Here is a 72,089-nt window from a genome sequence, read left to right as displayed (position 1 = left end):
CCTCTCGAACACCTTGAGGGATGGTGACTCCACCACCTCCCCGGGCAGCCCGTTCCAATGACTAATGACTCTCTCGGTGAAGAACTTTCTCCTCACCTCGAGTCTAAACCTCCCCTGGCGCAGCTTGAGACTGTGTCCCCTTGTTCTGGTGCTGTTTGCCTGGGAGAAGAGACCAACTCCCTCCTGGCTACAACCACCCTTCAGGTAGTTGTAGAGGGCAATGAGGTCACCGCTGAGCCTCCTCTTCTCCAGGCTAAACAATCCCAGCTCCCTCAGCCTCTCCTCATAGGGCTTGTGTTCAAGGCCTCTCACCAGCCTTGTCGCCCTTCTCTGGACACGCTCAAGTGTTTCAATGTCCTTCTTAAACTGAGGGGCCCAGAACTGGACACAGTACTCATGGTGCGGCCTAACCAAAGCAGAGTACAGGGGCACAATGACCTCCCTGCTCCTGCTGGCCACACTATTCCTAATGTAGGCCAGGATGCCATTGGCCCTCCTGGCCACCTGGGCACACTGCTGGCTCATATTCAGGTGGCTGTCGATCAGCACACCCAGGTCCCTCTCCGTTTGGGAGCTCTCCAGCCGCTCCGACCCCAGCCTGTAGCTCTGCATGGGGTTGCCATGGCCAAAGTGCAGCACCTGGCACTTGGACTTGTTGAATGCCATCCCATTGGACTCTGCCCATCTGTCCAGTTGGTCGAGGTCCCTCTGCAGAGCCTTTCTACCCTCTAACTGACTAACATCTGCTCCTAACTTTGTGTCATCTGCAAACTTGCTGATGACTGACTCTTTTGTTTCACAAAGCATCTCTTAATAGGGCACTAAGTCTCACGGGGAAATCAGATCAAAAACACTGTTTGTACCAACAAAATCTTCCCTGGAAAAATGTACACTTTTAAAAGGCTTACTCCAAAATAATCTTCTCCAGGAAAAATGCACAATAGATTTTTCAGGAGAGGTCACACAAAAGAAAAAACAACAATAACCTGGGCTTCTCAAGGAAGTCACACTATTTCCCTGAGAGAATACACACTTTAAAAATATCACAAAAAACTGGATTTCCCAAAACAGGGTACTGAGAATTCTCGGGGAGGTCACACTATAAAATCAACATTTGTACCCCAGTTAATCTTCCCCGGGAAAGCATACACATTTAAAGCAGCGTACAGAGGATTCTCAAGGAGGTCACGCTATTGTGGTGAAGAGGTTATTAAATTTATTAATATGAAATATGAATTATGAAAATATTATTTTTAATAACTACCAAACTATTAATAACCGATGAATCACCAACTTATATACATGTTCTGGAGCACGCTCGTGAAATAGATTCCACAAGTGGCTTAGTGTTATGATTAAAACTTAATTGAACTAGTTACAGACTATCTCTATATTTATATAATGAAGGGTGCAGTTCTGCCGCTTGGCCACTAGATGGCGACTCGGCGGGACGCGGGTGGCTCCTGGCTATACACAGCAATATTACAATCTTTCTATGCGTCAGCGCTTACTCTGCTAGACGTGGATACTTTGAACTGAGTGCTAATGGATGGAAAAGCACGTGAACGATATTCTGTTCCCTCCAGACAACAGGGATCGGTCCTGGTCGGGGTCGGCCTGTGGTGTCAGCCCTCAAAAGTAGGCTCGCACGGCAGGGCGGTGTAGTGAAGGATGCTTATGATCAGGGTTGTGCCCCAAACATTTGGGTAGGATATATTTCTCTATGTGTTAACCTTCCTTTGTTCCCCCTTCTTTCTGGGGGCAGCAGGGGGGATCCTGGCACCACTGAGTCCAGGTAAACAGCCTACCTGGGCGTGGTCTCACCCCTGCAGTACTAGAGGCAGGCTATATGTTTGTTTCCCTGGGTATAGCATATACTTAGGCCATATTTGGTAGGTGGCAGTTCATTGGTTAATGTTTGCGTTGGCAACAGATGCTTATTGGGCCAGTATTCACTGGGGCAAATGGTAAATAGGGGTCGTTTGGCAAATGAGCCCCCCTCACCTCGGTGTTGGAGTCTGTGTGTGCGTGCGTGCCAGCCAGTGCTTCGGGAGGCCTTGTGGTCCTTTTGCCACCATCACCCAGATGCGTGCGGTGCCGTGGACAGCACTCCGTGGGATCAACCACTGCGTGATCCACCGTAGGAGAAAACCTGGTAGCCCGTGTGAACCAGCGTTGCTGACCTGCCACTGCCCCCCTCCGAGCGAGGAAACTTTTGTATCCTGAGAGAGAACAGCAGAGCCACGCGGTGCGGCCACGCGGCCGGCGCCATTTCCTGTCTCCTTATTATGGCACATCCGTGCCACGTTGTCTGGATTATAAACATTATTGAGGAAAGACTCCATGAAGTTCTCAGCTTGTGAGTAAGCCAAGCCCTTTTGTAGAGCTTCAGTTAGGATAGCATTTATATTGCTCCGGGCGGAGGGTTGCCGGTCACTGACCAACCCCTCCCCCGCCACTCTCTGACTCAGTTTTAATTATAAATTCTGTGAACCATTTTGATTTAAATGCCCATATATAACATTCTGTAAAGACAGTTCCACTAACTAAATATTGATACCTGTGAAGGGCGATTGTAAATACCCCGTTACAGAGTTTGTATATATATAAATAAACTTATATTTTCGTTGATGGATCTGCCGCGCATTTCTGAGGGCATATCCATGACAGGCGGGACGACGGTGGCCGGTAGGTGGGCTCGGACGACGCAGCAGCAGGCAAAGCTACCGGGGTTGGCCCAACCACAGCAGTTCTTGGGGCTGATGCAAACAGCCTCGGGGAGAGAATGCGGCTGCGTTAGGCGGCGGATTCTCGTTTACTGAGCTTAAAGGAGCAGCGGGACTCTCGGAGTGGTCCCGGGTTCGGTGCAGTATAGGCATGAACAATGCCTTAGTCTTCCCTGAGATTCACAGGGCTCAGAGCGGCACACGTGGAGGCTCCTCTCCCGCTACAGCGGGGATAGGCATACGTGGACTCGGTATTGATCAAGTCCCTTCTCCCCAGCAACTGGGCAGATCTTACCCTCGGGGGTTGGTCCAGTCCTCCGGTAGCACAGTGGGCTCTCCCGGTCGGTACGACTGGCTGTAGCAATGCTGGATTCCTCAGAAACAGCGAAGGTCCTCCCTCTGGGCTTCTAACGATGCAGAGGCTTTCAGTATGCGTGCATGTATAACAGAAGCTAACAACAATAAGCTCAATGGCAAAGGCTGCAGCTCGAGAGTTACTCTCTCGAGCAAGCACAGAGACAAAGTGAATGAGGGGGCAACTTGTTTACCAACTGGGGTGATACTTATAGATTCCTCGAGGCTGGGCTTGACCAATGGGCACTCTCATAAATAACTGGCTTCAGCCTATAGAAAGCGTGAAGCTAGAATTATGCCCATACTTGGTGTCAGCACGAGCACTGCATGCGCTGGGTGCGTGCTGGCCTGGCTAATGCCTTGGCTTTTGTCTTCCTCCTGGAGGAGGGGGAACTTGCCCACATGCTGGGACAAGATTCAGTATCTGGGCATAATGTGCCTTCACCACAACTATAAAATCAACATTTGTACCCCAGATATCTTCCTTGAGAAAGCACACACATTTAAAACTTTTGAGAAGTCCCACACACTCTCTCTGAAAATTTCGCTTCGTCCTTCTCTGGCCACTTCCCTCTCGGGAGAGTGAAAACACAAATCTGGACTCCGCACTCACTTCATACTCAAAGTACGTCTCAGGCACACACACACATTTTGGGGTTCTCAGAAATGCAATAGTCTTGCTGTGATACTTTCACTGCATGGGAATCCTGCCGACTACGCCAAATTAATGTCTCGGTCCGGAGAGGGAAAGAAACTCAGTTCTTTAAGAATATTCCCGTGTTGTGAAATTAGAGGCACAAACGAGGCCAAAATATCAACAGCTACATAAACAAACTGGAAATAAGAAGGGGAGAGGGAGAAAATAGAGAGGGAGAGAGAGAGAGGAGCGGGAAGGAGTGAGGGAATAGGGAGAAAAAGGAGAAAGTAGGAAAGAGATTATATTACCAATGGTCATGGGTGGAGAGAGTCCAAGATGTGTTGTGTTGCCCTGTGATGTTTCCAGCGTGTGGTGCCGTCTTCTTTCTTCTACTTTGACAGTATCACTCAGGTCTTTTTATACAGCTTTTTAGTCCTCAGGCAAGTGTCCAGGTGTTGGTCCCTGGGACATCATCCTGGGAAATCATCCTTAAACTGGTGCACAGTTATTGCTGCCAGGATAATCTGCTCCATCACTTTCCCTGGCACTGAGGTCAGGCTGAACGGCCTGTAGTTTCCAAGTTCCTCCATCAAACCCTTCATGTGGATGGGGACTACATTGGCCAGTTTCCAGTCATCTGGGACCTCACCGGTGAGCCAGGACTGGAGGAAAATGAGGGAGAGTGGCCTGGCCAGCACATCTGCCAGCTCTCTCAGCACCCTAGGATGGATCCCATCCGGTCCCATGGACTTGTGAGTGTCCAAGTGGCTCAGCAGGTCCCGAACTAATTCCTCATGGATTTCCGGGGCATTACACTGCTCCCCGACCCCATCGCCCAGCTCAGGAGGCCACTCGTCCTGAACTCCTCCTGCCTTGCTATTAAAAATTGAGGCAAAGAAGGTGTTCAGGACCTCAGCCTTTTCCTCATCTTCAGTCACAGTGTTCCCTTCCAGGTCCAATAAGGAGTGCAGGTTCTTCCTGCCCTTCTTTTTAGGGTTAATGTATTTGTAAAAATGCTTTTTATCTTTCACAGAGGTGGCCAGCTTAAGTTCCAGCTGGGCCTTTGCCTCTCTAATTTTTTTCCTACATAATCTAACAGCTTCCTTAAACATACCTCGAGAAGCCTTCCGCTCCTTCCAAAGGTGATACAGCCTTTTTTTCCCCCTTAAATCCTCCAGGATCTGCTTGCTCATCCAAGTCGGTCGCCTTCCCTGACGGCTCGTCTTTCGGCACATGGGAACTGCCAGTTCCTGTGCTTTCAAGAGCTCCTGTTTGAAGTAGGTCCAACCAGCCTGGACCCTTCGATTCTTGAGGGCTGCTACCCAGGGAATTTTACAAATAAGTTTCTTTAATAGGCTGAAGTTCACCCTTCGGAAGTCCAAGGTGAAGGTTCTGTTGGTGCTCCTCCCTATCTTCCTGCATATTGAAAACTTCACTATCTCGTGGTCACTGCACCCTAGGCAGCCTCCCACGATCACATCTCCCACCAGCCCTTCTCTATTGGAGAACAGCAGGTCAAACAGAGCCTGGCCCCTGGTAGGCTCGCTTAACAGCTGTGTCAGGAAGCAGTCCTCCATGCGCTCCAGGAATCTTCTGGACTGCCTCCTCTCTGCTGAATTAAGTTTCCAGCAGATATCTGGCAGGTTGAAGTCACCCGCAAGGACAAGATCTGATGATCTTGAGACAGTCTCCAGTTGCTTGTAGAATAATTCATCAGCCTCCTCATCCTGGTTGGGTGGTCTATAACAGACTCCAACCAGGATGTCAGATTTGTTAGGCTGCCCTCCGATTTTAACCCACATGCTCTCAATCCCTTCTTTCTCCACCTCAAGTTCTGTGGCAGAGTGTCTCCCTAATATACAAAGCCTTCCCTCCTCCTCTTCTCCCTCGCCTGTCTCTCCTAAAGAGCCTGTAACCCCCCAGTGCGGCACTCCAATCGTGCATGTTATCCCACCATGTTTCTGAGATGGCGACTACATCATAGTCACCCTGGTGGACCAGGACCTCCAGCTGCTCTTGCTTATTGCCCATGCTGCGTGCATTGGTGTATATGCACTTCAGCTGGGCTCCCGATTTCTCAATTGCCCCTAACTTGAATTTATGAGATAATTTAGAGAAATAACATCACATAAAAATAGATGCCTCCTTGAAAACTGATGTTTTTTACCAGGTCAACACTGTGGAAAAGAAGGTCTGTTGTAATATTCTTTTGCAATATAGAAGTATTGATTTTTGTCTGAGGTGCAATGAAGTCAATATCTTTAATTAAGGCAATATTGACTACAGATTTTAAGGGAAAGAATCTCTGAGAGAAAGAATGTATCTAACTGCAGAACAGTTTCTCTGGCAGAACTCCCAGATTTATTACTATGATTGCATGCATTTTTGCATATACTGCTAGTCCTATGTACATCATTGATTACCAAAATTATCAAATCTGTATTCAAAAGGGTAATAGCTCTTAGGTACTTAATTTCCATTGATAAACTGTTCTCGGTGCCTTTGAAAAATCTTGCTTTTTGTTTTCCTCTCTGTTTATGCATTCCCTAACATAATCATGCATCTAATGAGGAAACATAGAAAGTACAATACTAAACTGGAGTATTTCTGTTTCATAACAGTTTAATAATCTGTGGGTTTTCTGCATAGTTGTCAAACCTTGACAGCAGGCACAGCTCTTATTTTATAAACAACATTCCTGAAGTCTTCAGTGTAGGATTTTAGTGGCATTTTTTGTCATTTTGTTTTTTAATAAAACATTAGTGTTTGAGGAAAAATACCATCTGATGTTGCAATGAGGGTCTTCAGGGTAATGTTTAACCTTAGGTGTAAATGTACACAAACAGAACAGTTTTTCGTTAAGAACTCTAGATATAGTCTACTAATCTTATCACAGAAGTAACCACTGTGCATTTTCATTGTTCTCACAAATCATTTTTGCTTAGCAAAGTCCTGCAGCATTTCTGATGGATAAAGCTAGAAAAGAGTCTTCAGATCCTTAGGACCAAAGACCTGCCTCCTGTCACAGCAACTGTGTTTTCTGACGTTAGTCAAATACGTATTATACTATGCTGTAAATATACTAGGCTTAGTTTTGGCCCCTTAGATACCGCCATTTCTGTCCAAAGGCTTGTAGATTGATGCATATTTTTTTGTCTTCAGCCTTGATGTACCTTTTATTGCTTTATTTTGGGCCTGTGGATTTAAAGAGCTCAGTTGTAGCCCTCTCAGACTTTCTAGAAGTTTCTTCCTTGTCTGGTATTGAAAATGCACTTTCTTTTCCATATTGGTTCATTCTCATCTAGTTTGAACTGATATGTGTTGAATATGGCAACTGCTCTCCACTTATGTCTCAGCTAATTATTCATGGTTATCCTGCACAGAAATTATATATCTAAATTCTCTCTTTTTTCCCCAATATACAAATCTCTAGCTTGAAGCAGAAGTTCCTCCTATCTGTTCTTAAGTGAATGACCTTTTCCTCCATACTACTGAAATTCATATTATTACAGAATCACAAAACATTAGGGATTGGAAAGGACCTCGAAAGATCTTCTAGCCCAATGGCCCTGCCAGAGCAGGATCATCTAGAGCAGGTCACACAGGAATACATACCAGCAGATTTTTAATGTCTCCATAGAAGGAGACTCCATAATCTCTCTGGGCAGCCTGTTCCTAATGTTCTAGTTCTTCAGATCATTTAATTCATTGCCGGGTGCCCTTCTAATCTCTTTTGTGTTGATTATAGGCTGGATATGCAGAAAGATACAGTAGGATTCAGACCAAGTTTTGGATTTGCTCTTTTTGCAGAGTGGCTCACTATGTCTGATGGCATTGTCATCTCTAAGTACCTCTCTGTATCACTAGAAAATAACATTGCAGTTGTGTTCCTGCATGTGGCCCAAGCTTTGACAGTGAGAATTGAGGTTGATGTCAACTTAATTTTCAAAGCAAGCATCTTTCTGTCAATTCCTTTCTTCCTAGTCTTCCTTTGATTATATATATTTTTTTTTTAACAACACTCACACTTTCCCTCTGGAGTTTTTACAGTTTTTTATTAAACTTCTAAGATACAATCTTTTGCTGATCTACTCCTTTTTCTTATTAGTGGTTAATTTTCTTCTTATTTTATTAGCATTTTCTAACACATTTATTTAGTCTTGAAGTTCTCCATTTCAATTTTTTCTTCTTAATATGAACATTCCAAAGTGATATTGAATTAAAGAAGCCACATTCTTCTTCTATATACTTATGATCATGGTCTTCATTTGATTTTTTTTTTTCCCCTGAGAATATTTCTCTTTTTATAAATGCTTATTGGTGGCTGAACATTTCTGTTTCCTAGGAATACCAATCAGTAATCGACCTATTTTCCTTCCATTGTCAAATCTTTATATTCCTCTTTTGGGATAATATTTCTCTGAAATTCTACTAGAAGAATCACTAGAAATATCACCACTTTCCTGTCTATTTTGCCTAAGCCCTTTTTTAGTATGATACCAGCATACTCATTGCTTTCCAGCATACCTAAAAATGGAGTGTTTTTCGAGCTTCCTTGGATCTGTATCTCATATCCTTACTTTTCACAAGTGTTGCATACTTCTATTCGCTGGATGCACTTTGATGACAAAATGTAATGCATTACTAAATATTGCTTGGTAAGATGCTTTCTATTTTTTTGGTCTGACCTTTCCTGGAGTTGGTATGAGTCCCAGCAGGTTCCCTCCCAGCTTTTCTTCAATCCTTAAGTATAGCATTCCATTTAATGTTGTAGTTCTTTGAATATTATCTTCACATCTCACTGGACTCTACTTTCCCAGGCTAAACCTACACTAGTAAACTAATGAGAACTATGGTATTTGAGGGAGAGTCACCTCCTCAGCCTGCTGGTCATGCCTTTTTTGATGCAGCCTAGGAAACAGTTGCCCTTCTGAGCTGCAAGCAGACATTGCCATCTCATGTCTAGCTTTTCATCCACAAGTACCCATAAATCCTTCTCTACTGGGCTGCTCTTAATCCCTTCATCCTCCAGCCTGGATTGGTTGTGAAGATTGCCCTGACCCAAATGCAGGACCTTGCACTTAGCCTTGTTGAACCTTGTAGGGTTCACACAGGTCCACTTCTCAAGCTTGACTAGGTCCCTCTGGAGCGTATTCTGTCCCTCGGGCATATCAACCTCACTACTCAGCTTAGTGTTATCTGCAAACTGAGGGTGCACTATGTCATTAATGAAGATACTAAACAGCACTGGTCCCATTATGTACCCTTGAGGGACACCACTTGTCTCTAATCTCTGTTTGGACACCGAGCTGTTGACCACTACTTTTTGGATGCAACCATCCAACCAGTTCCTCATCCACTGGACAATCAACCCATCAAATACATAGAAGGATGTTTTGGGGGACCTTGCAGAAGTCCAGGTAGATGACATCAGTAACTCTGCGCTTGTCCACCAAGATAGTTGTTCCATAATGGAAAGCCACCTGGTTGGTCAGGCAGAACTTGCCCTTATTAAAGCCATGCTGGCTGTCTTGAATCACCTCCCTATCCTCCATGTTCCTTAGAATAGTTTTAAAGGGATCTGTTTCATGATCTTCCCAGGAAATACTTCCCAGTAGATCCAAGGGTCCTCCTTTCTGCCCTTTTTTTTAAAATGGGTGCCCTGTTTCCATTTTTCCACTCACCAGGGACTTCACTTAACTGCCATGACTTTTCAAATATCACAGAGAGTGGCTTGGCAACTACATCAACCAGTGCCCTGAGGACTCTGGAATGCATCTCATTGACTTCCAGACTTCTTCATGTTCAGGTCCTTGCCCCTTCGAAGAGGTGACTGGAAACCACTAGTAAGTGAAATTACTTAAGTTGTCCAAGTATTAGCAGATACATACAATTACATAATTTCTGTATTCTTGTATTATTCAACCTGCCTGTTTAATTCTTTTCAGTTTGTAATTGGATTGCCAGTTTACTGAAGCAAAAAAGTATTTTTTTTCTGTCTTTGTAAAACACTACTGTGAGAGTTCAGGTAGAATAAGACATCCATGAGATAAACTGAATTAATAAACTTAAAACAGAGGTTTCCAAAGCTACCCATGTATCATGTTTAATACTTGTTTTTATTTAGTTTGTTTAGGTTTTACATTCAGATTTATTGCCAACTTTCAAATTCGCTGAAAGCAAGACTAAATATACTTGAGCATCTAGTTTGGGGGTTTTGGTTGTTCTTATTTTTTTTTTTTACTCAATGGATCATCCTCTGAGACCTTTAGTTGCTAACTGTAAAAATGTAAATCTCCTGTAGGATCTCTGCCTTATGTTCAACCACTATTCTGATGTCCTTGATAGACAATACTATGTTTCAGGAACTGATTCCTGTCTTCTAGTGCTGCAAAAAAGTCTCAGTACTTTTCATCTTCCTCTACATTTGTAATTGGTTTCTTAACTTTATCTTATCTCTTCTTATCTCCTGTTCAGAGCAAACATTACAGTCTCTTCAATCTCTCAGGCAGGAATATTTTCCATGGTCTCTTATCCTTCTCAGTTTCCACTGTATGTTCTTTGAACTGAAACTACAGGAGCTGAATAATAGCTCTGTTTGCTTGTATTATTATTATTGATACTGTTGAGAACATGCTATTGTTTGCATTACTAGGATACTGTTCTCCATTCTCTCAGACCTACCTCCTTTTTCATCTCATTTCCTCCCTTTTGCTTATTAATACTGTATTTTTACCATTACCTGTTAGTGGTATATCAAGTACAAAGGTATCTAGAATCATAGAATGTTTTGGGTTGGAAGGGACCAGTCCAGCCCCCCTGTAATGAGCAGAGACATCTGTAACCAGATCAGATTGCTCAGAGCCCCATCCAGGAGTGAAAGAGCACTTAGAAATAAGTAAAAGCTCATACATATAAGCTAGAATTATGCTATAGAGATATAAAGTCTTTAAAAAGACTGAAAATAAGGTGTCTTCAGAGAGGAGTTTCTGGAATTAAAGCAATATAGGAAGAGGATTTATCACTGTGATTTTGCTGGACAGAAAAGGTGTAATAAAAAATTAATGAGGAACAGGAAGGAGAATACTATTAAACTGAAAAATTCATGGTACATACAAAAATGCTGTACTTAAAAAAAATACAATAAAAATGTTTAAGATTTGACTGGACATTTTAGACAGGCCTTACCTATGAGGAGGAAGTCTGTAGTATTTTCCTGAACCACAACATTGCTGCATATAAGTAAAGATATAAATGCTACATATAATAATTTTAAAATATCCTAAATGTCTATCTTTAAGATATGCATTTGATTCTTATCAGTTGTGTGTTAATCTAGGCTGCTGTATTGAGTTTAGAAAAGAACCCAGACAGAAGGGTAAAAAGACTTTTCTTCTCAGAGGACTTTTCTAAAAATCAAGAATTAGAATTATGCTGCTTAATCACTAAAATACTCAGATGGAAGAGCAAGTTGAAGGTACTTTGTTTATACAATGCAAAGCCTCTTTAGAAATAAAAGGCATGTCTTTTTCTCAAAACTCTCTGACTCATGGCCTGTCCTAGAATTTAACATTTTTACCCTGGGAAGGAAACTGAACCCCACTGCTCATTAAGGTGATATTTACAAAGGTGACCAGAAAGTGAAAAGACTTTGAGGTCAGTATGAATAAGATGAATGACATCCCCCTTTCCTTTCTAACTTTTCAGATCCTCAAGCCTTGTTAGGTGCAGTTCATCAGCTAGTAATGAAATTTATAACCAGGTCTATGTATAGATTAAAGTTCAATCCCCACCTGACAGCCATATCTACTATCATACTTGTGGCCTCATAGGTTTCATTATTGTTTCTGTCAATGTCAAGCAAAAAGTACTGACTCATTTTTCCCCTTCTTCCTTGTATAATATCATTGCCTTAGTAAAAGAAAAGAATAAACAACAACAGCCACCTTTTTCTCCTCCTCAGATAAGGCACTGGATAAACCTATTTCCTTAACTATTATGTGTGATCTTAGGCACAAAGCCTTCCTTGTGATCTTCAAGGAGCTAGTATGTCACAGCAGACATCTGCAGTATTAATTATATAACTTTAAGAGAAATCTTGTAGTGAGGACCTCCTATGCTCTGTAAGGCAAGTTAACCCACTAGTGGTTCTATTCCCAACTGTTAATGTGAAGTTAGAATTTTGTTCCCTAAGGGGAGAACACTCCCTTGAAAAGGCTCACAAAAGATCTAGCAAAATTCCATGTAATATTGTGTAGAAATACATGTTGCAAATTACCAAACAGCTAAAACTGATCAGTTTAGACACCAAGTGAAGCTGACCTGTCAGATTCCTTGATTTTGAGTGATTATTAAACAGCACTCAAAAGCAGAAAGAAAAATGATCTGCTCAGAGTAGTGGAAAAAATACCTCCCAGAACAACTGGGAAAGATTTAAACACTACTCCTCAGTGTATTTGTGAGCAGCAGAAGCCAGCAAAAAGAAAAACAGCAAGGCAGTAGTACTATAAATGGTAATTCCTACACTCAAAGATTCCATTTAATTGAAGTGATGAAGGATAAGTATTTAACTGTAGTGTATGTACCTATTTGAGGAACATGGTATTGTGTAGAAAATTAATATGTGACAAACAAATATTTAAGAGAAAGGGGAGGAAAATTGAAAGAAACTATTTCTATGTTAGTGAACTCAGCTTGTAAGTCTGGAAAACAAATTGATTCTCTGAGAAGTGGCCAGATGCGGAGATGAGGAAAAGCATCGTAGAAAGCACAGTGGTGGCGTGAATTAATTTTGGGAAAGCAGTTGGAATTTTGCAGGCAGAGATGGCATCCTGTGTACATGAAAGCCTGTGGAGACAGCATGAGCTCTGGCAGTATGAAGATGATGGAGAGCTGAAACGCTGGGAGAAATGAAGTCAAAAGCTGCACAGATTTTCAAGTTGGAGTTCTCAAAAACATGGTTCACTGACCCACTTGTGTCATAACACTCTACTGAAATATAATATTTTGGCAGGGCTTGCTGTACTGGAACACTGCAACCTAGACAAAACCGGTGAAGAACATGCCAGTGGTTCAGTGGAAGTTACTAGAACAGCAGCATGCAATTTTGCTATAGGAAATCCCTAGATTGTCATTGTAAAAGCAAGCAGATTATTTCTCAGTGTTACCGTTTTTGCAGATGCACTGAACATCTGTACCAGGAATGGTGTCGTTAGTACAAAAAGAGACAGTAGCAGATCAATGTTCCAGTGGTGAGCTTAGAAGGGAGCATCTGAATGGAAAGCATGGGTGTCGAGGGTTGAAGGGGAAGGCCGCAAAGCCTTCTTCCCCCCCCGTAAGTAAAGGGAAGAAAATTGAAAGGGAAAAAAAATGCAGCCAGATTAGCAAAGGGATTGTGCGCTATATTTACAAAGCAGTTTAGGAGACGCAGGGAAATATATACGGAATTTACAGTATTTACAATATATATACAGAAAATATACAATAAAGCGACACAGAAATGAGATTCCCTCCTCTGCTGAGGAGGGTTCCCCACCCCTGTACCCCCCTTCTCTCCCCTTTTCCCCAGAGAGGGTTAGAAAGAGAGAAAAAGGAATAATTGTTAATTAAAAGCAGTTAGTCAGGCCTTGCGGTTATCAGTTCCAAGGTCAGTCTGGCTGAAAGCCCAGAAGCTGCAAGCTGCGAAGGGGGAGAAACAAGTGCAGGACTGCCCACAAGTCTCTGCTGTACTCCAAGTTCAAAGGTGCTTTCTCCCAATCTACCAATGAAATTAGTTTAGACCTGTCTTTCGTTTATAAACATTCAGCCACAATGTCCCCTTTCTTAAAGGGACAGCCTCAAATGGTCACAATGGCTGAATAAGAAATTGGGAAGAAACAACAACAACAACAAAACTGGGAAACATGCTGGGTTAGAAATACATCAAGTACTTCACCATGTTATCTTGTTGGTGAGAGAATGTTCGCAGTATGTTTTCATAGTATATAGTATCATAGTATCATTCAGGGTTGGAAGGGACCACAAGGATCATCTAGTTCCAACCCCCCTGCCATGGGCAGGGACACCCCACACTAGATCAGGCTGGCCAGAGCCCCATCCAGCCTGGTCTTAAATACCTCCAGGGATGGGGCCTCGACCACCTCCCTGGACAACCCATTCCAGGGTTTCACCACTCTCATGGTGAAGAACCTCCTCCTCACATCTAGCCTGAATCTCCCCACCTCCAGCTTCATTCCATTCCCCCTAGTCCTATCACTACCTGAGATCCTGAGAAGTCCCTCCCCAGCCTTCCTGTAGGCCCCCTTCAGATACTGGAAGGCCACAATTAGGTCACCTTGGAGCCTTCTCTTCTGCAGACTGAACAGCCACAACTCCTTCAGTCTGTCCTCATAGGAGAGGTGCTCCAGCCCTCTGATCATCCTCGTGGCCCTTCTCTGGACACGTTCCAGTGCCTCCATATCCCTCTTGGAATAGGGGCTCCAGAACTGGACACAGTACTCCAGGTGGGGTCTCACCAGGGCTGAGTAGAGGGGGAGGATCACCTCCCTCGACCTGCTAGCCACACTTCTCCTGATGCAGCCCAGGATCTGATTGGCTTTGCGGGCTGCAAGTGCACACTGAGAGCTCATGTTGAGCTTCTTGTCCACCAGCACCCCCAAGTCTCTCTCCTCAGGGCTGCTTTCCAGCCAGTCACTGCCCAGCCTGTATTTGTGCCTGGGATTGCCTCGACCCAGATGCAGGACCCTGCACTTGCTCTTATTGAACTTCATGAGGTTGGCTTGTGCCCGCTCTTGGCAGAATTCAAAACTGAATTTAGAAATCTCAGCCTACCCCAGTTCAAAAGCACATTTCTTTGCCTAGGGATAAACAAAATGAAGAAACTGGAGCGATTTAGAACTTGAGACTGTGAATGAATGGTTCAGCAAAATCAGTACATTTTCGTGTTAGTGCAAAAAGAAGACAGATGATTTGTCCAGGAATAAACTCAAAAGAACTAAATAAATATGTAAAAAGGAAACATTTTCCACTACCTTCAAGGACAGAAGTTCTGGAGGAGATGGCTTATGCCAAATATTTTTCTACTCTTGATGCCTCAGCAGGCATCTGGCAGTGATTCTCAGACAAACAAAGTGTATATTTATGCACCTCCAACACCTCCTTTGGGAGACACCGTTTCCTCCAATTGCCATTGGGTTATAGTTAGCACCATAGGTGTTTCGCCAGAAAATACAACCACTTTTCTCTGATGAGGGACATGCTAAAACCTAAACAGGTGACACTGTGATATAGGAAACACAGCAGAAGACTAAGACCATTGTTTCCAAGGAGTTCCCAAAGAACCAAAAGTGCTGGGCCTCAACCTGAATAAGTAGTAATAAATATATATATATATATAATAAAAAAAATCATGTAGTGGGCATGTTTCTTAGCAAAGAAAAGAAGAAAAACAGCAGAAAAGAAGAAAAAGAAGGACGAGAAAGAGAAGGGACAGAGAGACGGAAGGGAAGGTGCACAAAGATTCTTAAAACTATAGGTAACTTAGCAGTTGGCATAATTGCTTCCATAAACTGTATTGTTGTCTTGCAAAGACATTGACTGAAATTTAGATTAAAAATCTAATAAAGTATATAATTAAATTAATTAAAGAGGGCCTTACCCTGAGACAATGAAGTAACAAGCGCAAGATAAGATTTCTAATGGATGATTCTAGTGAAGCTATTACCACATCCCTCTCTTAACAGTACTGTCAAAACATTTGACCAGTCGCCAGTAGTAGAAAAAAAATTCTCATTATGATCAAGCAGAATAAAAGACCATGGTCCATAATATAGAGTGTAATGTTTAAAGTATAATATACTGTGTAATTTAAACATTTTATCTAGATATGTGATTAAGAAGGAGTTCAGGGCCCTTGGACAATTGATTGATGGGGCAGGAGCTCAAGTGGTGTTCTACTCAGTTCCCTCAGTGGCAGGGGTGTACACTGAGAGGAATGGGAGAACCCACACCATCAACAATTGGCTCAGGGGATGGTGCCAGAGGCAGAACTTTGGGTTCTATGACCATGGGACAACTCTCACTGCACCTAACCTGCTGGGTCCTGATGGGGTGCATCTATCTAGAAGGGGTAAGAGAGTCCTGGCACTGGAGTTGGCAGGGCTCATTAGGAGGGCTTTAAACTAGGTCTGAAGGGGGTGGGTGAGGCAATCAGTCCCTCTGCAGAGGTAAGAGTAGGGCACAAGGTAGGGTCAGCTGAGAAGTCAGGAACCCAGCTGCGATGCATGTACACCAATGCACGCAGCCTGGGCAACAAGCAAGAGGAGTTGGAGGTCCTAATCCATCAGGGCGACTATGATGTAGTCGCCATCTCAGAAACTTGGTGGGACAGCACCCATGATTGGAGTGCTACAATGGGGGGTTACAGGCTCTTTAGGAGAGACAGGCGAGGGAGAAGAGGAGGAGGGGTGGCTCTGTATATTAGAGAGTCACTCTCTGCCACACAACTTGAGGTGGAAGATGAGGTAGTTGAGAGCCTGTGGGTTAAAATCAGAGGACAGCCTAACAAATCTGACATCCTGGTTGGAATCTGTTACAGACCACCCAACCAGGATGAGGAGGCTGATGAGTTGTTCTACAATCAACTGGAGGCTGTCTCAAGATCATCAGATCTTGTCCTTGTTGGTGACTTCAACCTCCCAGATATCTGCTGGGAACTTAATTCAGCAGGGAGGAGGCAGTCCAGAAGATTCCTGGAGCAAATGGAGGACTGCTTCCTGACACAGCTGTTAAGAGAGCCTACCAGGGGACAGGCTCTGCTTGACCTGCTGTTCTGCAATAGGGAAGGGCTGGTGGGAGATGTGATCGTGGGAGGCTGCCTAGGGTGCAGTGACCACGAGATAGTGAAGTTTTCAATATGCAGGGAGATAGGGAGGAGCACCAACAGAACCTTCACCTTGGACTTCCGAAGGGCGAACTTCAGCCTATTTAAGAAACTTATTTGTAAAGTCCCCTGGGTACCAGCCCTCATGAACAAAGGGGTTCAGGAGGGTTGGACCTACTTCAAACAGGAGCTCTTGAAGGCACGGGAATTGGTGGTCCCCATGTGCCGGAAGGCAAGCTGGCAGGGAAGGCGACCGACTTGGATGAGCAAGCAGCTCCTGGAGGATTTAAGGGGGAAAAAAAGGCTGTATCACCTTTGGAAGGAGGGGAAGGCTTCTCGAGGAATGTTCAAAGAAGCTGTTAGATTATGTAGGAAAAAAATTAGAGAGGCAAAGGCCCAGCTGGAACTTAAGCTGGCCACCTCAGTCAAAGGCAATAAAAAGCATTTTTATAAATATATTAACAATAAGAAGAAGGGCAGGAAGAACCTGCACTCCCTATTGGACCTGGAGGGGAACACGGTGACTGAAGACGAGGAGAAAGCTGAGGTCCTGAACACCTTCTTTGCCTTAATTTTTAACAGCAAGGCAGGAGTTCAGGACGAGTGGCCTCCTGCGCTGGGCGATGGGGTTGGGGAGCAGTGTAATGCCCTGGAAATCTATGAGGAATTAGTTCGGGACGTGCTGAGCCACTTGGATATTCACAAGTCCATGGGACCGGATGGGATCCATCCTAGGGTGCTGAGAGAGCTGGCAGATGTGCTAGCTAGGCCACTCTCCCTCATTTTCCTCCAGTCCTGGCTCACCGGTGAGGTCCCAGATGACTGGAAACTGGCCAACGTGGTCCCCATCCACAAGAAGGGTCGGATGGAGGAACCTGGAAACTACAGGCCGGTCAGCCCGACCTCAGTGCCAGGGAAAGTGATGGAGCAGATTATCCTGGCGGCAATAACTGCGCACCTGAAGGATGGCCAAGGGCTCAGGTCCAGCCAACATGGATTTAGGAAGCGCAGATCCTACCTCTCTAACCTGATCTCTTTCTATGATCAGGTGACCCGTCTGGTGGATGTGGGGAGGCCTGTGGATGTGGTCTACCTGGACTTCAGCAAGGCCTTTGACACCGTCCCCCACAGCAAACTGCTGACTAAGCTGTCAGCCCGTGGATTGGACCATTACACTCTGTGCTGGGTTAGGAACTGGCTGGAGGGCCGCGCCCAGAGAGTGGTAGCGAACGGTGCCACATCCAGCTGGTGGCCAGTCACTGGTGGTGTCCCCCAGGGATCAGTGCTGGGCCCTGTCCTCTTCAACATATTCATCGATGATCTGGATGAAGGGGTAGAGTCAGTCATCAGCAAGTTTGCAGATGACACAAAGTTAGGGGCAGATGTTAGTCAGTTAGAGGGTAGAAAGGCTCTGCAGAGGGACCTCGACCGACTGGACAGATGGGCAGAGTCCAATGGGATGGCATTCAACAAGTCCAAGTGCCGGGTGCTGCACTTTGGCTACAGCAATCCCATGCAGAGCTATAGGCTGGGGTCGGAGTGGCTGGAGAGCTCCCAAACAGAGAGGGACCTGGGTGTGCTGATCGACAGCCACCTGAATATGAGCCAGCGGTGTGCCCAGGTGGCCAGGAGGGCCAATAGCATCCTGGCCTGCATTAGGAATAGTGTGGCCAGCAGGAGCAGGGAGGTCATAGTGCCCCTGTACTCTGCTTTGGTTAGGCCGCACCTTGAGTACTGTGTCCAGTTCTGGGGCCCTCAGTTTAAGAAGGACATCGAAACACTTGAGCGTGTCCAGAGAAGGGCGACAAGGCTGGTGAGAGGCCTTGAACACAAGCCCTATGAGGAGAGGCTGAGGGAGCTGGGATTGTTTAGCCTGGAGAAGAGGAGGCTCAGGGGTGACCTCATTGCCCTCTACAACTACCTGAAAGGTGGTTGTAGCTAGGAAGGGGTTGGCCTCTTCTCCCGGGCAACCAGCACCAGAACAAGGGGACACAGTCTCAAGCTGCGCCAGGGGAGGTTTAGACTCGAGGTGAGGAGAAAGTTCTTCACCGAGCGAGTCATTTGGCATTGGAACGGGCTGCCCAGGGAGGTGGTTGAGTCATCGACCCTGGAGGCGTTCAAGGGGAGATTGGACGTGGCACTTGGTGCCATGGTCTAGTCATGGGGTCTGTGTTGATAGGTTGGACTCGATGATCCTCGAGGTCCTTTCCAACCTAAGTGATACTGTGATACTGTGATACTGTGATGTGCATGCAAGTATGCATGTGTGTGTGTGTATATATATAAAAAGTATAAAATATCCAATTAATAGTTAATGGATTTTTAATATTTGTATTACTATTACGAAAGCCATTGTTGGCATTGCCTGAACAGGCATGGCAAAAAAAATCCCTCACTGGAAAGCACAAGTGTAGGAAGGAGGGGATCCATTTTCAAACAAGTAATTTGATAACAGCTTCCTCTGTGTAGCTGTGGAAAAAAGTGTAGTGAAATAAAGTCTAAAGATAAAATTTGATAAATTAAATTGTTCTTTCCAGATTCAAATCCAGACTCTGAATGTCAGAAGAAATCCTATGGCTAAGACTTTACAAAAAATAGTGTTAAAGCACAGTATGGCTAAGAAATAATTTTGAAGCCTAAATCTCATCAGTTTAATAGTTCTCAGTTAGAGTTCAAGTGTTAGATGGGTTTGATGTTTGATGGATTTCATATGACAATCCCTAAATATAACAGAAATTCTACAAAGATGCACACATCTCTCTCCATCATTTTTGAAAAGTCATGGAGAACAGGAGAGGTGCCTGATGACTGGATGAAAGGAAATGTCACTCTAGTCTTCAAAAAAGGCAAGAAGGAGGACCCAGGTAACTACAGAACAGTCAGCCTCATTTCCATCCCTGGAAAAACAATAGAGCAGCTCATTCTGGAGGTCACCTCTAACCACATGGAAGACAAGAAGGTTATCAGGAGTAGCCAACATGGATTTACTGAGGGGAAATCCTGCCTGACAATCTGATAGCCTGATCCTCGAGGTCCTTTCCAACCTAAGTGATACTGTGATACTGTGATACTGTGATATGAAGCTATGACCAAATGGGTAGATAAGGGAAGAGCAGTGGATGTCATATACCTTCAGTAAAACTTTTGATACTGTCTCCCATAGTATCCTCATAGAAAAGCTCAAGAAATGCAGCATAGATGGCTGGTCTGTGAGATGGATTGCAAACTGGCTCTACAACAGAGTTTAAATGGTTGTCATCTGTGGCACAGAGTCAGCTTGAAGGCCTGTGGTCAGTGGTGTTCCCCAGGAATCAGTATTAGGTCCAGCTTTGTTCAATATCTTTATCAACAATCTGGATGAGAGGATTGAGACTACCCTCAACAAATTCGCTGATGATAAAAAACTGGGGGTAGGTGGGTGGCTGACACTGTCAGGCTGTGCTGCTATCCAATGTGACCTGGACAGGCTGGAGATCTGGGTGCAGGCAAACCTCATGAAGCTCAATAAGGACAAGTGCAGGGTCCTGCACCTGGGGAGGAATAATACCATGCACCAGTATACATTAGGGGCTGCCCTGCTGGAAAGCAGCTCCATGGAGAAAGACCTTAGAGTGCTGGTGGACAGCGGTTTCTCCATGAAGACTGAGAGGGAATCTCATCAATGTGTATAAATACCTGAGGGGCGTTGTCCTGGTTTGAGGCCAGGCAGATCCTCTCTTGCCCCTGAAAGGGGCAAAAGAGTGACACTCACACAAATGGATTGTAAAAGTGATGGGAATTTTAAATAGAAAGCAGTAAATGTTTTACAGAAGCTACAAAACATAGTGGCAAAAGAATCCCAAAGCGTACAGAGTGCCCTATAGCACACCCAAAGGTCTCCCAACACTTCCCTTTTCCCCACCTGAGGGTATACCCAAAGCCCCAAGGGCTCTTTCTTCCCACACCACCCCCACTGCTAGGCTAGTCTCAGGCTGGCCAGGTCTGAGACTGCCCCCTCCCACCCCCCTTTCTCCTCCTGGCATTAGGCCCAGAAAGGCCTAAGAGACCTTGAGATATCTCCCCCACCATTAACCAACAGGGAGCATCTCCCACGGGAGCAGAGAGGGAAGAGGAAGAGAATGACTTTGCAGATGGATTTATAGGGTGCAGGATATTATGGGTATGAAATACGCTATTTCCTGAGTCCACCTTATTGGGTTGGCACTACTGGCTCAGAAGAATAGTGAAGAGGTGATTTGGAACAGTCAGCATGGCTTCGCCACAGGCAAATCCCGCCTGAACAACCTGGTGGCCTTCTATGAGCAGGTGACAAAATTAATAGATGAGGGGCGAGCAACTGATGTCATTTACCTGGACCTGAGCAACGCCTTCGACACTGTCCCGCACCACATCCTGGTCTCCAAACTGGTGACACATGGGTTTGATGGGTGGACCACTAGATGGATAAGGAACTGGCTTGATGGCCGCACCCAAAGAGTGGCTGTCAATGGCTCCATGTCCCAGTGGAGGCCAGTGACAAGTGGAGTCCCTCAGGGATCAGTCCTGGGACCTGTCTTGTTCAACATCTTTGTGGGGGACATGGACAGTGGCATTTGAGTGCACCCTCAGCAAGTTTGCTGATGACACCAAGCTGTGTGGTGCAGCAGACACGCTGGAGGGAAGGGAGGCCATCCAGAGGGACCTTGACAGGCTGGAGAGGTGGGCACAAGCCAACCTCATGAAGTTCAATAAGAGCAAGTGCAGGGTCCTGCATCTGGGTCGAGGCAATCCCAGGCACAAATCCAGGCTGGGCAGTGACTGGCTGGAAAGCAGCCCTGAGGAGAGAGACTTGGGGGTGCTGGTGGACAAAAAGCTCAACATGAGCTCTCAGCGTGCACTTGCAGCTCGCAAAGCCAATCAGATCCTGGGCTGCATCAGGAGAAGTGTGGCCAGCAGGTTGAGGGAAATGATCCTCCCCCTCTACTCAGCCCTGGTGAGACCCCACCTGGAGTACTGTGTCCAGTTCTGGAGCCTCTATTCCAAGAGGGATATGGACGTACTGGAACGTGTCCAGAGAAGGGCCACGAGGATGATCAGAGGGCTGGAGCACCCCTCCTATGAGGACAGACTGAAGGAGTTGGGGCTGTTCAGTCTGCAGAAGAGAAGGCTCCAAGGTGACCTAATTGTGGCCTTCCAGTATCTGAAGGGGGCCTACAGGAAGGCTGGGGAGGGACTTCTCAGGATCTCAGGTAGTGATAGGACTAGGGGGAATGGAATGAAGCTGGAGGTGGGGAGATTCAGGCTGGATGTGAGGAGGAGATTCTTCACCATGAGAGTGGTGATGCCCTGGAATGGGTTGTCCAGGGAGGTGGTTGGGGCCCCATCCCTGGAGGTGTTTAAGAGCAGGCTGGATGAGGCTCTGGCCAGCCTGATCTAGTGTGGGGTGTCCCTGCCCATGGCAGGGGGGTTGGAACTAGATGATCCTTGTGGTCCCTTCCAACCCTGAATGATACTATGATACTATGACACTGGACACCGGAGGTGTAGCTTATGTGTCAGGAACAGGAGGCACCCAGCCTAAACTGCCACAGGCATGTGTCAGGTGGAGGGGGCCAATCTCTTTTTGCTGGTACACAGTAATAAGACAAGAAACAACGGATGCAAGCTTGAACATAAAAGATTTCACCTCAACATAAGGAGAAACTTCTTTACAGTGAGGGTGACGGAGCACTGGAACAGGCTGCCCAAAGAGGTCATGGAGTCTCCTTCTCTGGAGTCTTTCAAATCCCACCTGGGTGCATTCCTGTGCAGTCTACCCTAAGTTATCTTACTTTGGCCGGGGGGGGTGGACTTGATGATCTCTTGAGGTCCCTTCCAACCTCTAATGTACTGTGGTACTGTGATACTGTGACATTTACACAGAAAAGAAAGGGATCACTGAATGTACCTCTGTGGTACTGTTAAGGCCATAAAGACATGCCATAAGTAGCATAAATATAGGACACTATAGCCTGTGTTTACTTTTCCCTGCTGAGTCCCAGCTGTATTCTAGCATTCATTTACTGACTCAATTTCCCTAGCCTTTATAGATTCTACAGGTGACTGTGACCTTCAAATCCATTTTTCCATAGTTTCGTGTGTATGAAGTTTCACGGCTTACAAGTGACAGTTTCAGCAGTTTGAAAGTAAGCAATACCTGTGCTCAGTCCTGAGCCCTGCTCCCTGCTATGTGTATTATGTTTGTGTTTAATCCACATGTACAATACATACATAGCTGAAGCTAGGACATAGTACTTTCACGTACATGTCCCAACATGCACAGAAGCTGTTTTTATTTTTACTTCTTCAATTTTCTAGCTCTACAGACTTCAAACTGTGGCTACATAGTAGCCCAGGTTCATCAGAAAGACTGCTCACAACCAGAATTACATGTAGCCTTTTACATAGTACACATGCATAGGATCCAACCCTCATGATGGCAAAGCAGGAAACTTGGTCATCTACATCTCAAACAAGTGCTGTAGTTCCAAGGGAAGTGCAGCTGTTCCAGTCATTTGGAGTACAGTAACGCACCTAAGTACATAACTTCTTCATGTACATATGAGGAGACAGTAGCCTGTTAATACCACAGGTAGGCTAAAGTCCATGAAAGACAAAATATCCAGTGATCTTGTGTTCATCAATTGACAGGGCTCCACTGTACAAGGCCCAGAGTGTCCTGTTCTACTAAGGTCTGTTTTGAGTGTGGGGTTGGACTAGGTGACTTTAGATGACTAGATAAAATTGTATGTGGCATTTTGTGTCACCATGAAAAAAAATTATGCTTCTTGACTAGGTAATACAGCAATATAAACCTGTCATAGCAAAGTGATTCACCCATGTTACCTGCATGCTTATGAGACAAGCCATAACTTCTGTAATCTGTTTATGACCATATGATGTTATATTAACATAATCAATCAGCCTCAGCTTGTGCTCAAGTAAGCATCTGAAGGCAGTGAGGAGTAATAGGCAAAAGAGGGAAATAGACAACAACTCTCTGAATGCTGGGCACTCCAGAGCTCTATTTATATGCAGTAATAAAGTGAATAAATAAATACATTTTAAATAATAGTCAAAACCAGAATGAGAATAAATGCTAAGGGCAAAAATAAGATGTTTTTGTACAGTGCCTTTGGTAGAATCATATTACAAACTAAAATTATTGTTATGTACCACAACACATACTGAGGCAACTCAATACGCCTCAATAAAACCCTGTGTATCTTTTTGGAAGTAAAAGATGATAATCTCTTGGCTGTTCTATTGTGTATACGATTGGTATAAGTAAAGGACAGAAGCCAAAACAGAAAAAAACTAAGAAAAGCCTCCAATATTGCTGAATCCACAATAGAAATTTCTGCAAGAAATTTTTTAAATGGCAGGCTCTGGTTAATGCCATGAGACAAAATTCTAATTACAAGGAAAATGTCTCCCTTATTGGAATGTACACCCTACTGTGTGTCAATGCTTATCATTTAAAGATCCTGTCCAACTCAAATCATTCTATGATTCTGTGTTGTTGAACTGATGTTAGGATTTTCATAATCAGAGTGCATGTTGGAAAATGTAAGCCACTATGAAGACCAAGGAGAAAGAGTATGAATAAATGAGATTTTAACGATAACTACCATGGTAAAATTTCAAGGGAAACAAATTACTGCTTAGCTAAGCCAAATTTTTATTTCTGACTCAACAAAATAAGAGGAAATATTTTGATTTGGGCATATCAAAACATTTCCATTTGATCCTGTATTTAAAAGTTAAATTTACTGAACAAAATGTTCTTTGCTGCTGTAGTAGTGAGGTTTATTTATTGTAGTTAGCTCAGATCTATATAAGTAGAGAAATAATGCAAACTGCTGTAATTTCTTATTACATAAACCTGTTTTTTAAAAAAACTAATATATTAATAAAAACATTTTTGTTTAGTTCTGATAGATGTAAGTAAAGAATTCAAACTACCATAATTTCTCATTACATGAGCCTGTTTTGTGTTTTATTTTACCAATATGCATATTTGTAAAAACATTTTTGTTTGCTTGTATTCATTGAGATAAATTCTGTAATTTATTTTCATATTTTTGCTATTATTAGCAAGCAAAATAAATTTAATCTAAGAATAAGGAAAGAGAAGAATTATACAGAGCTTACTTTCAACATGGACATGACCTGATCTACCAAAATGTTGCAAGTAAATATAAAATTTCTTTTCAAATGGTATATGATATCTCAGACTTTCATTATCTGCCCTGTAAAAGGGAGATGTTTAAACTGCACAATACTCTAATTTTCTCAAGTACTAGTACTCTTAAGCCTCTCTATATCTGTACTGAAAGTGTTACTGCAGTGTTCATTTCTTCCAGCTATAATTTATGTAGTTTGATTGTTCATCTGTAGATATGGGAAATGCATTCCTTGTGTTGTCAGAGGTTGTAGCTGATGAATTTTTGTTTTAAAACTCCTTAAAACAAACAATGAACTAGAAGAGTGATTCTTCTCCAGTATATGCTCAATCTTTTGCCTTCTGGGACTCCCAGTAACTAAAGCAGGGCACAGGGGGGATCTGGGACTATCACCTTTGGACCTTTGGCAATTGCTCTGAGCTTTCTAAACTGTTGCCTCAGCTGCTTGCCACAGACTATATAAATGAAGGTCCAAATCAGAAGGCTCACTCTCCCTCTGAGGTGGTAGAGAAGAGGTGAAGAGGGGAGTGGAAAAGAAAGATCAGCAAGAGGGTTCAGGGCTCACGATGGGCCCTGTACAGCTCTTGCTGTTCTTGCTGTTGCTCAGCAGTGGTGTTCTCACACGTAAGTACTGCCTTTACATTAATACTTTTTGCTGCTTTATTTATGAAACTGTTAAAACAGTAATAATGTAACGATAACAGAACAATGGCTTATAGATTTAGAATGGATAAGTATGGCAAAGATACCATTTTCTCCCTTTCTAGGACTGCGCAGTCCTATGAGGATCACAATGCCAAAAAAGTCACAAATGTCACCTGATGTCTTTTGAATAGATTTAGTGTAATTTGCACTTCTAAGGAATTAATGTAATTCATGTTGGTCTAATAGTTTTTCTATAATGATGTTCCTTTTAAGCCCCCATGGAGATATGGCTTGGAGATATGGCAAATGCAAAGACAGAGAGCAATAAAGCAAAATATATCTGGCAAGCAATACTGGCATTTGAAATACAATTTTTTGCTGAAGGAACATAGTCATTACTAGTAGTAATTTAAGAATTAGGCCAGTAGAAGCTTTTTTTTCCTAAGATTAGAAAAGACAACCTAGATCACTATGGTGCTGTGGACTATGAGATATCCAAGAAGTTTTTTTTTTAATACAACACAGTAGTGTTATTTAAGACTTAAGGAACTTTAAGGAGGAAAGTTAGTCTGGGCCAGTTATGCAGGTCTGGTTTTAAATTCATTATACATACATTTTTGTTGAACTACTATTCTGTTGTTAACTGAGGTTTTATAATTTTAAAGGATGGACTAGTTTCTAATGGTTGTTAATAATAATATTATTATTACTATTGTAATAGCAATGGTGTCAGTGTTGTCATTACTGTTACTGGAAGTAATGTTACACTCCATTTCTATAGAGTGGCTTACATTAGAATTCCCAGAGTGAGAACCTGGCAAGTGTGTAGAAAATACTGTGAAAAGTGATGCAATTCATGTGTGATATCCCAAAAAATGCCATAGCATCACATGAATGCAACAAATTTACTAGATTTTATTTAATTTGATTTTAAATTGAGTTATATGGGACATACTTAAGACAGATAGGTGCAAAGTATTCTTAAATTGAATAGGCTTCCAAAATGTGTCCTTTTCCTCCAGAGAATGAGCTCTCAGTATTCAAAAAAAAAATCAGTAGCAGAGAATTGTAGTATAAATCATCATAGCTGTAATTTTTTAAATGTACAAAAAGGAAAACATAGCCATTCATCCATTATGCAGTATTTTTGTGTGCTCAAATACTTTAAAATTTTAAAATAAACCATGTTATATGGTACATTTAATGTGTCTACCTCTACATTTTGTGCCCATCATTTATAAACTTTCCACTTCATATAACATGTTTTTTTAAAAATACTTTTGACCTAAAAGCTGATCCTTCTCAATTTAAATCAAAATAATTTCATTCCATCAATTAAAGATCCTATTCTGAAGTCTTAGTTCACAATAACAAGGCATCTACTGTAATTCCCTTATATTTGACTCTGTACTGTCAATGTTAATAGTAGCTTTGTTATTTGCATCAGTGTGCCAAACTACATCAAAAGTTTGTTTAGATTTTAAAATTGTACAATAAATGTAGTATTTCCATGTAAATTTCCATTACCCTTGTTTTATAGCTTTAAAGTGCTTTTCCAGCTTATAATTCTTGTTTTTATTCTTTACAGAGGAAGAAGTGCCTGAAAATGGAAATCCAGAATGTTCAAGTAATTTCTTGCCTCTGCTTTGTTACCTTGTTTTTCCTGCATTAGCTGAATGTATCTTTCAAAGCTTGATCTTTCCTGTAAATCCTCAGAAAAAAACTGAAGCAAAAGTGATGGCAATATTCTGAAGTCTTTCATTACATTTATTTTAGGTATTTAATTATCCATAAAGTTTGGCTCAAATAGTTTCAGAAGTCTCTTGAGACTGAAGAAGCTCAGATTGGGTTTCTAAACTTCTAAAAAGCTCCCATTAAAAAACTACTTTCAATCATTTTGTTGTTTTCTTAATCAACAGGTGCCATATGCAAACTCCTTAATCTAGAAATCTCCATTTATCAGATGTAAGGCTTTAGCAGTGAGGTTATTCACATCACACTTTATCATGGGCTGAATCTCACTTATCACAGTGGCTGCTAAACCCACAGAATTGCACTTGAATATCTAACTAAATACCTGAAGAATAAATCATCAACTCCTTCAGCAAGGACAGCAATTTCTATAAACAAGTCAAGACTCAGGAAGTGCTGACTTCATGCCCTATCTTTATAATGAACTCTGACTGGCCCTGACTTCTTGGTTAGATACATAATGTTCCACAATTGGGTCAAAGTACCAAGCCAGTTGTTTTCTTGTTTGTCTTCAGGGTTTTTTAATCCCATTTTTCTTGCTTTAGCACCATCTCCAGGCAATTTGGTTTATTTCAGCTGTCTGAAACAACTTCTGGGATTCGATGCCAGTTTCTTGAATATTTTTGATACAATAATTTTTTGGTATTTGCATTTCTAATCATACCATTCCTTTTCCATTTATTTCTGCTTAAAATCAGGAAATTAAGCAATAATTAGCCTTTTCTCTTTAGCACAGTAGATACTGGCTTTGTGAAAACTTATGAGAATGTACAGTTAAGCAATGTTATAGCCAATAGTCATGGGGGTAGTCTTGATTATTTTTTTAGAAGTAAATTTTAATTAAGATTAATTAGATCATTTAATTCAGTTTTCAAATATTTATAAGATGCTGATTACTGTACAATAGGTAGTATTAATTTTATTCACTCTATTTAGCAATTATGTGACAGTAATCTCAGTTAAACACTATTAAAGTATGTAAAGCTCATAAAAGCAATAAAAATGAGCCAAGTGATAAAAGTGAGAAATTTGAGTTTTATAGTACTATTCTGTTCTCCTCTCTAAATATGCAATTTTGTGACATACAGGAAGAGATAATATTTCCATTAGCCTCTGACATGACAAATATTTCATAAGAGGAAGAATAAGATACCTTCATGGCAAGTGTAGGCAGGCAAAATCATATAGATTTGATGGTGGGCATGTGGGATCACACCAAGATTACTTTACCTTATTTTTTCCTGTAAAAACATTCAGACAGTCACAAATAGCCACAGAGAAGTAATTTAGAATTTGCTTTTCATTCAGCATCAGAACAGTGAGTTGCTCAGTCTACACAGAGGGAACAGTAACTTCTGGTTCAGACAGAACTAAACTGCTCTAACATAGTCACTTAAAATGCCTGATCATCATTATTTAGTTTAAAATTATGCTTGTAGTTATAGTGGGAGTGGATTGTAATTCAGTACAGTGTTATGCATTCCAGACACCAAAAGAAGAGCTTGTATCCCAATGTTTGACACTGAGACAAATTTATTTTTCTTTCTCTATTACCATATTAATTCCTGCTTTTAGGGTTTAAAATTACAAATTTGTTTCCTCTGAAAGCAACAGGGCTAGATTAAACACAGGTGAAAATCACCACTTTGAGAAAGCCCCTTATGTTTTGGGGCTTCCTTTGATAAAAAGAGAAACACCTCTGTAAATGCTTCCTCCTGCTTTATTCTTGCTCATAACTTAGTGCTTTTAGCTTGCTCTGGATTTTCTTCTTGTAACTAAAGTTTCTCTTCATTAAAACAAATCTAGTAAAAATTGCTCATTTAATAAGTGAATTAAAGATCATGTTTTGGGAGACTCTGGGGCAGAGAGATACTCTGTAGATTCATCTGAAATGGTGTTGAGGAATGCTAGTTTTGGTGTTCTGTCTCTGTGTTTATTGCCTTTTAGTCCCAGTTATGTGACTTAGATCAAGCAATTGCTTAGATGTGAATTATGGTGGGGAAAACTGAGCTGAAATGACTAATTTCATTACCAGCTTGAAAACTACCATATGATTGGTTTAATTTAGCAGCAATAGGGTCATTCTAAAAACAGTTCCACATCTGAAATTTTCTCTCATTTTTTGTCATTACCTTTAATGGGGCATGACTTGAGGATCTTAAAGGTCTTTTCCAACCTAAAGAATTATATGATTCTATGATTTGAAGGCCAGATGGCATCATATTGTCAGAGCAGTGGACCTCAAAACTTGTGCTTCCCCCACACATTTTGTCTTACACTTCAGAAAGCATCCAGCTAACATGAAGGCATTACTTCTTCTGAAAGCTATTCTATAAAAGGAAATAGTGAGAGAGTCCTTATGCTTCCTTTATATGTGGCATTCATTTTGGTTACACAACACAAAGCATGTATTGTAAGCATCTACATATGCATATCTTACCCAAGTCATAAAAGCATTCTTGTTTTGCAATTGCAGAAGATGCAACCAGATTTAAACCCCTCAGAAAATATGTTTACTCATACGAAGCAGAAACATCAAACGGCATCACGGGAACAGCAGATTCCCAAAGTGGTTCAAAGATCAGTTGCAAGGTAGGGAAAGAGGAGTAAATACAACTGATTGGAGCTGTAAAGTGAATAACATGGGAGCTGGCAGCTGGGGACCATCCTTCAATCTTTTTTCCAAACTAAAACCATTCTTTTGCAAGGCATTGAAGACTAAGCCCTCCCTGTCCTAGATAGAAGGCACTGAGGATTGCAGAAGTCCTTCACACCACTGTGCCAGTGCACTTAAAACCCTGATCTGGCTGTACTTTTACATGAGGGAGGGGGGAAACTGGGTAGTTCAGTTTGAGTCTGCCAATGTCCATCAAATAACTCTGGAAGTTAAACTACACCAGCTCATTTATGGGATGAAAACCATGTGATAGCCTGTTGATAATCAAGCCAGGATCAGGGCCTGAAATGGATCAACTGGGAAAACTATTTTTTATTTGACACATACTGTTCTGACAGAGTTCAAACAGTGATCCATATCATAAATCAAGTTTTCATACATTTCTTCTAGTACTATAAATTTTCAGAACCTAAGGTGATTGTTTACTGTGTATATAGTATGCTCTGTACTATTAATCAAGCAAATACCTACATTCATATATTCTCCCTCAAGTTACCTTAAGCTACTTGGAGTATTTTGGAATCTTTCCCAACACCTGCTAGTAGGGTGATTCCAACACTTTCAAAACTATACCTAGATAATCCTGGATAATATGTGATAACAAAAAAAAAAGGATGAATACATCATATTTCTGTTTTCAGGTTGAACTGGAGGTTCCACAGCTGTGCCACTTCATCCTGAGGACAATGCATTGCTCCCTGAGGGAGACATTTGGTGTTGATACTGAAGGAAAGACCATTCTGAAAAAGTCAAAGGTCTCTGAGGACTTTGCAAATGCCATGTCCGAGTAAGCAATATCAATTATCATCAGTACTTGTACCCTTATTATAGAACATGATGCAGTGTTACAGTGCACCCTGACTATGTTTTCCCAAGCATAGAACACATTCCATCATTACATGGTAGATTTATAATCTGGTTCACAGAAAAATTCTCCCTGATATAGTTTAGGGCTAAACTTTTGCAGTTTTCAGTTGCTAGCTGAAAGGCTTTTTTTTTTTTCCCCCCATCCAGAATTTTCACCTGAAATCTTTTTGTCATTTATATCATCTACATCAGGGAACTGTTTGGTAGTCCCCTAAATGATTATTGCAAGTGGAATGTTTTCTTGTTAGCAAATTCTCCAATGGCAGCCATCTTAAGATAATTTTGCTTTGCTGATGCAGGACAAAGACTGTGCAATAGAAAGGAATTTGAGACCGAAGTCCAGATTTCCTATCCCAATCTTTAATGACCTATAAAAGTTATTTTTTCCTTACTTATCTGCTTTCATAACTTATTGCTACTCCTCCCTCCACCCAACTGCTCTCTGTTGCTTGTGAGTATGTTTTACTCATGCTTCAAGTTTCAGTGTCTCAGTACCCATTCTGTCTTGTTTTGCAAGTAATAGATCTCAAAACAACTTGAGACTGTTAAAATATGTTTTGCAGAAAATGAGCAGGGTTTTATTTAAACACTGCAACTAGTAGAGAATCCTTCTCATCATTGTGTAGCCTACTTCAGTAGTTAATAATTACCTCATTCTAAAAATGTAATTATCTCCTCTTTTGAATTTGTGCAATTCTGGTTTCCAGCCATTGCTCCTGGTATTTGCTTGTCTTTAGGTGACGTAGTCTGGTGATATCAGAATGTCCTTGGTTAGAGTTTTTCTGCTTTAAGGGTAATGCTTTCTAATATCAACAACATTGAGTAGTGAATAATGATAGTCCAAGATAAGCATTATGCTTTATCTATAGCCCAACAGTTTATTGAAAACATGTTTTTCACTAGGTGACTTTAATGTAATTTCATACTAATGTTGGGATTTTTTTGGGACAGGCATGAGCTAAAATTCAGCATTCAGGATGCAACAAATGTCAAGCTGTATCCAGATGAGGATGAACCTCTGAATGTACTAAATCTCAAGAGAGGGATCATCTCAGCTCTGCTTGTGCCAGCAGAAACAGTAGAAGATGTAAAAACACTTTCAATGGTAGGTGTTTTGAATGCACTCACTTTGTTCTTTAAGAAATGGAAGAAAGCTCACCTAGCAGAGTTTTCAGAAGACCTCAACATTCAGATGAGAAAGGATGCCTAGGTCAGAAAATGTCTAATAGCATGAACAGACACTGATTTCTTTCTTCTTTGCAGAATACTGTATATGGAAAGTGTGACAGTGAAGTTGAATTCAAATCTAGAAAAAGAAATGTTGCAGAAGATATTTCAATTAACAGAGACCTGAAAGCCTGTGACAACTTCAGTCCCATCAGAAATTATGTCAGCCCTATTGCCATTGCAAAGGGACTAGTAAGTATACCAATAAACAGTATGTAACATTCTTCTCTATATCACTTTAAACGATAAACAACTACTAGAAGAACTATTTTTCTCTCTTTACCTTCTGAAAGTTTAAATAGATTTTCTTACCCTTGAAATAGGTCAGACTATAACACTCAATAGAGAAAAAAAGATGCAGAGAAAGAAATTACCTTCTTTCATGTTCTTCTCGGTGTTTTTTAAAGGACAGCTTTTTATAGATGGATTTGGTAGTATTGATTGAACTCTAATCTATCCAATTATATGCAGATTTTAGTTTTGTGGATCTAACTTTTCAACATTCCAATTTCATGTTAAGTGTGTAGTCCACCAAACCACTGATGTGTCTATGGTGTGTGGGAGGAAAAGGCTTGCTTGCATGAATGGTGTTGATTTCTTCCTGATGTCATAGCCTCTGTGCTTGTGAATGTTTTCCCTCAAAACAAAAATAATAATTAGGATTTCATATCCCACTAAAAACATAGTTAATAATTTCTGCCACTTCTACAGCATGTTGCAAGAAATTTTAAAATGTATATAACAGTGAAATTAGGAAGAGCATCAGCTGTTGCAAGGTACTTGAACCACTGTAAAAGTTACAGACTTATTTCTATGAAGGAGTCCTTTGTTACATGCTAAAGGGGATCAGTCATGAAGTAACTACTAGGCCAAACACCTCAGAGAGGCCTGAGGGAAAATTTCAGTGGGATTTTTGTCTGTGAGGAGACATAAGACTAAAGATTGATACTGGCACAATTTTTTCTTTGTGTGAGAATGACTCCAGTTATGCATCAGTTTCCTATATGCTGTAGTTGTTAATACTACAGTAAAATGTGTCAGCCTTTAAAACTATGCTTATCTCTATACTATTCAGTAAAATGTCTGGCAAATTATTTTACAGAACTTCCCACTATCTACCCTTCTAAGGAGCACTCAATTCTGTCATTACAATATTGATGCAAAGAAAAGGCACATCAGAGATGCTGTCTGCAGTGAAAAACATCTGTTTCTGCCTTCCTCATACAAGTAGGTCTCTTACTATTTATCATTACCCATTATAAATATTAATTTTAAATGTATCACATTCAGCCCTGACTTCATCTCTAAATGTGCATAATTTTTTCTCAAGAAGGGATGAGTCATGATAAGACCCCTCAAAGTTACTAAGACTCAACTAAAGCACTGACTTTTTCTTTGCTAGAAATCGCTATGGTGTGATGACGGAGGTCAACCAGACACTGAAGCTTGAAGACACCCCAAAAATCAATAGCAAAAGTTTTGATGAAGGTATAGCTGCAAACCCCAATCATACAAATGCAGGGACAAAATATAAATACAGGCCAAATTAAAGAACAATTTGTATTTTTAAATCAATTTACTAGTTAAGGATGCAGTTGAGGAGACTATGACAATTCATAATTTTTAATGAAATTTGATCAATTTAGGCAGGAAAAAGGATGGAGCATAAAATGGGAAAGCCTGAACATTTTATTATGCAACTTTTAGCTTCAGCCACCAAGTCCATGATTATTATATATTTGGTTCTGGAACACACTTTCTTGACACTTTCTTTCAGGTAGTGATAGGACTAGGGGGAATGGAATGAAGCTGGAGGTGGGGAGATTCAGGCTGGATGTGAGGAGGAGGTTCTTCACCATGAGAGTGGTGAAACCCTGGAATGGGTTGTCCAGGGAGGTGGTCGAGGCCCCGTCCCTGGGGGTGTTTAAGAGCAGGCTGGATGAGGCTCTGTCCAGCCTGATCTAGTGTGGGGTGTCCCTGCCCATGGCAGGGGGGTTGGAACTAGATGATCCTTGTGGTCCCTTCCAACCCTGAATGAAACTATGAAACTATGAAACTATGAGACATGCAATTATTATTCCTAGTCATAGCATATTTCTCCTAAGATATATTTATTAAAAGTTGAAAGCACAAACTATGCTAGTACAAAAAGTGTTAGTTCAGGAATCATTTTCACAAAATTTTAGAAGAGTTTATGCAAATAGATATTATTCTGCTTTTTGGGAGAATTCAATTTAAATTCCACTCCATTATTTTTAGAAACTGTTACATTGTTTAAAGTTCAACAGTTATATGAAATCTGCAGAGTTAACACTGAACGTATGACAGAATATAAAAATTAGCTTAGCTCCTTGATAAATGCATAAAGAATGCATTTTTTTTTTTAATTGATAGATTCTCTGGAAGAAAAGGGACTTGCACTGGAATGTGCAGATACCAAATTCCCCAAGCAGGGGGATGCTGTTCTGAAAATCCTACAGGAACTGCAGAAACTTACAGCCTCCAACGACAACCAGCAGAGAGCAAGACTCTTTTACAGATTTGTTTCTGGACTTAGAAGTTTACATAACAGCACCCTTAGCCCTCTTGTACCAAAGATGATGGAAACTTCAAGGTATGTTATAACAGTTCATTGTGCAAATGTACCACATGCCAATGCCATAGAAAATCCATTCCAAAGTTGATTTACTGCATGTAGCTTTAAGTCAGAGGTTAATTAGATAAAAAGGGTGCTTTTCAAGAAGATAAGTGTCATCAGAATTATCTAGAGAGATAAGTAAGGAAGAGAGCAGAGACCTGTGGATTTCACATTTCTTCCATCAGAAATGCTCAGTTGTTAATTGGAACCAGAACATTAAATATACGAGAGCAGTACAAGAATTTCACAGAATCACAGAATCATTCAGGTTGGAAAAGACCTCCAGTATCATTGAGTCCAACTATTAACCCTACTATACAAAGTTTACCCCTTTAGACACATCCAGGGCTGGTGACTCAACCACCTCCCTGAGCAACCTATTCCAATATCTAATTTAAAAGTTCTAGCCTTCTATGAACAACTAATATTGTATTGATCATTCCTTCATCAAATCTTCTGAACTTACTGGAGAAGATGAACTATAAATTAGGTTATAATACAGCCCAATACAGGGCTTTTCTCCCTCCCAGGAGCATATGCCAGATGCAGTCCTGTGTATATTAGGATAGCAAAAAATCTTTCATGCAGTTTTGCTCAAGGGCAATGACTGTAATTTCAGACTCCTAAGTCTGACTTATAGCAAAGAACACAGTTTTGATGGTGAAAAATTTGGAGGCATGGAAGGATACAATTCTTTAGTCTGAGCCTGCTGTCCACTCACCTCCCTGACTTTTCTGTCCTGGTTGGACACGACTCAAATTACACATACTTTGTATCCTTATTCTGTAGAGGGACGAGAGCCTCAGTCTGGTTCAATATGTTGTATTATAATACTTACAATTGTGAGGAAGTCTGTTGTAGAGAAAAGATATATCTGTGTAGTGACAGTATGGTTAGTACTTTCTTGCTGTTCATAACTAACCATATTATCAGTATAACTTGTAAAACTAAGACGCTTCTTTTTGACAAGCAATTTTCTTCTAGTCATGCATAAGGATATGCCATTTATATTAAAACACCTTGATAAAACCTGTCAAATGTTTATTTCAAACATACAACATGCAGCAATAATTCCAAACAGGGAAATAATTAAATTCATCCCTTTTCCTTTCAGTTCCATCACAGTTCAGGGCCTTATTCAGTGTGGGACTCCAGAGTGCTATGGTGCAGTCCTTCAAATTCTAAGAACTAGAAATGTGAATCCACTTGTGGTAGACCTGATCACTTATACCCTGGGACTGCTGCCTTCTCCAACACCAAAAAGAATAAAGGAAATTCTTAACATGGCCCAGTATCAGCCAAGCAGAGCTTCTTTTTATGGCTTGAGTCATTCTGTTACTAAGTAAGTAATGATAGTGTGCAACTGTACAAAATAACCTCAAGATAACATTACAATGCTCAGAGTAAATCCTAAAAGTAGTCACTTTTTTGAAGATTTTTATAAATTTTCATTAATTTGTTCTTAGGGAATAAAAATTAAAAAGACATTTATTTTCTCCTTTTGTTTCTAATATATTTCTTTCTTTAGGTTCTACAATGAGAAGAGGATTGTGACAGAGGAAATAACAGATGTTGCAGACTTCATGATATCACTGCTTGGTGCTGATTGCTCTGGGGAAGATGAACTCACATACCTCACACTTGGGGTATCTTTATTTCCTTTTTTCCTTATGCAGACTGTTAGTTTAAATGGCAATGCATGTATTAGTCTACTTCTCTCGGTAGAAAGAAAAATGTTTATCATCTTTCTTTGTTTTTATTGCTGACAGGCTATTGGAAACATGGGTGCAGTAATGGAGAAAGCTAAACCCGAGCTGAAATCTTTTCTCAAGACATGTATCAGAAATGAAGCTGCATCGCTTTCAGTTCAGAAGGCAGCTATCCAGGCATTCAGGAAAATGACTGTTACTGAAGAGGTAAATTGGGGCACAAGAAGCAAACCTCTTCAGTTCACCTTCACTCTTCATAGAAATCATTGAATATGTAAAATCATTCCTCATTATCTCACATTTTTACTACCTCCCTTGTAGCTGTCTCCGGCATTTTTAGAACCCCTTTTCTTAGTTTAATTTCCATACACATATCTGAGGAGGTCTGAAGATTTCTGATTTAGTGGGTGTTGCTCCTTTGAGATGCAGTTGTTTTCTATAGGTAGTCTCAGTTTAAATGGAATATTCGGATCTCTTCCTGTTAGAATGTCTTAAAAAGGAATTTTACTAATTAAAGGGTGATTTTTTCAAATTATTCCAGATTTAAATGGATTTAATTCAGAAAAAAACAGGTCCCTATTTTATAGTGGCCTTTTGTTATCATTGTTATTAATATGACTGGTTAGGTTTGTGTTTATATTACAATGATATTAAAGCACCTCCCTCAGAATGAATGTCATTTTATAGAGCACTTCAACTTAGTATAGTAAAATAGTTTCAATGTCAACAAGTTTCTGCTCTAAGAGACATGCTCTTTTATTTCCTGACAAGGCTTAAAAAGTCCGGATCCTGAAACACATGGAGCTCACATCCTCAGATTCAATTGAATTTAAAACATTTATTTTTAAGAATTATTTTTCAAACTATAGTTTTACTTTTTCTACAGCAAAAATTAAGTTGAATTATCTTTTTTTCCCCAAGATCTGAGGGTTTCTCTGTAGACCAGAACACCCAACAATCAAAAATCAGTATTCCAAACAAGGAAGTAACCTGCCAAATATAGAAGTAAATCAGTTTCAATAAAGCCATAATTTCTACGCCTTTTTCTACAAAAATAAATTTTATCAAAATAGCTTCAATAAAATGTTTTAGATCAGTTATAGAAATAAGTTCTAGAAGCAGTTATGCAGTCCTGAAAAAAATTGCATCCTGAAAATCAGCTGTACCAGGAGAGTTTTAGGCTGGATGTTTGGAGGAAGTTCTTCACGGAAAGAGTGATTGGCCATTGGAATGGGCTGCCCAGGGAGGTGGTGGAGTCACCATCACTGGAGGTGTTTAGGAACAGTTTGGATGGGGTGCTTGGTGCCATGGTTTAGTTGATTAGATAGTGTTGGATGATAGGTTGGACTCAATGATCTCAAAGGTCTTTTCCAACCTGGTCTGGTCTGGTCTGGTCTGGTCTATTCTATTCTATTCTATTCTATTCTATTCTATTCTATTCTATTCTATTCTATTCTATTCTATTCTATTCTATTCTCTATTTAGGACCATTCAACATTTTTGAAAGTCTTCCAAGAAGGGGATGCACCTACAGACAAGCGTCTAGCAGCATATCTCATACTGATGAAAAATCCTTCCCCAAGTGAGCTTGCAAAGCTTTTGAGAGTCCTCACAAAGGAGCAGAATGAGCAAGTGAAAAGCTTTATTGCCTCACACATCTCCAACATTCTTAACTCTGAAGAAGTAGGCATTGAAGAGTAAGTAAACTTTAGTTACATACTGGCCTCATAGGAAGAACAAAGTTGTGACCATGATTGCAGGGGTAGTTATTCATCAGAACAATTTTTTCTTGCCATTTGTTTGCTTTTTTGTTTTCTTTGTTTGGCTTCGTCAGAGTAGTGACAGCTTACAGTGTTTCCCTTAAGAGTTATTTTTACCATTAAGATGTGCAGAGAGCTAGCCATTTATAATCACCTACGTTGTATGAATGTTTGCAAGCAACACAAGAAATCCCTTACCTTAGATGAAATGAGTTTCTGGAATTCATACTAATCATATATGAATTTCAATCCCCTTTCCTAGTCTAAAAAGCCGAGTTGAAGAAGCTCTGAAAGGAAACCAAGTTCCCACAGCCAAAGATTTCAGAAAATTCTCACAAAATTATCAGATTTCCAAAAGAGTTTCTGTACCTGGACTTGATCCCATCTCTGCCAAAGTAGAGGGCAATGTGGTATTTGATCCAAGCAGCTATGTTCCTAAAGAGACTATGCTAAAAACCACCCTGGATGTGTATGGATTTGGCCCAAGTGACATCTTTGAGGTACAATGATTATCAAAACCTTTTGCTTGTATTCATTTGTTTTCTTTCTCATTTCTGTTTTCTTATAACAACTTTCTCTGAATAATATATTGTTTTTACGAGCTTTGGGAGAAGTCTTAAGATCATTGTGCTTATTTACAAGGGGACTTTCGTTTGATCTCAATGGGCTTTAGAGCAAGCCCTTTGTTATGTGATGTCACTTGCCACTGACTGGATGGACAACCCTGTTGGAGTTATTAAAGGCCTCAGCCAGGATAAAATGAACCCATCTGTAACAAATTGACTTCATGCAAATGAATCATTACTGGCACAGTGAGGTACTCACAAAGAAATAGCCTGTATGTAGGGTTTTTTTGACCTCACCACAAAGATAAAATTACTTGTAAAACCTAGTGTTTTGTATCTTACCTTAAGAATAATAGACTTGTAGGATACATGTTGTTTGTTCCCCAAAAAGTCTGTTCCCCAAAGAAGTGGGGAAAATGTCTCAGTTATTGCATTGTCCTGTTCATTTTAGCTTGGCCTAGATGGAAAGGGGTTTGAACCAACACTGGAAGCTCTGTTTGGAGAGAAGGGATTTTTCCCAGATGCTGCAAGCAAGGCCCTGTACTGGGTTCATGGAAAAGTGCCGGAGCCAATTTCCAAGGTGTTGTTTGACTACTTTGGCTATTCCCTGGATGGCAAGCAGGATCAGGTACAGCTTGAAAACATTCTATGCACAACACAGCATTCCTATCTTTACACAATAATTACAGTACTCCTCCTTTCGTTGTTTATGAGCCTTCTCCTCTTCTGGTAAGCTAAACTAGAAATAATTAGAATAGAATAGAATAGAATAGAATAGAATAGAATAGAATAGAATAGAATAGAATAGAATAGACCAGGTTGGAAGAGACCTTCAAGATCATCACGTCCAACCTATCACCCAACACCACCCAATCAACTAACCCATGTAACCAAGCACCCTGTCAAGTCTCCTCCTGAACACCTCCAGTGACGGCGACTCCACCACCTCCCCAGGCAGCCCATTCCAATGGGCAATCACTCTCTCCGTGTAAAACTTCCTCCTGACCTCCAGCCTGAACTTCCCCTGGCGCAGCCTGAGACTGTGTCCTCTTGTTCTGGTGCTGGCTGCCTGGGAGAAGAGACCAACCTCTGCCTGTTTACAACCCCCCTTCAGGTAGTTGTAGAGAGCAATAAGGTCACCTCTGAGTCTCCTCCTCTCCAGGCTAAGCAGCCCCAGCTCCCTCAGTCTCTCCTCATAGGGCTTGTGTTCCAAGCCCCTCACTAACTTCGTTGCCCTTCTCTGGACTCGTTCCAGCAAGTCAACATCCTTCCTAAACTGAGGGGCCCAGAACTGGACACAGTACTCGAGGTGTGGCCTAACCAGTGCAGTGTACAGGGGCAGAATGACCTCCCTGCTCCTGCTGGCCACACTGTTCTTAATGCAGGCCAGGATGCCATTGGCCCTCTTGGCTGCCTGGGCACACTGCAGGCTCATGTTCAGCCTACCATCAACCAGCACCCCCAGGTCCCTCTCTGCCTGGCTGCTCTCCAGCCACTCTGACCCCAGCCTGTAGCACTGCATGGGGTTGTTGTGGCCAATGTGCAGAACCCGGCACTTGGATGCGTTAAATCTCATGCCGTTGGACTCTGCCCATCTGTCCAGCCTTTTGAGGTCTCTCTGCAAAGCCTCTCTACCCTCTAGCAGATCAACTCCTGCCCCCAGCTTGGTGTCATCAGCAAATTTACTGATGATAGACTCAATGCCCTCATCCAGATCATCAATAAAGATGTTAAAGAGCATGGGGCCCAGCACTGATCCCTGGGGGACTCCTCTACTGACTGGCTGCCAGCTGGATGTGACACCATTCACCACCACTCTCTGGGTTCGGCCATCCAGCCAGTTCCTAACCCAGCTCAGAGTGCTGCTGTCCAAGCCATGGGCTGACAGCTTGGCCAGGAGTTTGCTATGGGGGACGGTGTCAAAGGCCTTGCTGAGGTCCAGGTAGACTACATCCACAGGCCTCCCCACATCCACCAGGCGGGTCACCTGATCATAGAAGGAGATCAGGTTGGTCAGGCAGGACCTGCCCTTCCTAAATCTATGCTGGCTGGGCCTGATCCCTTGGCCATCCTCTAAGTGCTGTGTTATTGCACTCAGGATGACCTGTTCCATGATCTTGCCTGGCACTGAGGTCAGGCTGACAGGCCTGTAATTCCCTGGCTCATCCAACCGGCCCTTCTTATGGATGGGCACCACGTTGACCAGCTTCCAGTCCTCTGGGACATCTCCAGTGAGCCAGGACTGCTGAAAAATGATGGAGAGCGGCTTGGCCAGCTCCTCTGACAGCTCCCTCAGCACCCTAGGATGGATCCCATCTGGTCCCATGAACTTGTGGGGATCCAGGCAGCTGAGCAGATCACCAACTACCCATTTTGGAACAGTGGAAAACTATGCTGCTACCTGGCTCCTTCTGCCAGCTCTGCAGGCCAGCTGTCTGGAAGACATTCTGTCCTGCTAGTAAAAATTGAGGCAAAGAAGGTGTTAAGTATCTCTGCCTTTTCCTCATCCCTTATCACAACGTTCCCCTCTGTGTCCACCAAGGAGTGGAGGTTGTCTCTGCCCTTCCTCTTCCTATTAATGTATTTATAGAAGGACTTTTTGTTGTCCTTCACAGCAGAGGCCAGACTAAGCTCCAAATGCGCTTTTGCCTCCCTAATTTTCTTCCTGCAAGACCTAGCAACATCCTTAAATTTTTCATGGGTTGCCTCCCCTCTCTTCCAAAGGTGATACACCCTCTTTTTTTCCCTTAGTTCCATTAAAAGTTCTTTAACCATCCAGGCTGGCCGTCTGCCCCGGTGGCTCATCTTCCGGCACATTGGCACAGCCTGTCCCTGAGCCTTCAACAGTTCTTCCTTGAAGTAGGCCCAGCTCTCCTGGACCCCTTTGTTTTTAAGGGCTTTATCCCAAGGAACCCTCTGAATTAGTTCCTTGAGTAGCCTGTAGTCCGCCCTCCGGAAATCCAGAGTGGAGGTCTTCTTGCTACCCTTCTTAGCTTGACCAAATAATGAGAATTCAATTATCTCGTGGTCACTGGCCCCTAAGCACCCTCCGACCACCACATCACCCACCAACCCTTCCCTATTGGTGAAGAGGAGGTCAAGCATAGCCTTGCCCCTGGTAGGCTCTCGCAGCACCTGGGATAAGAAGCTGTCCTCCATGCATTCTAAAAACCTCCTAGATTGCTACTTCTCTGCTATGTTAAGATCCCAGCAGATATCAGGCAAGTTGAAGTCACCCATAAGAACAAGGTCAGGCGATCTTGAGACAGCCTTAAGCTGCCTATAGAATGACTCATCAACATCCTCCTCCTGGTTGGGTGGTCTATAACAGGCTCCAACCAGGATGTCATTTAATTACATTTAATTACATTTAACAACGTTTTTCCTTATTCTATGTGGGAACAGTGTCTGGAGACAAATCTGTAAAAAGTGCATGTGCAGATTACCTAGCATTCACTAAGCAACTGTTCTAGAAGTAACTGTTCTAGATGCAACTGTTCTCAATGTATGATCTAACAGATTTCTCATGAATCTGTTTTACTGCTCTGACTAAATTTTCAGGACATCATGAAAGGAATAATGCTTAACCTTGAAAAACTGATAAAAGAATTGGGCAAAAAGGAAGCTCCTGAAGGAAGAGCATATCTGAGAATCATGGGAGAAGAACTTGGGTACATGAAACTCAATGATTTCAAATTACTGGGAAGCATGATATTAAAGAGTGCTAAAATTCTACAGAGTATTCCTGAGATGGTATGTTTTGGATGCACCAATGTGTATTATTAACAAGGGGGTTTTCTACAAGATTTTTTTAAGATTTATGTTGGGTTTATCTATTATGTAAAGAATGGATATTTGATTAGGAACATGAAAATAAAATTATTTTGAGTGAAATATCCAGGTTTAGTATGAAGGACTCTGAGAAACCCATGAAGATTCTTCAGTAACCAAGTGGAGTCCTCCTGGAAAGTGGTGATAGGAAGGAAAAAAGGGAAGGTTTAGAACTGATTGTATGATACTGAAACAGTGCCCAGTGTCTTACTGTATGTCATTATGCTATACCACTAATTTTTAATAATTAACTTAATAATTACAGTGTAGGAATATTTGGTAAAGTCTTTCTTTCACTGAAGTAAAAAAATCCCTTTGCAATTGACTTTGGGAAGCCAGAATATGACATTATCTAAACTAATTTGTCTTTGTATATGCAAGGTAGACAATTTGTGTGTATCAGGGCAGGTGATAAAATCCTGTATTCATTTAAAGTGAAGATTTTGATAAACAATCTTTAGCCAATTCTTTGAAGCAAGAAAACTGTAGATTCTGCACTCTAAATGAAAGTAAGTTTTTGGATTATGCAGTTTCAGTAATTCCATGATCCATTTTTAAAGTGCAAACTGTATATATTACAAAGCGTACACTTATTAGTATTCATTTCTTTGTTTGATTCACAGATTGCACAAGCCATCTCAAAAGATGTTGACAGGGATTTATTTGTTCACTACATGTTCATGGACAATGAGTTTGAGCTCCCAACTGGAGCAGGTATGCAACTGAAGTTTGCCTTGTCTGGAATAGCAACACCTGGGGCCAAAGTTGCTATGAAGATTCATCAAAAAAGCGTAAGCCATCTATATTTTGTCTCCTCCTAATAATCTGCAATCTCATTTATGGGCAAAACTGTAACAGTAGAAGAATTTTTTTTAATACTTTTGAAATGAAAAAAAAAAAACCTCTCCAGCTAACTTGTGGGTGACACATGTTAAATTAAAAAGCAGTAGATATAATAAATTATGAGACTAAAACAGATTTATGTATTAAAAGTATTTTAATCACTCTTGCAAAAATAATCCTTTCAATATGTTTATGTCTCTCTTTCTTCTCTCAAATGAGAATAGTACAAAAGTTACAGCATCTGAATTTCCTTTTCAAAACAAATATTCAAGAGTTTTAATGAGGCCAACTCAAAGTGAAAGTTTTGATATTGAAAATTGAATTAAATGAAACTTATTTTTTAATCTGAAAGGAAACACTTTTAAATTGTAACAATTAAAGAACATGTGACACAATATTAATTGTCCTGTTAAATCTTTTTATGCTTTTAATAGCTATTTTAATAGCTATTTTTGCTCTAATTTAGTCAATATTTTGTATTGATTGCTCAATAGTTTCAGTTCACCTAACTTTTAATGTTCTACCACACAATGATTTAATTAAAAATAATAGTAATAATAATAATAAAAATAAATTATTCTTTAAATTTAATATTGATTGCCTTTTAGTTACCTTTGGTAATATTTTCCAGATTTTTGCATTCTGCTCCTTCTTTCTGTAATTGCCAAACCAAAAGCTTGAAAATAAGGCAAGGCATTTTCTATTTAGAGAAATTCAAATCTTGGATCTGTTTCTTTTTTGTCAAATACTTTGCTCATTGTTTTTGAAAATTGCCCTTTGTTTTTTACAATGGAAAACTGACTCTTGTCTTCAGATTTATTACATTCAAATAACTCCATGTACAAAATCTTTCTGGAGCATGAGTATTTTCATGTTAAAGTAGGAAAGATTCCATGGTGTTATCTTGCTGAATTTGTTACATTACAGCTTCCACTAATGTGGTCTCTCTGCTTGCGTGAATTTGGAATCAAGTTTTTTGTTTAGCAACATCAGATTATATAAAATCTACTTTTAGATTATTAAGAATATCACATTTGTTTTATAAAACCAATGAGAAGTGTGGTTAAATAAAACACCTCTTTTTCTTTTTCTTTTTCTTTTTCTTTTTCTTTTTCTTTTTCTTTTTCTTTTTCTTTTTCTTTTTCTTTTTCTTTTTCTTTTTCTTTTTCTTTTTCTTTTTCTTTTTCTTTTTCTTTTTCTTTTTCTTGAATAGATGCAAGCAGAACTCATTGCTAAACCTTCAGTAGCAGTTGAGTTTGTAACACACCTGGGAGTAAATGTGCCTGAGTTTGCCAGAAGTGGCGTGGAGGTGAATTCTAATATATTCCATGAGTCTGGAATTGAAGCATATATTAGTATGAAAGCTGGAGAGCTGAAATTCAGCATTCCTGCTCCAAAGACTCCAACAAAGCTCCTCAGTATCAGGTAATGAGAACTTTCAAGGCAGTGTTCTTCCCTTACCCTTTTAGGGTTTATTGTAATGGAATTAAAAGGCTAGGGCAAGCATGGAGAAATTTTCAGTTCAAAAAGATCCCAGACATCGTTAAACTGGGATCACTTAATTTGTAAGTTAAGCAAATAGCCCAATTACATTGCAAGTGGGAGTCATGACTCCTAGATTCTTTGATTTGTCACTAGTTTCTGAAATTTGCATCAAGATTCTTACAATTTCTATTATTTGGGGATTTTTTTCAAAGGAAATTGTTATAATAGCAATGCATATTTTTAATTTAATTTAAATTAACTACTTGTGTTGATTTTATAGAGGGTAAATGTCTCAATACACATAGTTTTAATAATACCTACAGTAGTAAACCACCTGATTGTTTAACCCCTACATGTTATTTCATTAAGCCCTCACCTTCAATAGTTATTTTTATTCACAAAACAGCATGGTTAATAGGACAATGTTTGAACACCTGTCTTGGGAATAAATGGCTCATTTTTGTGTTCCAGCAATACACTACATTTGGTGTCTCCAGCCAAAACTGAAGAGATTCCACCTCTGATTGAGAACCAAGAAACCTGGACTTCTTGCAAGCCTTTCATTGTTGGTCTAAATTTCTGCACCAAATATCTCTATTCTAATGCCAGTGCCACAGAGGCAGCTCCATATTTTCCCTTGACTGGAGAATCTAGGTTAGTCATAGCAGCTTTAACTATATTTTTTTTATGTTCTCTCTTAGGGCTTAGTATCTACAGTACCCTCTTACTTAAAGCTTACTTTAGAAAACAGACTAGCAAGAGCAGCTATTGAGAGCTGTGTGATTTCTTTTGTTTGTGATCATGGTAAAAGTAGTTATTTACAAGTAGTTATTTACAAGATTCTTACTTATTTCTTCTTTAGATTTGAAGTTGAATTGGTGTCCACAGGAGAAGTGAAGGAGTACTCTGCAAGTGCAAACTATGATCTTCAGAGAAAAGGAAGTGATCTGATAGACACCTTAAAGTTTGCTGTCCAGGCAGAAGGTAAGAGTCTGAAAAACCAAAATGCTTTAGCTCACTTTTGAACTATGTCATTTAATGGGAAAAAGTTCTCGATGAATAAACCATGACAGAATTATTTACATTATAAAATAGAACTTTGTCACAACCAAACATGACAACACTAACTCCATTTCATTTCTAGGTATGCAATCCCAGTGCAAGATTTCCATTATCTGTAGCTAATTTTGTATCTCAGAATGCTTCCCTGTGATTGAGATAAAAGTGTGACATCGGTGAATGGCATCAAGGAAGAAAAGTTGACAAGTCCTATATAAGGGAAAAAAAAAACTGTTTCTGATAAAATGTGGAAGCAAAACATACAAATTGAGAACTGCATAAACAGCAAATTGTTCAAAGGGATAATATGTGGGATTATGAGGTTACATAACAAAAGCAGTGACAGGGCTATTGGATCAATGTATGGTGTGTGTACTAGATAAAGAAAAAAGACATTTCCCAGTTTCTGCTTCAAATTCATCAAAGATTGCATTGGATCTCCAGAGTGATATAATTTCCAGTTAATCTTTTTTTTTTTTATGTTCCTTTCATAGAAAGTCTAAACAGATTCCATAGTTAAAAACAACCAATGTACACTATATTTTCCAGGTGTAAATCACCATGAGGCCACACTGACCCTCAGGTACAACAGAGACAGAAAGATTTTGACCAGCAATGTCCACATTCCAGATATTGATGTTGACTTTGGTACAAGCTTCAGAATTACTGATGAATCCATTCCTGGGAAGAAAGCATACACCTTTGTCTTAGACTTCAACAACAAGAAGATTTCTGAAGTTACTTTTACTGGCCAGATAAGGTAACTCAGAAAACCACTTGGACTTTTATAGATATCTTTGATTAAGAGAGTGGAAGGTTTTATTGAAGACAGAAAATTCTGGGAAATTTTATGTCATATGGGAGAAATGCCAGGGAAAGTGATGGAGCAGATTATCCTGGAGGCAATCACTGCGCACCGGAAGGACGGCCAAGGGCTCAGGTCCAGCCAACATGGATTTAGGAAGGGCAGGTCCTGCCTCTCCAACCTGATCTCCTTCTATGATCAGGTGACCCGTCTGGTGGACATGGGGAGGCCTGTGGATATGGTCTACCTGGACTTCAGCAAGGCCTTTGACACCGTCCCCCACAGCAAACTGCTGTCTAAGCTGTCAGCTCGTGGATTGGACCACTACACTCTGTGCTGGGTTAGGAACTGGCTGGAGGGCCGAGCCCAGAGAGTGGTGGTGAATGGTGCCACATCCAGCTGGCAGCCAAGTCACCAGTGGAGTCCCCCAGGTATCAGTGCTGGGCCCTGTGCTCTTTAACATCTTCATTGATGATCTGGATGAGGGGTTCGAGTCAGTCATCAGCAAGTTTGCAGATGACACCAAGTTAGGAGCAGATGTTAGTCAGTTAGAGGGTAGAAAGGCTCTGCAGAGGGACCTCGACTGACTGGACAGATGGGCAGAGTCCAATGGGATGGCTTTCAACAAGTCCAAGTGCCGAGTGCTGCACTTTGGCCATGGCAATCCCATGCAGAGCTACAGGCCGGGGTCAGAGTGGCTGGAGAGCTCCCAAACAGAGAGGGACCTGGGGGTACTGATCGACAGCCACCTGAATATGAGCCAGCAGTGTGCCCAGGTGGCCAAGAAGGACAATGGCATCTTGGCCTGCAGGCCTGCATTAGGAATAGTGTGGCCAGCAGGAGCAGGGTTAGGCCGCACCTTGAGTACTGTGTCCAGTTCTGGGCCCCTCAGTTTAAGAAGGACATCGAAACACTTGAACATGTCCGGAGAAGGGCAACAAGGCTGGTGAGAGGCCTTGAATACAAGCCCTATGAGGAGAGGCTGAGGGAGCTGGGATTGTTTAGCCTGGAGAAGAGGAGGCTCAGGGGTGACCTCATTGCCCTTTACAACTACCTGAAAAGTGGTTGTAGCCGGGAGGGGGTTGGTCTCTTCTCCCAGGCAACCAGCACCAGAACAAGGGGACACAGTCTCAAGTTGCACCAGGGGAGGTTTAGACTCAAGGTGATGATAAAGTTCTTCACTGAGTCGTTCGTCATTGGAATGGGATGCCCAGGGAGGTGGTGGAGTTGCCGTCCCTGGAGGTGTTCAAGAGGGGATTGGACGTGGCACTTGGTGCCATGGTCTAGTCATGGGGTCTGTGTTGATAGGTTGGACTCGATGATCCTTGAGGTCTCTTCCAACCTTAGTTATACTGTGATACTGTGAAACTGCTTATGTAGAGAAACATATACACTTTTCATTCAAAACTTCTTTGAAAATCCTGGAAGAATTGTATGCACAATCAAATAAATACATCCAGTACTCCAACTGATCTTTCCTACTATATGTGTATATATATAATTTATATTACAAGTTCCTGGAGCTAATTCTTCCATTTCTGCACATACATAGCATTGTACTAGTGTTATTGCAGGTGTGATAATCTAAGATATAAATAAGGGTAGGTTTGTTCAGAGAGGTATTCTCTTTCACCAAGTATGTTTGGCTCTAAAAAAAGTTATTACATCTCCCCGTGAAGAAATCTAATGGCACTCAACAAGCAGCAAAACCAAATATAACTGAGAGCTTATTGTAAAAATTCCCACGCTTCACAATGAGAATATTTCTGGGAACATCTACCGGAGAGCTAACAGAAATGTTCAGCCTGCCAGGGTTTCTAAAATTGCCTGCCTCACAAGTCCATAGTGAAATGAGCTGATCACATTCTTTAATAAACCTCAGTCTTCCATGGAATTCTGTGATCTTGATGGTGCCTGTGGTGGGTTGAGAGAAGGCCTAGCTTTCCCTCCCCCACAAAGAAAGAAACCACAGCTAGCCCAGTCGAAGAAGCAAAAGGATATGCTATATTTACAAGCAAAATGAAATGCAGATTATATATATACACAATATACAGTATTTACAATATATATACAGAAATACACAGCAAAGAAAAATAATCAGAACAAAACTCCCTCCTCTGGACAGAGGAGGGTTTCCCCTCTGTACCTCCCTCTCTCCCCTTACCTCCCTTTTTTCCCAAAAAGGGCTAGAGAGAGAGAAAAGGTAATTAATAAGGATGAAATTTTGTTAGGCCTCAAAGTGCATGCAGGGATTAGTTCTGCTTATCTGGCATTCAAGGTCAAACTCCGGCTGCTCAGAAGCAGACAGGCTGGAAAAGCAGGACAGAGAGAAACTGAGGAAAATTCCAACTGCACTAAAACTTAAAGTTGCATTCTACCAATCTACCAATGAGATTCGTTTAGAATATCATGTTTTCATTTTGATACTAAAACATTCAGCCAGAGAGTGTTCCAGCACTGTCCCTTTCTTAAAGACACAGCCTCAAATGGTCACAGTGCCCCAGGGAGTCTTTGTCTTTTCTGTTCATGCAGAATTGCCTCTGATATCAGTAGGAGCTTTGGACAGATGTCAGGGACCTCAATTCCCTTTCATTTGCCCTAGCATAATATTCAAAGTTTCCTCAAGTCAACAAAGTTACAAAGATATAAAATAAATGTGGATAAAGAAAAATGAAGCCCAGTGGCATAATATATTTCATCAAGTGTTTTGTTTCTATGTGATTCAGGGCCACAGTCTATATCCTTAGCAAAGAATTCAACTTGAGTAAGCAGTTCAAAACTTGGTTCAAGTACAACTTTACCAAGACAGGTACAGATTTCTATCCATTTTAGGATTATGAAATAAATACAGAACAATTATTGTGTGTTTCTGCCCAGTAACATTGTAATAATTTACTACAGATTTCCAAATGTAACAAGCAGAAGCTGAAAAACTTTCAATGAGTTGGTCCAGAATTTACAAGTTTAATTCAATCTGTGTTTTAATAACATCTATTATGCCTTTACATATTGAAAGTACTCCTAAAATGTAAGTGAAAAAGTAGAGGGAAAGGTTTTATATTCACATTTGCTTTTTACCTTTGTAGATATGCTGGAATGGAAGAGGCAGTGTTAAGAGGTTCCATTTTAGTTCCTCGCCTGCGAACAGAACTTAGAACTGAAGCGCTGGTTAATTATATACCAGCTAAAGGATACCTTCAGCTGAGCTCAGCTGCAACAACACATGGAAACTCCATTTCAAAAAGAGTTGTTTTCAGATATGGTAAAGACAAAAGAATGATCCACTTGTCCAATCTATAAATTTAAACATCTTGTTATATTCATTTATAGTATATCCCCAGACAGCATAAGAATATTATTAATTTTACCCTTTTCTTTTTCAATTTGTGATTTTCAGATTCTGAGAAAGTTGAGCTAGAGTGGAATTCAGGTATCACTGCTGCTGCAAAAAAATTGTCTTCTGGCTTCCCAGTTGACTTTTCAGGCTACCCAAAACTTTTACAAAAGCATGCCAATGAACTACTGGATCAGAAAGTGACTTATACAGATATGACACTGCGACATATTGCATCACAATTCATTGTGGTATGTTTCAACCTATAGTAGATATCACAGCTTGACCACATAGCCCTTGTGAATTCTTGCTTCCCTCAGAGAAATCAAAATGGGAACTGCTTGTAAAAGTACTCATCAGATAAAGTAAAATGTATAGTTCAATTTTTTACCTAACTAGTCACTTTATCAGATGCCATGGGGTCATTAGATGAACAGTTAGAATAACTTCCTGGGAAGCCCTAAAACTTATTTACTTTGAAAAACTTGTCTCTTCATTACAGGCAATCAACACCTGGCTGCAAAAGGCATCAAAAGATGTCCCTTATGCCCAGACTCTGCAAAACAAACTAAGTGGACTGCAGGAATTCAACATTCAGAAAATGAAGCTGCCTGTTATCACCATTCCTGAAGAAATTTTCCTGAAAGGGTATGGAAATTAGGATAGTCACTTAGGAAAATGAAAATAGTTGTGTGTTTGTTTGGGTTTTTTTCATATTTTTATGTTCTTTTGTTTTACTTTCTTTTATAAAACAGAGTGGAATTGCTGTAAGCTTTAGCATAAGATAGGAATCATAAAAAAAAATTTGAAGATCAGAGATTAAATTATATGTAGAAAATTATGCATGTCTTTAATACAGTGTTGACTTTACAGTGGTCAGTCCTACAGTATATGAATATATCCTTAAGTATTTATGTTATGTAGTAATGAGAACTGAACAAATATACTGCATTCAGAAATCTATATTGTAAGCCACAGAGCTAATGAAACCAGGTTTCCCATTCTGCATCCCTACAGATCCTTTGCCTTTGGCCATAACCCTAGTGCCTCTACTTCTTCGTGTGCAGTCCTATTGGACAGTTCTTCCCATTCTCCCTCACATACAAAACAAAAGTCTTTGACAAGCAAAAAGGGAGACTGGAAGGCAGATAAGCCATACAATTTTTCTTTTTTTTTTCCTAAGAAATAACACTGTAAGTCAGCCAGAATTGATCCAGACTTTAAAATGCTCATGTACCTGCCAGGATTTGCTTTCATTACAGTTCCTAGGACATATTGTTGTTGCCATTTAGTGTTCATAACGCATTGCTGCTCTGCATATGTATAAGAATTCAAGGATTCTTCAGAATAAACCCCCATCTACCACTGTGATAAATAGAAATCATGTCTGTATTAGTTTTCCCATGAGCTAGGGAAATATTGATGGCTGAAATGAATGTGAAGGACACCAGAAGCTAGTGTAAGATTGGAATACAAAATCTGGATGGAGAACAGACTTGCATTGTATCTCTCTTAGCACTATTTTTTCCATCTTTTCCAATCTTTTTTTCCATCTTTCACTATAGTCATATGACACTGTATGTTAATGATACGCATATCTATTGCTTCCATTGTGTCCCTAAGTTAAGGATAAGCAAGGAAAACAATGTTTTTTCTTTATATTTTCATCAGAATTGCACATTATAATTAGAATAATAGGAATTTCTACTGATGTGTGATGTTGCTTTTTGAACCATTTGATGTAAGGGAGAAAATTTCAAAAGTGTTTGCTTAATTTTAATTTTAGGATGTAGCTCTAAGGGCAAAAAAAGATGATTTTGTAATATAAAAGACCAGATAGGCAAACAAGAAAATAATTTTTGCCAGCTTATTGTTCATACACAAATTAAGGCCAAGTTTCCTCCTGTTTTGCATTTGCATAATTACACTTTTTCCCCCACAAGCTTTTCATATGACAAACTATTTTTTTCCATTCCTAGATCCTGGTCAAATGGTTACACTTTTATTTATTTTTCTTTAGAATTAAATAAATAATGAATATTTGAATGAAACTTTTGAAACACATGATAAGAAAGATAAAATCTATATAATTTATGGGTTTAGGCTCTAGTGAGGCTGGTGTTGGCCTCTTCTCCCAAGTAACTAGCAATAGGGTGAGAGGCAATGAGTTGTGCCAGGGAAGGTTTAGACTGGATGTTAGGAAAAACTTCACTAAGAGAGTGGTGAGGCACTGTAGTAGCCTGTCCAGGGAGGAGGTGCAGTCACCACCAGTTCAAGCAGCATGTAGATGTGGCTGTTCAGGCTATAATTTAGTGGTCCTGGTAGTTGGGTTATGGTTGGACTCTATAATCTTAAAGGTTTTTTCCAATCTTAATAATTCAATTATTCTATAATGCTCTGTCGTAGGGTTGGGGGAAAGGCCCGCCCTGTAAGTAAAGGGAAGAAAAAAAAAAATTGAAAGGGAAAAAAAAACACACAGCCAGATTAGCGAAGGAGTGTGTGCTGTATATTTACAAAGCAGTTTAGGGAACGCAGGGAAATATATACAGAATTTACAGTATTTACAATATATACAGAAATATACAACAAAGTCACACAGAAATGAGATTTCCCTCCTCTGCTGAGGAGGGTTCCCCACCCCTGTATCCCCCTTCTCTCCCCTTTTCCCCAGAGAGGGTTAGAAAGAGAGAGAAAAAAGGAGCAGTTGTTAATTGGAAAGCAGTTAATACAGGCCTTGCAGTTTATCAGTTTCAAGGTCAGTTTGGCCGAAAGCCCAGAAAGCTGCAAGCTGCCGCAAGGAAGAAAAAGAAGAACTGAACCTAGTCCCACTGGGAATCAAAACTTAAGGCAGTGCTTCTGCCTCTCCACCAATGAAATTAGTTTAGACCTGTCCTTTATTTATAAACATTCGGCCATAGTGTCCCTTTGTTAAAGGCACCGCCTCAAACAGTCACATGCTCATACGTCTTGTCATGAATTTCTATAAGAATCCATTCCTTTTTCTAAGAAGAATATAGTTACTTTTTTCTGGTATTTAACATGCTGTGCTGAACAAGTACAGCAGTGTTTTTGGAGGATTTTTTTCCCCCCTATATGTCAGCTAATTTAATTCTCATTCTTTCATTTTAAGGATCATTCTCATGCCAATACATCTTTTCATTCATGTTCATAAAGCAGATTTGGATTCTCAGACTAAAAATTAAAACACAAGAATCACAACCATTGTGGATTTAGCCTCTTGAATGACACTTTCCACCTGTGAGCTAAAGTTAGCCATGGTCTGAACAAAAGAGTCAGGAGCCTTTGAATTCTAATTCAGGGCCTACCAGAAAGAATCTGTTTCTGGACTACTTGACCTATGAGTTTCCTTGACTACAAAATAAGAGGAAAAAACATTGACATGATTCACTGATACTGAAAGTGCTTTTAGTAAATCCTGATAGATGAGTGCTTAAAAAATTATAATAATAAGCAATAATAACATTTTTTTCTAAGCCTAAAGTTAAGACATTGATACAAGCATGTAAGTAAGCTCAGTATCATGGGAGTAATAGGAATCATGGAAATTTCTTTATATGCTTCTTGAACATACTATTTCTAATAATCACTTCTGTTTTTCTAGTGATGGCCGGATCAGATACAGATTCAATAAAGACAGTTTTCTCATTAATATCCCATTGCCATTTGGTGGAAGATCATCTCATGACATGAGGGTGCCACAGACTGTTAAAACACCTCCTCTGGTAATGGAGTCAATGGGAATAAGTGTGCCATCTCAGGAATACAGAATCCCAACATTCACTGTTCCAAAATCCTATCCTCTCCATGTGCCTTCACTTGGATCTTTAGAGGTCTCTGCTAATGTGCACAGCAACTATTACAACTGGACAGCAACATACACATTGGCTAATAACACCACAGAGAAAGCATCCAGTGTAAGAACTACTTATACCACAAACACTGATTCTGTTTTTGAGCTACTTTCCTACAGTATGAAAGGTAACCATGTATGCTAATACTGTAATGTTGGCAAAAAGTGTTTTAATTACTCTCTTTCCTGTGTATCGAGTATAGTACATTCATTTTCCTATTTAAATACTTCTTAAATCACTTTCTCCTTGTTTTTAAAGATGTTACATGATACTGTCTATTCAGGTACTAAAGGAGAAACCAGTATTTTAAATTTTTTTTTCATTTTATTTTATTTTTATTACTTCTATATGTTTGTATATTGCCATAAATACATAGCAGTTATCCTGGACTCAGACTGGATGGGTCTTAAGACTGGTATTTTTAAGTTAGTTCCTCTAAAATTGCAGTTTGAGTTCTCAAATTGCAAAAGGACAAGCTAACTTTGGTCTTTTTCTAAACTCCCCACTCTAAATGAAGCATGATAAAGAAAACCTTAAACCCAAGAATATTAGATATGGGTTATTCTTGAGAGTCCATTATCTTAATCTACATTTTAATAATGATATAAGTTTATGCAACCTTACATAATTTTATTTAGTAGAGTAGGATAGTGATTTAGCTTATTCATAGTTCAAAACATTGTAAATATTCAGGATTTACTGAACTATTTTGGCCTTTAGAGTAAAATGGTATAATATCAATAACTGCAATTCAAGCAGTAATATAAAAGTTTATTGACATATTTTTCTCCTTTCTCCTATTTCAGGTGCTGGAGAAGCATCATATGGTAGAACTGGATTCACTTGTGCATATGAAAATCACCTGAAGCACAGACTCTTAACATCAGATTTTAAGTTGGCCAGGACAAAGAGTCATGAACCTAATCCAGTTGCAAACTACACCATATCACTTACAGCATCCAGTACTCTTGGTGCTCAGCTTTCATTTTCCAGTGATATTGTTTGTGAAAAGGCAAATAATGTGAACATCAATAACGTTAACATGGAGGGACAGCTGGAAGTGGCTTCTGTCTTTGCAAGAAGTGTTTACACTCTCTCAAGCTCATACAGTGAAAAGAGACAGATTTGGGAAGGAAAATCAAATCTGAAGTTGGATTCTTCTTACCTTCAGACTACCAATCAGATATCTGGCAGATACAGTGATGATTCATTTTCCATTACTTCCATTTCTGATGCACAAAATGGACTACTGAAGAACACAGCTTCACTGAAGTATGAAAAGTGCCAGCTGAAAATTACATCTGAAACAAATGGGAGATATCAACATATTGCAGGTGTCAACAAGCTTGAATTAATTTTGTCAAAGAAGCTGGCAGCTCTCCGATCTGAGTCCCAAGCCTCTTACAAGCAAGCCCAGTACTATGCCTTGTTTGCAGGTTCTCTCAATTCCCAGGATCTTGTTTTCAATGTTGATATCTCTATGACTGATCAAAGGAATCGAGTTGCACATAAATCATCGCTCAATGTCAATCAATACGGTCTAGCTAGCAGTGCAACCACAAATGTGCAGTTCAGTCCCTTGACAATGCATTGTGAAGTGAATGCCAAACTTGATACTGCTGGAGGCTCCATGTCACTATCCTCTTCTGGGCGCTATGGTAAAAACAGCGGAAAATTCAACCTGGGTGGAAGAGTGAGTCTAATGGAAATAACAGTGGGAAGTGAATATCAGAGTACAGTCCTAGGTGTGGACAACAAGCATGTTTTAAATTTCAGAGTTAATAGAGAAGGACTCAAGTTTTCAAATAATTTGCAAGGATTGTTCAAAGAGGTCAAGCTGGATTATACAAATGACTTGAATATTCCTGGCTTATCCTTAACGTTTGCTTCTAAGTTAGACAACAGCTTCGGCTCTGACAAGTTCCACAAGCATGCTTTTGACCTGCAACTGCAGCCTACCTCACTTACAGCTAAACTAAGCAATAATATTAAATACAGTAAAACAGAAGTTTCCAACAAAGCAGAACTGCTTCTTGAGTTTCTGAAGCTGAACTTGGGTGGCAATATCAGAGGAGCCTATGGAGGAGATGAAATAAGGCATACCTACACCATTACATATGCTGATCTAACCTCAAACCTTAAATCAGATACAGTTGCAAATATTCAAGGTGCAGCAGTGACTCACAGGGTTAATCTGAATGTGGCAGGACTTGCTTCCACAGTTACTATGAACACAAACTGTGATTCCAAATTTCTCCATTTCGCCAATGTCGTGCGTTCCACCATGGCCCCATTTACTATCACTACTGACGTTCATACCAGCGGTAATGGAAAGCTTATTGCTATGGGTGAGCACACAGGAGACGTTTACAGCAAATTCCTACTTAAAGCAGAGCCTCTTGCTTTCACTTTCTCCCATGATTACAGAGGATCTAGCAGTCATAGCTTGAAGTCTAGAGGACGATACACTACCCTGCTTGATGACAAAGTTCATGTGCTCTTTACTCCATCCGAGCAGTCAAGTGCTTGGAAATTCAAAAGTCAGATAAACAATAATGTTTATACACAAGATCTCAGTGCTTACAACGATGCGGAAAAAGCTGGTGTGGAGCTTAGTGGAAGAGCTTTAGCAGATCTCTCTGTAATGGATACATCAGTCATATTACCATTTACATCTGAAAAAGTTAATTTAATTGACATATTTGGCCTCAGGAACAGTGTGTCAGAGCCTCAAGAGTTCAGCATCTCTGGCTCTGTGAAGTATGACAAAAATAAAGATATCCATGTTATTAACCTGCCATTCTTGAAACATTTGCCAGTTTACCTTGAACAAATCAGAGGCACCATTCTATCCACACTGCAGGCCATACAAAATTACCTGAAAAGCATTAACATAGAACAACATATGAGAAAATACAAGTCAACTTTGGATAAACTCCCCCAGCACATTAATGATTATGTGGAAAAATTAGATATGAAAGGCAGAGTTAAAAGCATGAAAAATAATTTGGTTGCTTTCACAAAGGACTACAGAATAACATCTGATGATCTCCAAATTATGCTGGAAAAAACCATGGACAATCTTCAAGAAATACTATTTCAGCTGCAGGCCTATCTGATACAAATTGAGCAATATATCAAGGATCATTATGAGAAGTATGACATTAAAGCACTTATTGAACAGCTTCTTGACCAAATAGTTGAAACCATGGCAGCTTTAGATAACAAATATAAGATAAAAATTATTGTAGTTGACACTATTCAAAAACTGCAATTTTTTTTCCGCCAGTTTCACCCTACCAAAATTGGAAGCAGCACTTTGGCTTGGATTAAAAATGTAGATGATGAATACCAGATTACAACTAGGATGCAGGAAAATCTGGAAGAACTCAAGATTCAGATTCAGAATATTGATGTCAGGAGCTTTGCAGAAAATTTGAAACAGCAGATTAAAAGCTTTGATGCTAAAAAAGTTTTAGAAAAATTGAAGCGTTCATTACCAGTTGAAAAAATTAGTGAAGCTCTTGAACAAATCAAAGACTTCATTCTGAACAGGATGGAGGAGTATGAAGTGTCTGAGAAAATCAGCACTTTTCGAAGTCATGTGCACAATCTGATTGTAAAATATGAAATAGATAAGCAGGCACATTTTTTAATGGACAGAATGGTAGAACTGCTTAACCAGTACAGAATAAAAGAAACTGTCCAGAAACTGACCATCTACTTGAAAAATATTGATGTGAAAACATGCTTTGATAAAGTTGTTGCTTTTATTGATGATGCTGTCAAGAAAGTGCAAACCTTTGATTATGAAATGATGATAAAGGAAGTCAACAGGTTCCTTGACATGATTATTAAAACACTCAAATCATTTGACTATAACCAGTTTGTTGATGACACAAATAAAATAATCCAAGAAATTACCCACAAGATAAATGAAGAACTCAGAAATCTAGAACTTCCACAGAAAGCAGAAACACTGAAACAGTATATGAGAGATTTTAGAGCTGTGATTTCAAAATACATGGAACAGCTAAAGGAAACCAAGCTTGCTGCAATAATTAACTGGTTCAGGGAGCTCATAAACTCAACAACATTTGCAAATCTTAAAGCCAAGGTAAATGAATATCTGGAAGACCTGCGAGAGAGGATTTCTGAAATGGATATTTCCCAGGAATTCCAGTGGTTTCTTCAGAAGATAAGCCAGTTCTACAATTCTGTTGTTGTACACATTTCTGACCAGTGGAACATAGCTTTGAAGAAAATCATTGCTTTGGCTGAAAAGTATGATCTAAAAAATTGGGCTGAAAATATAAAGCAGTTTGTAGAAACAGGATTTAGAGTCCCTGAAATCAGAACTGTTATAGTTACTATACCTGCCTTTGAGGTTAGTCTCCGAAGTCTTCGGGAAGCAACATTTCGAACACCAGACTTCATTCTTCCAATGACTGATTTGCATATCCACTCCTATGAGATAAATTTTAAGAAACTTAAGGACATGAAAATCCCAATGGAATTTACTACCCCAAAATTCACAGTTGTAAATAGCTTTGAAGTTCCTTCCTGGAAAATTGACTTGAATGAGATTAAACGTCAGATAGTGGCAATAATAGACAAAGTAGTTTCTGGCGAATTTCAGTTGCCTGCAATTGGTTTATATTTTAAAGATCTGAAGATGAAGGATATGCCTTTTTCTGACATTTCTTTTCCAGAAATACAAATGCCTCAGTTTCAAATACCTGAACTGTTGGTTCCAAAGCTAAATCTAAATGACTTCGAGATTCCTAACATGAAGATACCAGATTTTGAGCTTCCACATATCCCACATGATGTGACTTTCCCTACATTTGGCAAATTATCTGGTGCTTTCAGAGTCAACTCTCCATTCTTTACACTATCTGCACATGCTGAGGTTCATAATACTACAAAATCAGCAAACAGTCCAGAGTTTGTAACCTCCCTTTCAGCTCAAACAACATCCAAATTAGACTTTCTAGTTTTTAGTGTTATTGCAGATTCACGTCTCTTGGCTCCTGAGATGAGGCAGCTGAACCTTAAAAATTCCATGAAGGTCAACCACAAGTTCCTTAAAGCTGATCACACCAATGAAGTGGTATTTTTAGGGACGTCGATAGAAGGTGAAGCTGAAACCAGAGCAAACTTTTATACAACAAAATATTCAATAGAACTACAGAACAATTTAATGGTCAAGATGCAAAGAAAAATTTGGATGCAGAGTGGAACAGCATATTCCCACAGACTGAATATTCCACAAGCTGATTTCTCCAGCCAGGCTGATCTGGTCAATAATATGACAACAGAGGTAGAAGCAGGACATATATCTTTTACCTCCACTGGTAAGGGGAATTGGAAATGGGCTTCTCCTAATTTCTCTGATGAAGGCACTCATGATTCACATGCCACTTTCAGAGTTGAAGGCCCCATTATTGCATTTTCTGCTAACAACAGAATAAATGATAAGTACCTGAAAGTCAACCAAGCTATCAAGTATGAATGTGGTTTTCTAAATTATGCAACAATTCAGATTCAATCTGAAATTGAGTCACAGCATGTGGGACACAGCGTTCTCAATGTGAAAGGCACAGGACAGCTTGGAGGAACGAAAGTAGAATTAACAGGCTCTCACAATGCTCGTCTCAATGGACGGATTACTGGAACTGTAAATAATGAGTTATCCTTCTTGGCACAGCCTTTTGAAATTCGTTTATTAACAAACAATGATGGAAATGTGAAAATCAGCTTCCCAATGAAACTGACTGGCAAAATTGACTTCCTGAATAACTATGGTTTTGCACTGAGCTCCTCTGTTCAGCAGATCAGCTGGCAAGCTATTGGCAGGTTCAATCAGTACAGATACTCCCATAATATATCTGCTGGCAACAATGATGACAAAATTGAAGTTCACCTTGATATGAATGGAGATGCCAACCTTGACTTCCTAAATATTCCTCTAACCATTGCTCAGCTTCAAGTTCCCTACACTGGAATCAAAACTCCTCAGCTAAAAGATTATTCGCTATGGGAAAAGGTAGGCCTGAAACATTTACTGAAGACAACAAGACAATCCTTTGATTTAAATTTAAATGCTCAATATGACAAAAACAAAGATATGCATGTAATCCCACTTCCTTTAGCAGCAGTGCATGAAGCATTTAATAAATACATCATTTTTTTTAACAGGTATTTTGAGAAAGGAAGAAACACTGCTTTAGATTTTCTCACTAAGTCGTATAATGAAGCCAAAACAAAATTTGACAAATACAAAATACAGACATCACTAAACAAACTACCACGGACCTTCAGGATTCCAGGATACACCATTCCAATTGTCAATATTGAGGTTTCTCCTTTTACTGCTGAGATGCCAGCCTTCGGTTATGTGCTCCCAAAAGAAATAAGCACAAAAGGTTTCACAGTCCCATTTTTTGGCTTTTCAGTACCATCTTACACACTAGTCTTCCCTTCTCTGGAACTTCCTGTTCTTCATGTTCCACAGGATCTACGCACTCTAAAGCTCCCTAGATTCAGAATCAACAGCCCATCAAATCACATCTTAATTCCTGCCATGGGAAACATCACTTATGACTTCGCATTTAAATCTAGTGTGATTACTTTATCTGCAAATGCTGGACTGTTCAATCAGTCAGATATCATTGGGCACCTCGGTGTCTCATCCTCTTCTGTTATTGATGCATTGCAATTTAAACTGGACGGTTCAACAAGTTTGACCAGAAAAAGGGGTTTGAAGTTGGCCACAGCATTGTCCCTGAGCAATAACAAATTTCTAGGAGGAAATCATGACAGCACTATTAGTCTCACAAAGAGAAACATGGAAGCTTCAGTGGCAACAAATGCTGAAATCAACCTACCAGTTTTAAAAATTAATTTCAGCCAAGAACTTTCTGGAAATACTAAGTCTAAACCCACTCTTTCCTCAGGGCTAAAATTAACTTATGACTTTAATACTCCTAAATATGGCACAAGTGCTAAGGGAAGAGTTGCTCACAAACTTGCTTTGGAGAGCTTTACATCTTATGTATCAGTAGAAACTTCTACAAATGCAGATATTGATGGAGTATTTTTCACTGGAAATTCATTTTCTGGAAGTCTAGACCATGAGGCAAACAGCTATTTGAATGCCAATGGAGCTCGGTCATCTCTCAAGCTTGAGGCTCACTCCAAAGCAGATGGACTCTGGAACAATGAAATGAAGGAAATCCTTGCAGTTGAAGCATCTACACATCGTGTGTATGTGGTCTGGGAGCACAATGGGAAGAACTATGCACGTTATACACCTTTCTCAACAACAGGAGCTCAGAGATGCAAGGCCACCTTAGAGCTGGCTGCTTGGGTTATATCAGCAGATCTTCAGATTCAGGCCACCCAGCCAAATTCCTTCCTGGATGCAGCCTCAGTTAATGAAGTTGTTGCAGTAAAAATCAGCACTATAAACCAGAAAGTTGCATGGAAGGGTTCAGCCCAAATTCAGTCAATATCTTTCAGTCATGATATGCAGTTATTAAATGAAGAATCAAAGGCAAAGTTTGATATTTCTGGATCCTTTGAAGGGTACATGGACTTCCTCAAAAACGTGAAGTGTCCCATTTCTGAGAAGAGCTTATGGGATATCTTGAAGTTGGATGTCACTACCAGTCCTGACAGAAAACAGTACTTAAATGGTTCAGCAACCCTTGTGTACACAAAGAGTGATGATGGTTACTTTTTCCCCATACCTGTGAATAAGCTGACTGATGGCTTCACTTTCAATATTCCTGAGCTACACCTAAAGGCTCCAAGCCCCGTTCTCAGCACTCCAGGGTTCAGAGTTCCTTTCACCACTCTCCAGGTCCCAGCTTACACCATTGACTTGCGCAACATAAAAATTCCACAGACACTAAACACAATGCCATTTGATGTCAACTTACCAACACTGCTGAAACTAAGATTCCCCAAAGTGGATGTAGGAGCCAATTACATTACATTAGAAGAATATAAAATACCATATTTTGAGGTGACAATACCTGAATATCAAATAACTATGTCTCAATTCACTCTTCCAAAGATTATTTCTCTTGGCAATTTCCAGGTAGATCTGGATGAAGTAGCTAATAAGATTGCAGATTTTGATCTGCCTACAATTGCAATTCCTGAACAGAAAATTGAGATTCCCCCTCTCAAAATATCCTTGCCTGCTGGAATTTATTTCCCATCATTTGGTGCTTTGGCTGGATCTTTCAAAGTTGCTTCCCCTTTGTACAATGTCACCTGGGCAACAGACTTAACAAACAAAAAGGACTCTTTTGAACAGTCCATTGACTCAACCTGCAGCTCAACATTGCAATTCTTGGAATATGACTTGAATGGTAAGATATTGAAATTCTGTATGCCATAATTTGGGGATGAAGACCAAATACTGGGTCTTTTCAGAATTTATTTTCTTCCCCAAAGAACTTTGCATGTGGTAGTGCTGCTGTCTGTCTAACATTAATGCTAGATTATAGTTTTATCACCAGCATTTATTTCATAAATTATTATCAGAGTCTCAGTCAGTCGCCTTGAAGGCTGTTGTCTATATATATGGCATACTAATGGAATATTGTGGGGGAAAAATAGAAAATATCTCTTTTCTGTGTAGAAGTGTTTTACTTTGAATTGTGAACAACATAACATTCCCCTGTTACTTATGATGGCAGGGTGGATTTTTATCTTACTCAATTCAGATAAAGAAATACCAAAACTTTCTTTAGAAACTAAGAATATTTGATTTAAGAAATTGTTTCAACTCAGAAAACTGTGAAGTCCTATATAGCATTGAGTTCTAGACTTTCTAATAATACTAAAAGTACACATCTGAATAAAATTCTAAGCTCTCAAGAAATTAGAATCCCCATTTAAGATCTGCACAAATGCAGTCATGTTGCTCTAAATACAGAGAAAATCTGAATTTTAAAATACCCCACTTGAACAAGTATTTTAATATCTTTTTATCTGGGGCTTTGTGAGCATTGAGCTTCTTAATGCATATTTTTACATACTACTGAAACACCACACAACTGGCCATCTAACTGACAACTGGATATGTATTTTGTATTGTTTCCTGCTAAATTCTGGAAATACACACCTTTGAAATCTTTTTCATAGTTATTTCAAACTACAAATATGAAGAAGGCAACTTCATTGTGAAGACAACTGGCAGCTTTTCACATCGTGACATGAGTGCAAACTACAAGGAAGATCTTACTCTTTCAGGAATTAGGTAAATATTTGCTCTAATAATATAATTTATATCAGACAAAATTGTCAATTATCTATTGTTGCTTTGATCTCTAATGCCCCAGAGTGCTTTGCTGTAATTAGTAAAGACCTATGAAGCTACCCTGTCATTTTTGGCTGTGCAGTCTTCCCTCTTGAAGTAGCTGGAAATCTGTTCCTTCTCAAAATGTCTAGAATACCTTTTCTAAGCAGTCTCTTTTCACAAAACTGCTGTGATATAAGCAAAGTATTTTATAATCAGAACAGTTCTAGATCTGATCATTGACATAGGGTTTTTTAACGGTTGATCGCTTTGTTACCACAAACCATTAAAGAGTAAATTTTATTCACAAGTATTGGTACTAGGGATGGCAGAGTTGGTGGTCTAACTGAGTATTTTGATCTCTAAGTGTTGTGCTGATACTTCCAAGGGACAGAGCCTGTGAACACAAGAACAAATGCAGATTAAAAATGCTACCTGTACATGTGTTGGTGGAAAAAAAATGCAGTCAGCTTGTAGAAGCCTGTAGAAAGCTGACAGTGGTACAGCTACAGGTTTTGTTTTGCTGCACTAATTTAATGAACAATCTCAACAGAGCTCAATACAATTTTATCTACAACTGGAAAATTGAAGTGACGTGACAGTTTCAAAGTGTTAGACTAAATCCTAAGAAATGTGGCTAAGAAAGCCCTACATTTTCTTTTGATGACAAAAGCATTGTTTATGTACCTATAGATAATAGGTGACATTGTATCTAAACATGCTGCATTGAGCCTGTGCTTTGTGCATTCCTTCATAGCTGTGTATTCATTGTCATTGTAGAGTCATAAGCAACACTGCATCACTAGACGTCATCAGCCCGGCTTTCACAGACGTTCATATAAGTTATCAAGAGACTGGCAGGAGCATATCCATGTCAATATCATCACCCTCTTCTGGGACCTTGGGCTACGTCATTGAAACAGACACTGACATTCTAACAGCAAAAGTTTACTACCGAACTCAGGTAAGTTTGATATGAACAATAAAAATCAAAAAAATTGAGTATGGTCGGAGAAAAACATCCCTTTCAAAGATTTAGTATGCTTATGTTAAGATATACATTAACCATCCATTTCTCCACAGAGAAAGAAGTATATTATCAGGAATTAAAATGTTTATTTCCTACACTGGCCTTTCCAGTACTAAAAGTAGCGTCTGTGTGAAAAGGCTGTTTCAGCTCCTCCACGTGGTTAATTTTGCACTCTCCTATAATGAAGAAGACACAGCCAGTGGCAGTTAAGTGCAAAGCCACATTTAGATATGCCACCCATAGGGTTTAATGTACATCCACCAGGCTACATATAATTACTACAAGATTCACCATTGTAAGCATCAGGACACTGGAAGACATCAGACTGTCTGCAGAATACCTTTTTCAAACCATTAATATATCATAATACATCAAGAGAATAAAAACCTTACTAGATTTGCTGACACAACATGCTGTTATTACTGGCATACTACAACAATTTAAAATTTAAAATCTTACCTTGAAAGACTTTATACTCAGTTTAGAAACCACAACCAATTCATAATTCACAATTTACTACTGAAAGATGGAAATGTTATTTATTAATTTATTTGTGTTAACATTCTCATTCAAAGATCTTTAATTACTTTGAGTAACACTCTAAGTAGTCTCATTTATTTAAATTATTACAAAATTAAATACTCTTTTTGAATCCACTTTTTGAATTCACTTTAATAATGAGTAGAAAGCTCATTTTCCCACATAACACACATGCCTTATGAGCCATGGTAGGGATGTAATACAAAGGAAGGAAAAATAAACCAGACTAGGTTATGTTCTGATCTCATTGTTTGAAGAGGGGAAAAGCAGCTTGATGCAAAAGAATTTCTTCCAAAATAACCTTTCAAGATAAGAACAAACATGCAGTAGACAAAATAGACACAGACAAACAAAAAAGACACACAAAACAAAAAAAAGCCAACCCAAAAACACACACAAACCCCAATAGTATAGCTGTCCTAATACAGAACAGAAATTAAGATGCAGAATGAGGTTTAAATACATTCATAACTAATATTGAATTTGTTTTACATGCAAGCTACCTTTTTCTTCCCCTTTTCTATATTTTCAGTCTGCTCCTCAAAAGGACATTGACATACTAAAAGGTGAGATATCTTTCAAGAAAGGTGACCAGATCCAAATAAAATTCAACTGGAAAGATGATGCTGCCAAAGACTTGCTGTTGGGTCTAAAAGAAAAACTACCCAAGATGACGAACACAGTCTATAGGTATGTTAATTGGTATCATAAGGAGCATACGGGATTGGAAATTAGTGCTGCCACCTTAAAGATGAAAAATATCATGCAGAATAATGCTGACAAAGCATACACATTTGCTGTAAAACAAATAGATCAAATAGATGCTCAGTTTTGCACAGCTACCAGTGAAGCCTCTGGCAAATATCAAGAGATGAAGGACAAAGCTAAACAGCTGTATCAAAAAGCAGCAGATCAAGCTGAACACTTTGACTATCAAGGAATGAAATCAAAGCTTTTGGCTGCTACAATTGACATAATAGAAGAGTATCACAAGAAAATAAAACACTTAATTGACTCAGCCATTGAATTCCTGAAGACCACAAAATTCCAGGTCCCTGGGCTGTCTGACAAGTACACTGGTGAAAAAATATACCGTATAACTACAGAAAAGGTAGCAAAAAGTGCTGATTTATGCCTTTCAAAACTTCAGGAGTACTTTGATGCCTTGATTGCAGTTATCAGTGATCTGGAAGTCAGAGTTCCCGCTTCTGAAACAATTCTTAGAGGTTGTAATGTACTTGATCAAATTAAAGAAATGCTAAAACATGTGCAGGAAAAAATCAGGCAAACATTTGCTACTCTTCAGGAAGTGGACTTTGCAGGCAGGCTTAAGCAACTGAAGCAAGTAGAGCAACAAGTTTTCCAGAAGGCAGAAGAAATGGTTAGAAGCTTGCAATCAAAAAATTGTGAAGATATCAAAGTCCAAGTGCAACAGCTGTACAAAGATGCAGTGGCTTCAGATTATGCACAGAAACTGAGATCCTTGGCAGAAAAAGTTAAAAAATACATTTCTCAGTTTAAAGATTTTAGCCAGAAGACATTCCAGGACCTTTCAGAAAATCTGCTCCAGCTGCTCCTTTATGTAAAGGCATTGCGGGAAGAGTATTTTGATTCAACTACACCTGGATGGTCAGTGAAATACTATGAGGTGGAAGACAAGGTACTAGGATGGCTGAAGAATCTCATAGATGCGTTAGTGGACTGGCACAGGAAATATGTTGGAGATGTTGCTGACTCTGTTACACGCCTAACAGAACAAGTAAGAGAGACGGTGGAAATCTACAGCCAGGAATATTATGACCTGATAACTGATGTTGAAGGAAAAGGAAAACAGAAGGTTGTGGAGCTCTCATCTGCTGCTCAGGAAAAAGTCCAATATTGGTCTGCAGCTGTTAAAAGGATAATCAATGAATGTAACAAGCAAGTCAAAGAAAAACTGCAGGAGGTCTGTGGGCAGCTTAGTAATTCCCAAGAAAAGCTAATCAGTGAGGCCAAAAGGTTAATTGATCTCACTATAGAAAATTACTCTGCAGTCCTACAGTATATCTCAGAGCTTCTTCGTTGGCTTGAACAAATAACAGCTGAAAGCATAAAGCCATATATAGCTACTCGTCAAGGAGAGCTTAGAATAGATGTGCCCAAACCATTTGACTAGCAGTCCATTTACCAAACATCCCAAAAAACCAGAGGCACTCAGGAGAAAAGTGGAACAAACATGCACACTGATTCAGAAAGGCATTGAGCAAGGCTCCAAGAAATGGGAAGAAATGCAAAGATCATTAATGAACAACTTGCCTCTGAGCAACTGAGTCTTCAGCAGATTATGGAAAATATACAGCAGCATGTGAAAACCTGAGTGAACACATAGAAGAGGAGAGGTAATAAGTTCATACCTCAATGTATTTAAAACAACAGCAATCAGCGTACTGGAGCTTCAGGTAGATCCTGTTTGAATCAGAATTTGTAAATGAAAACTGAATAATCTACGCTAGGTTATTTTAATAAGCTTAATAAAGACAATAAATGAGTTCTTTATTACATTTTTGTGTCATTCATTACAGCTACTTTTACTTGGGCCACAGGGCTTAACCCAACAATTGTGTAGGTCAATGGGAAGTCTTTGCTTTGAATTCACTGTATATTGGATCAAGCAAATAATGTGCAATACATATTGTAAATAGTTACAAAAGCTACGGAGTACAGAGAACAAACAGGTTTTCAGATAAAGGTCACATTCATCAGCCAGCTGAAGAACAACTTGGAAACACATCTATTACATTCATAGATAAGTTTGAAAGAAAAGAGCATGTACAAAAATGCAAAGAAAAAAATAATGAATTTTTGAAATGACATTAAAATGGAAAAAAAAAATCCCATAGAAATATAAACTCATATAGAAATATGAGTCCTGGGAAACTGCAGATCATAATACCAATGTTCTGTTAAGAAAAATAGTTTTCTGAAAACCAATGCATAAAATTATGTTATGCATTGTAGATGGGTTTTCTTTCTACTGGCTAATTTATAATTCAGAAATACAGGGGTTTCTTACCTGTTTACCCATGATATTTCTGAATTTACATCAAGTTATCTAGCTTCAACTTACCATGAATTTAGTTAACTGTCAAGTTTTCACTGACATTACTGTGTATGCTAGGAGTCAAAAGGTTTTCACCTCGTCTCCTAGACTGAAGCTAGAGCTCATTTAAATGAATTTTCCATTTAAGTAATGAATTAAAATAATGTTGAAGAATTCATTCACAAAATAGAACTACCTTTGAGTGGAAAAATGTGTTGACCTGTTACAGTTTATTTTCAGTTGTTGGAATGCTATATAGATAGTCCTTGAGAAAGGCATGCTCGGGCTGAAATAGTGTTGCCTTTTTGAGAATAAACTCTTTACCAAACAATATTAGAAATGTTGTGTATATGTCTGTTTGATACAATTAATTCACTCTGTAATACAATTGTTACTTGTTCATTAATGGGCAAACAGAGTCTCTGTTTTCATCCCATGGTGTGATTGATTAGAAACATGAAACAAAGGCGCTCCAGTTTACATAGATTAACAGATTTAGAGATTGCATTGGGTTGGAAGGGACCCTCAAAGGTCATCTTGTCCAACCCCCCTGCAATGAGTAGGGACACCTCCAAGCAGATTAGGCTGCCCAAGGCCACATCAAGTCTGATCTTAAATGTCTCCAGGGACGGGGCCTCAATCACATCCCTGGGCAACCTGTTCTAGTATTTTACCACTCTCATTGTAAAGAAATTCCTCCTTATGGCCAACATAAATCTACCCTGATCCAGTTTAAAAACATTGCCCTTCGTCCTATTCCTAAAAGCCATTCTAGACAATTCTTCCCTAGCCTTTCTGTAGGTCCTCTTCAGAGATGAAATGCAGCTATAAGGTGTCCCCAGAGCCTTTTCTTCTCCAGGCTGAACAGCCCCAATCCTTTCATCTTGTCTTCACAGCAGAGGTGCTCCAGACCTCTGACCATTTTGGTGGCACTCATCTGGATCTGCTCCAGCAAGTCCCTGTATCTCTTGTGTTGGGGGCCCCAGAGCTGGAAACAGTACTCCAGGTGAGGTCTCACCAGAGCTGAGTAAAGTGGCAGAATCACCTCTCTTAACCTGCTGGCCACACTTCTTTTGGTGCAGCCAGGATATGATTTGCCACATCTGGCCAGTGCCCACAATGAGTTTATAATGTTCCCACCTACACAGCTGGTCCACAACAATCTAGGAAGATCTCAGAGCAAGCTGGGCTACTAAACTTTGTTATCCCTATTTCCAGATAATATAATTACCTGAGTAAATCTGCCAGTAATTATTTTTATCACATGAGCTACATTAACTCCAAAATTAGAATCCAACAATCACACACACCAATCTAGCTGTTTGTGGAGGAGGCAACTCTCAGGGAAAAAATAGGTAAATCATTTTTCTCTTTAGAGCTTTCGGACATCACAAAAATAGCATTATCAGATAAAGAGATAGAGTGGTCCCCTGTCAACTATAAAATAAGGAGTTTTCATTCTTGTCGTAGGGTTGGAAGGGTAAGGCCAAGAAGCCTCCTCCCTCCCCCCTGTAAAGTAAAGGGAAAGAAAATTGAAGGGAAAGAAAAAAAACTCACAGCTGAATTAGCAAAGCAATGGGTGCTGCATATTTACAAAGCAATGCAGAATATGCAAGGGAATATATACAAATTTACAATATTTACAATATATACAAAGATATACAACAGAGTAGCACAGAAATGAGAGTTCCCCCCCCTCTGCTGAGGGGGTTCCCCACCTCCGCTCTTCCCCTCTCTCCCCCCTTTCCCCAGAGCGGGTTAGAAAGAGAGAGAAAAGAGAAAAAAAAGTTAGAAGCAGTTTTGTGTTAATTGGAAAGCAGTTAATACAGGCCTGGGAGCTTATCAGTTTCAAGGCCGAAGCCTTGGCGAAAAGCCCAGCACAGAGAGCTGCTGCTCGGTGGAGGAGCAGAAGAAAGACTAAAGATAAAAGTGCCGGAGTGCCCACGATACCCTCCTGCACTCCCAGTTCAGAAGGTGCTTCCTCCCACTCTACCAATGAAATTAGTTTAGATTATTCTTTTCATTTACCAACTTCCGTCCACCATATTCCCTTTCTTAAGGGGAAAACGTCAACCAGCCACAGTCCACCCCTTCTAAACAATTTCATTGGCTGTCATAATGTCCATCCAATCCAAAATGATATTTACAGTTCATGAGTAAAGTTCATAGTCCATTCCGGCTATACTCAGATCTGGATGATTCGAAAGTCCAAGAAAATCAGAAAATGAGAAAAATGGAAAACAGTTCATTTCTTCGCCGACGAAGCGAAGAAAAGGGAAACAGGGATTCTCAGGGTCTCTTAGTTGACTCAGGGCTCTCAGGGATCTCAGGGTTCATGCACCGTAGATTCCTCGTACATTCTTCCTTTGGACGCGGTGTAGCTGTACAGCAGTTCGAAGTCAACCTCTTTCAGCTAAAGTTAAATTTCTTTGTGGTATACACTGAATTACAGCATTCTCCTGCATTACCCAATAAGTGTGACCCGGACCTTCAGCTGATACCACCCCTCGGACAGGTTTAGCCTCTCCTGAGGGTGAAAATACCCAAACAGCTTTACCTAACAGATTCTTTTCTCTAACAACAGGAACTCTATCACCTTCCACTTCCTGTACCAGATCTGAATGTGCAGGTCCAGCTCGGTTCGCTGAACCTCTACTATTTACCAGCCAGGTTGCTTGTGCTAAATGTTTTTCCCAGTTTTTCAAAGATCCACCCCCCAGGGCTTTAAGAGTGGTCTTCAACAAACCGTTGAAGCATTCAATCTTCCCTGAAGCTGGTGCATAGTAGGGAATATGGAATATCCACTCAATACCGTGCTCTTTTGCCCAGTTCTTTACAAGGTTGTTCTTGAAATGAGTTCCATTGTCTGATTCAATACTCTCTGGAGTTCCGTGTCTCCACAGGATTTGTCTCTCCAGACCGAGAATGGTGTTGCGTGCAGTTGCATGTGGAACTGGATGAGTTTCCAACCATCCATTGTTTGCCTCTACCATAGTAAGCACATACTGCTTACCAGAACGAGAACGTGGTAGAGTGATGTAGTCCATCTGCCAAGCTTCACCATACTTGTACTTGGACCATCTGTCACCATACCACAAGGCCTTAAGTCGTTTTGCCTCCTTAATAGCAGCACAAATGTCACAGTCATGGATGACTTGTGTGATAGCATCCATGGAAATGTCTATGGATCTGTCACGAGCCCACTGGTATGTTGCATCTCAGCCTTGATGTCCTGACGAATCATGAGCCCACCGAGCTAAGAATATCTCCTCTCGGTGTTTCCAGTCGAGATCAAGATTAGAGTCCATGTCTACTTGAGAAACTCTTGCAGCTAGATCTGCCTGATGGTTGTGTTGTTGTTCCTCAGTAGCTTTGCTCTTAGGAATGTGAGCATCGATGTGTCTCACTTTCACTGGAATTCTCTCGATTCGATCAGCAATGTCCTGCCACAGGTTGGCTGCCCAAATGGGTTTTCCTTTTCTCTGCCAACCACTCTTCTTCCAGTTCTTTAGCCAACCCCATAGAGCATTGGCTACCATCCATGAGTCGGTGTAGAGATAAAGCTTTGGCCATCTCTCACTGTGGCCGTTTGACGTTGCCCCCTTAAGAAAGGGAATATGGTGGCCTTACCTTCCACCCACCACACTCACGTTCAGCCACGTCGAGAGCTAGCTGGACAGCTTTTACCTCTGCGTACTGACTGGATTCTCCTTCTCCATCTTTCGCTTCTGCAACTCGGCGTGTTGAACTCCACACCGCAGACTTCCACCTTCGCTTGTTCCCAACAAGATGACAGGAACCGTCTGTGAACGAAGCATATTTCTTTTCATCATCAGAAAGGTCATTGTAAGGAGGAGCTTTCTCAGCACGAGTTACTTTCTCCTCTGGAGGTTTAGCACAGTTGACCCCTTCAGTCCAACTTGAGATCACCTCCACTAGACCACGACTTTCAAGATTTCCCATTCGAGCTCTCTGTGTTATCAGAGCCATCCACTTAGACCAGGTTGAGTCTGTGGCATGATGCGGTGTGGAGCCCTTGCCTTTGAACATCCAATTCAAAACTGGTAATCTGGGAGCTAAGAGAAGTTGTGATTCAGTTCCAATTACTTCAGAAGATGCTTTTACTCCTTCAGAGGCAGCTAAAATGTCTTTCTCTGTTGGAGTATAATTAGCTTCCGAACCTCTGTAACCTCGACACCAGAAACCAAGAGGTCGTCCACATGTCTCACCTGGAGCTTTTTGCCACAAGCACC

The 72,089-nt window shown here is 40.2% G+C and overlaps 1 protein-coding gene across 2 annotated transcripts; it reads left to right on the top strand.

The window, feature by feature from the left end:
- Nucleotides 1-25,302: 25,302 nt before the first annotated feature.
- On the top strand, nucleotides 25,303-68,176 carry APOB (apolipoprotein B). 2 transcript variants are annotated; one of them, XM_068161329.1, is made up of 29 exons: nucleotides 25,303-25,425; nucleotides 27,035-27,073; nucleotides 29,675-29,790; nucleotides 30,517-30,662; nucleotides 31,694-31,847; nucleotides 32,006-32,161; nucleotides 33,072-33,196; nucleotides 33,372-33,457; nucleotides 34,364-34,583; nucleotides 35,722-35,949; nucleotides 36,136-36,253; nucleotides 36,377-36,523; nucleotides 37,802-38,013; nucleotides 38,339-38,576; nucleotides 39,094-39,270; nucleotides 42,204-42,395; nucleotides 43,097-43,264; nucleotides 44,530-44,741; nucleotides 45,273-45,455; nucleotides 45,664-45,785; nucleotides 46,410-46,620; nucleotides 49,752-49,927; nucleotides 50,063-50,250; nucleotides 50,502-50,647; nucleotides 53,622-53,998; nucleotides 54,678-62,255; nucleotides 63,034-63,148; nucleotides 63,968-64,151; nucleotides 65,290-68,176. In XM_068161329.1, exons 1-29 carry the CDS (start codon nucleotides 25,368-25,370, stop codon nucleotides 66,910-66,912), a joined length of 13,695 nt encoding a protein of 4,564 aa, XP_068017430.1. In that variant the 5' UTR covers nucleotides 25,303-25,367; the 3' UTR covers nucleotides 66,913-68,176. The 2 variants fall into 2 exon arrangements, with proteins under 2 accessions (XP_068017430.1, XP_068017431.1); XM_068161330.1 differs by lacking the exons at nucleotides 63,034-63,148; nucleotides 63,968-64,151; nucleotides 65,290-68,176 and having other exon boundaries at nucleotides 54,678-59,920; nucleotides 60,073-60,159.
- The last annotated feature ends 3,913 nt before the right edge of the window (nucleotides 68,177-72,089 follow it).

This window comes from Melanerpes formicivorus, unplaced genomic scaffold, assembly GCF_026170545.1.
Source record: "Melanerpes formicivorus ecotype bairdi unplaced genomic scaffold, bMelFor1.0.p_v2 SCAF_57, whole genome shotgun sequence".
Classification (NCBI taxonomy): Eukaryota; Metazoa; Chordata; class Aves; order Piciformes; family Picidae; genus Melanerpes; species Melanerpes formicivorus.
This window is presented reverse-complemented; position numbering and strand designations above follow the sequence as displayed.

What these genes read in the sequence shown, in the direction of transcription:
- APOB (XM_068161329.1), top strand. Translation starts at nt 25,368, where the DNA reads ATGGGCCCTGTACAGCTCTTGCTGTTCTTGCTGTTGCTCAGCAGTGGT. An exon ending in GTTTGCTGTCCAGGCAGAAG is followed by an intron (nt 45,786 to 46,409) that starts GTAAGAGTCTGA and finishes TATATTTTCCAG; the next exon opens with GTGTAAATCACCATGAGGCC. An exon ending in AAGAGTTGTTTTCAGATATG is followed by an intron (nt 49,928 to 50,062) that starts GTAAAGACAAAA and finishes TGTGATTTTCAG; the next exon opens with ATTCTGAGAAAGTTGAGCTA.